This window comes from Mauremys reevesii, unplaced genomic scaffold (genome assembly GCF_016161935.1).
Source record: "Mauremys reevesii isolate NIE-2019 unplaced genomic scaffold, ASM1616193v1 Contig83, whole genome shotgun sequence".
NCBI lineage: Eukaryota > Metazoa > Chordata > Testudines > Geoemydidae > Mauremys > Mauremys reevesii.
This window is the reverse complement of record NW_024100899.1, coordinates 13641-85315: the sequence shown is the minus strand read 5'-3', so window position 1 is coordinate 85315 and position 71675 is coordinate 13641. Positions and strand designations below refer to the sequence as shown.

At 49.3% G+C, this 71675-nt stretch overlaps 5 non-coding genes and 1 pseudogene across 5 annotated transcripts; 4 read left to right on the top strand and 2 right to left on the bottom strand.

Annotated features, from left to right (window-relative positions):
* The first annotated feature begins 31665 nt into the window (after positions 1–31665).
* On the top strand, positions 31666–35775 carry LOC120394909 (annotated as a pseudogene).
* Positions 35776–51188: 15413 nt separating this feature from the next.
* TRNAF-GAA lies at positions 51189–51261 on the bottom strand. The gene has a single exon. It is a non-coding gene; the product is annotated as a tRNA-Phe (tRNA).
* A 1491-nt stretch (positions 51262–52752) lies between these two features.
* TRNAS-UGA lies at positions 52753–52834 on the bottom strand. Its single transcript has one exon. It is a non-coding gene; the product is annotated as a tRNA-Ser (tRNA).
* Positions 52835–56299: 3465 nt separating this feature from the next.
* On the top strand, positions 56300–56381 carry TRNAS-GCU. Its single transcript has one exon. It is a non-coding gene; the product is annotated as a tRNA-Ser (tRNA).
* Positions 56382–58178: 1797 nt separating this feature from the next.
* TRNAT-UGU lies at positions 58179–58252 on the top strand. Its single transcript has one exon. It is a non-coding gene; the product is annotated as a tRNA-Thr (tRNA).
* Positions 58253–62707: 4455 nt separating this feature from the next.
* TRNAG-UCC lies at positions 62708–62779 on the top strand. The gene has a single exon. It is a non-coding gene; the product is annotated as a tRNA-Gly (tRNA).
* Positions 62780–71675: the final 8896 nt, after the last annotated feature.

Below are 71675 nucleotides of genomic sequence, written 5' to 3'. Positions count from 1 at the left end.
AACTGCTTCCTAGCCATTCGGTCTCTAGTCTGTAACAGTGAATGGGATTCGTACGTCCTAAGTGCAGGACTCTGCACTTCTCCTTGTTGAACCTCATCAGGTTTCTTTATCTAGGTCCCTCTGTATCCTATCCCTACCCTCCACTGTATCTACCACTCCTCCAAGTTTAGTGTCATCAGCAAACTTGCTGAGAGTGCAGTCCATGCCATCCTCCAGATCGTTAATGAAGATATTGAACAAAACCGGCCCCAGCACCGACTCTTGGGGCACTCCACTTGAAACGGGCTGCCAACTAGACATGGAGCCGTTGATCACTACCTGTTGAGCCTGACGATCTAGCCAGATTTCTATCCACCTTATAGTCCAATCATCCAGCCCACAGTTCTTTAACTTGCTGGCAAGAATACTGTGGGAGACCATATCAAAAGTTTTGCTAGAGTCAAGGAATAACACATCCACTGCTTTCCCCTCACCCACAGACCCAGTTATCTCCTCATAGAAGGCAATTAGGTTAGTCAGGCATGACTTGCCCTTGGTGAATCCATGCTGGCTGTTCCTGATCACTTTCCTCGCCTCTAAGTGCTTCAGAATTGATTCCTTGAGGACCTGCTCCATGATTTTCCAGGGACTGAGGTGAGGCTGACTGGCCTGTAGTTCCCTGGATCCTCCTCCTTCCCTTTTTAAAGATGGGCACTATAGTAGCCTTTTTCCAGTCATCCAGGACCTCCCCCATTCACCATGAGTTTTCAAAGATAATGGCCAATGGCTCTGCAATCACATCCAGCAACTCCTTTAGCACCCTTGGATGCAGCGCATCCAGCCCCATGGACTTGTGCTCTTCCAATTTTTCTAAAAAGTCCCGAACCACTTCTTTCTCCACAGAGGGCTGGTCACCTTCTCTCCATACTGTGCTGCCCAGTGCAGCAGTCTGGGAGTTGACCTTGTTTGTGGAGACAGAGGCAAAAATCATTCAGTACATTAGCTTTTTCCACATCCTCTGTCACTAGGTTGCCTCCTCATTCAGGAAGGAGCCCACACTTTCCTTGACTTTCTTCTTGTTGCTAACATACCTGAAGAAATCCTTCTTGTTACTCTTAACATCCCTTGCTAGTTGCAACTCCAAGTGTGATTTGGACTTCCTGATTTCACTCCTACATGCCTGAGCAATATTTTTATAGTCCTCCCTGGTCAATTGTCCAATCTTCCACTTTTTTTAAGCTTCTTTTTTGCGTTTAAGATCAGCAAGGATTTCACTGTTAAGCCAAGCTGGTTGCCTGCCATATTTACTATTCTTTCTACAGATCAGGATGGTTTTTTTCCTGCAATCTCAATAAGGATTCTTTAAAATACAGCCAGCTCTCCTGGACTCCTCTCCCCCTCATGTTATTCTCCCAGGGGATCCTGCCCATCAGCTTCCTGAGGGAGTCAAAGTCTGCTTTTCTGAAGTCCAGGGTCTGTATTCTGCTGCTCTCCTTTTTTCCTTGTGTCAGGATCCTGAACTCGACCATGTCATGGTCACTGCATCCCAGGTTCCCATCCACTTTTGCTTCCCTACTAACTCTTCTCTGTTTATGAGCAGCAGGTCAAGAACAGCTTTGCCCCTAGTTGGTTCCTCCAGCACTTGCACCAGGAACTTGTCCCCTACACTTTCCAGAAACTTCCTGGATTGTCTGTGCACTGCTGTATTGCTCTCCCAGCAGATATCAGGGTGATTAAAGTCTACCATGAGAACAAGGGCCTGCGATCTAGTAACTTCTGCTAGTTGCGGAAGAAAGCCTTGTCCACCTCATCCCCCTGGTCTGGTGGTCTATAGCAGACTACCACCACGACATCACCCTTGTTGCTCACACTTCTAAACTTAATCCAGAGACTCTCAGGTTTTTCTGCAGTTTCATACTGGAGCTCTGAGCAGTCATACTGCTCTCTTACATACAATGCAACTCCCCCATCTTTTCTGCCCTGCCTGTCCTTCCTGAACAGTTTATATCCATCCATGACAGTACGCCAGACATGTGAGTTATCCCACCAAGTCTCTGTTAGTCCAAGTCACCTGGTCTCATCTTAGACTCCATCTTCATATTGCTCTTCTCCTTCCCAGAACTCCGGCTCTGCTCCTCAGACCTGTCTGTTGTGTATTTGGTTGTCATGGGTTTTGTTACTATGGCAACTGAGTTAGCCTATTAAGGGATAGCTCAGCCTGTTTCAACCGGCTGAGTGAGCTCTCTGTATATCTGTAAATAAAATGGAGGTTTTGGTTAGCGGCCTGCTCTCTGGCCTCAGGTGATTGCTTCCTACACCGGCTGCCCCAAGGATATAACACTGGCGACGAGGATGGGATTCCGGTGCTGCTCCAGTAACAGAAGGAAGTAGAAGTTAAGGTAAAGAACAAACAAACAAAAAAGCTGCTTGTTTGCACTGACTGTGAAAGTGAAACTAAAAATCATGGCTACTCTGACCAGGCCCCTGGAGCCTTTTGATGAGAATACAGAGCAGTGGCATGTGTATACTGAGCGTTTTGAGCTTTTTGGTATTGCAAATGACATTACAGAAGCGAAGAAGGTGCCAATATTCTTAACTGTTGTAGGGGCTAAAACCTACTCTCTGCTACACAGCTTACTACACCCTGTTAAGCCTGAGACTAAATCTTACAGTGACATTGTGGAAATCCTGGGGTCTCATTTCTCCCCAAAACCACTGGTAATTGCTGAAAGATATAGGTTCCACAAAAGAGACCAAAAGGAAGATGAAACAGTTGTACAATTTGTAGCCATTTTAAAAAGCTAGCAGAACACTGTGAATTTAAAGAGATGTTAAATGATGCCCTGCGTGACATTTTAGTGTGTGGCCTCTGCAGTGAAGCTATACGGCTTCGCAGACTGACAGAGGCTCAGCTTACATTACAGAAGGCTGTTGATATTGCTGTCTCCATGGAACTGGCTTAAAGTGATGCACAATACATCTTTGTATCCCTAGGGTGCAAAAGTGTCACAAGAACTGACCCACAAAACGGTGCAGAGTCAAGAATGTTACCGCTGTGGTAAGCTGGGTCACCAGGCATCAGAACGCTGGTATAAGGACCTGGTGTGTCGACACTGTGGCAAAAGGGACACATTGAGTATGCCTGTAAACAAAAGAAAAAGAGGCCTGTGGTCTGGCCGACAAAAGAGGAACCTTGCATACCCTAGAGCAGACCCAGGATGATCAAGGTGACACCTCCTCACAAGAGGAAGTGCCACTGCATGTTTTGTCTTTGGCAGCGGGCTCACATTAATACTGGGTAACCCTTATTGGAGGGCAAACCTATATGCATGGAACTAGACACCGGTGCAGCTGTCTCGCTGGTTCCTGAGACTGTGTATAAGGAAAAGCTACAGCATCTTCCGCTTAAGGCAACAAAAACTGTTCTGAAGACGTATACAGGTGAAGCTGTGCCCATGTTGGGCACTATTGATGTTAAGGTGGAGCTCAATGGACAGGCGGCTAAATTGCCACTGTTTGTGGTGAGAGGTGACTACCCAGCCTTAATGGGTAGGTCTTGGCTTGGAAGATTCAGCTGAACTGGGCAGAAGTGCACCGGATGACTAAAGAAGAAACCAGTCTAACCCTATACTAAGGAAACATGCTGCTGTTTTTGGAGATGATTTGGGAAGTATGAAGGGAATCACTGTGACATTGAACATTAAACCTGGCAGTCCACCAAAATATCTGAAAGCCCGAACTGTGCCATATGCCATCAGGCCAAAAGTTGAAGCAGACCTGGAGCGCCTGGTCACCAATGGAGTCCTAATACCAGTTACCCATAGCTCATGGGCCACTCCTATCGTTCCAATAGTGAAGAAAGATGGCTCTCTCCGGATTTGCGGTGATTTTAAAGTCACTGTCAACCCAGTGTTGTGTGCAGAGCAATACCGCTTCCCCGCATCGATGACCTCTTCGCAGGCCTGGCTGGGGGACAAAAGTTCAGTAAGATTGATCTGAGTCAAGCATATTTACAGATGCACGTCGATGAAAAGTCCCAAGAGCTGTTGACTATTGTGACTCATAAGGGGCTTTATCGATACTGTCGCCTACCCTTCGGAATTATACTTCCAGAGCTAAATGGGTCCCGGCCACAGTCATCACTCAAACAGGACCTGTTTCCTATACAGTCTGGACTGCAGAGAATCTTACCTGGTGGCAACATGTAGATCAGCTGTTGCCAGGTCATGCCAGTCTTCAGGACCCATCTGCAGTTGAGGGGTCTGACTTCACCCCTCCTGGTGAGACACCGAATCATGAGTCACCTGTTCCTGACTGTTCTCCTCCATTACTGCCTGCAGCTGAGATACCCCTTTGCCCAGCACGAGCTGATACCACCTCCTCACCTATTCGTGCTGCGGACCCTGAGCCCCTAGTACTTTCGGGTGCAACAACACCAGAAGTTCGCCGTAATCCACCTAGAGACAGAAGGCCTCCTCATCGGCTGGATCTTTAGTTAGGGCGAACCCACGGTTATGGGGCAAAATAATCCCCAGGGTTTAGCCGGGAATGGAGGCAGTCTACCTTCCTTCTCTAGTTTAGTGTGTGTTTTATTTAGGGGATGTTCTTATTAGGGGGGGAGGAATATGTTGTGTATTTGGTTGTCATGGGTTTTGTTACTATTGTCGTGGAAAAATTGACCACGCCTTTGATTTTGGGTCAGACACACTGAGGCACTTTTATTATAGTACAAGCATGCATGCAGGGAGAGGGTTAAAACTCCCCTCTGCCTGTTACAAATTTTACCGAGCTTATAAAGTTTAAAACCGCAAATTAGCATTTACTTAAAATACCCTTATTTGGGAGTATCAGTTGTGACATTTGCAAGCTACTTCAGTTTTTTTCATACATGGTGTTTCCTTTTATTGTTTCTGGGCAGTTTTCGTTGGTAGTCTGCCTGCCTGTAAGACCCCTCCTTTGCGGTTGCATTGGATAAGGCTCAGCATTCTAGCTGAGCTTCCCTCAGTTCCCCTTTCTCTGGTTTCTTCATCACCCCCCCCCCCTCATGCCCCTGATATAGACAGACAAGAATTGCAGAAGTTAACCTTTGTTCTATATAGCAATTGGGTTTTGCTAACAGACCTGGGCCTGAAAGGCAGGGGTTAGGATGCAGTTTGCTTCTGACCCTATGGGTGGGGGTCTGGATCTTAATTGTTAATAACGCCTTATTGTTTACCAAATTGCCCAATACAACTACTTCCAATAGAGTTGCACAGCAAGCCCCCTCCCAACTACATGTGCGCCCACCTACGTGCGGCTACATTGTACAAGACTCTTTATTAATTTTCCATTGCTAATATGCTGTTATACTAGGCCATGTTTCACAATTATCAGTAGGCGTTGGTTCCCCTTTCTCCTGTTGGCCTTTCGATTATGCCATACCAGCTATCCTATGTCTTAATATCAAGCTGACCTATAATGGCCTAATGTTAATTATGCTCAGCTAATTCAACATGGGGCAAGCGGGACACAGTCTGGGGCAAGTGGGACCCCTTAAAATCCCTAACAATTCCCTCCTTTTGATGCCAAATCAATGGCATCAACTTCCTCAATGTGAATATTAATTAAGGCCTGGACCTCAAAACTTGTAGGCTCATTTTATAGGGTGCTTCCAGGGTTTCAGGCAGACAGGGATTTATTTTCCTCAAGGGAACAAGGGCCACTTAATAAAGTGGCATAAACAAAGCAAATATAGGGCAGGGACAACAAGCTTTACAACAACAATAACAAAAAACAAATATGCATGGACAACCCTCCTTTTGATAGTCCCCACTATATGTACCTAGAGGTATGGAGGGCTAGAGGGTTTTGATAATGTAATGGGCTAGGCATATCAGGTGGCTTGATTTCCCAAATGTCTTGGCGAATTACCCAATTTTATATGCATGCTTCCCACGGGCCTGGCAGGATTCGGTATGTGGAAGCTCACACTTTTTTTAACTGGTCCATATGCTTGGAAGGAGTACTGTGAATGCACACGAATTACCCAGAGAATTTCCAATTATGCCTTTATGACCACAGGTCAGATGGTACTCCTGAGATGTCTGTAAGGGCCGTGGGCCAAGCCTGTGCTTAAGATCACTCTGAATGGCCATTAGCTGGTCACTCAGGAAATCCCAAACATGCCAGATCCCACTGCAATTCCTTTCCAGCATCAGTGATATTTAATACCACCTCTTAATACCTTTTGGGTCATAGAACTAAGGGCTGAAATAACGTGCAATCCACCCATTCCTGCCTACACCTGAGTTAACTGCGCCCCAGAAATAATACTGGGTATACTTTTCCAGTTGGCCCAATTTACCTTCAGGCTGTTGGGTTTCACAAATACTTGGACAAATAGCGGCAATTTGAAAGGGAGTTAACGGTAAAGTAAACCTGATAGTTCCTAACGTGGCATTAAGTATAATTTAATTGAATCCCTCCGGGTCTCTTTTCTATAGGGGTATACCACAGCTATTGGTTATATACGTGGACAACTTCCTGCGATGCCTCTGGGTTTGTAGTACGAGAGGGAGAATACTGTAATAAGGTACAGGTGATGTTATCTGCTACAGGGATGGCCTCTAGGCAGGAAAACAGACTTTTCCATGAGTATCGTGGCAGATTCCAGAAACTAGCATTTTATCTACCTTGTCATAGAATGCATCTATGTCAAAGATTGTTTCCTTACACAGTTTGGCTAGTTTGTTTGCAAGTTCCCCTTTTCCCGTTCCACTGTCCCTACATACTGAGGGTGGTGAGCACAATGTAAATGCTGCTCAATGTGGAGAGTCTTGCAGACTTGCTGCATGTCCTGACCCATAAAGTGGATACCTCGGTTACTGTTTATAGAAACAGGGAGACCGAATCATGAATAAAAATCCCTAAACAATTTCTTTGCTACTGTGATGGAGGCAGCCTCTGCACAAGGCAAGGCTCCAATCCATCCAGAGACTATACAGACACATATTCATATGAGCAACCGTTTGGCATGTTGATAAAGTCAATCCAGATATTCACAGACAGGCCCCACAGAGTGGGGTGAGCTGCCGGTTAGTCCGGACTGGCTTACCACTATTGTGTACTACTAGTGTCGTGACACCAGTGTAATCATCCCTCCTTTGCTCACGTGGGCCAAACCATGGGTCACATGAGCAAAGCAAGGCAACAAAGTCTTGGGCGCTACCGAGCGACCATCCAGCTGCTCCATCAGCCCCATCCCACCCTAAGTTCATTAAGGAGGAGAGTTTGAGGAACACTACAAGTTTCATTTTCAGGTAGTTTTGGCTAGCTTCCGCAAGCTATTCTTCGAGATTTCGTAGTCTTAATTCACTTAGCTGTCCGGCAGTGAGGCAGCAAGGGAGAGGTTGCTAGCACTATCACCTTGCTTGCCTGGAGGCTTTATTATGTCCTCAGGTGGAAAGGTTGTGTTCTTAGTAAGATTCAAAGGCTCAGTGGGTTTGTCAGCAGACAAAGGAAAAGTTGCCACATCTTTACCCTGTCCTTTACTCCTGTTTGTCTAGAAGGAGCAACAACGCCAGAAGGAAAGATAGACCGCTTATCAGTTGGAGAGTCATTACAGTGAGAAACATGGGCAGGTAGTCAGTTCTCGGCACTTCACAGCAGTGTTGGTAATTAACAGGATTTGATAAGGGTCTTTTAGAATGAGGCCAGAGTAGTTTCTCACTGGTGGACTTCCATGTAGATTCAGCCTTCTGGTTCCAGCAAGCAGCAGAGCTATTATATATAAAAAGACCTAACACATTTCATTAGTCTCTTGCAATAATTAAGCATTGTGTTATTTATTAAATGAATGTCCATCTGAGCCAAAGCCAGCAGGGCACTGTTGATAGTTGCATTGGGTGCCCTGGTATAAATTTTATAAAAGCTTAATCTGGCCTTTCAATTGGGAGTGGCCTTCAAAAGGCATTTAACCATACTAGATCTATGAAGTTGCACAACTTGTTATAATTTTTTTTCAGTACATTAAGTTCATAATCACTGTTGCTACTCACAGTTTTACAGCAGTTTTGGCATTTGTTTTTTCACAAGAGAATACTTTACTAAAACTAACACATACTTACAATTACAACATTCAAACAAAATTAATCTAAATAATTTTCCTTACTGATTGCAGGCAAAACTGAGGAATTACTTAAATTACTCCCCATATTTCCTGTATTTGTTCTATAGACAGGTCAGGTTTTAATGGTTTCTACCTTTTAACTTCTGTTCTTAAATACATGTTGATTTTTAAATGGAAAACATAATCCACTTTGGCTTTTCTTTGACAATGTAACCGTTGATTGCATAGAGCCACCTTAAGGCTTAGTGTGGGGTTTTTACTACAGCTTTTATTTGTTATTTGTTACCAAAACAGATTTAAAATCTCTTACCAAAATTTTATAACACATTACATTACCTTAAGAATCAAATATTAAATACCAAAATTAATACTAGTTTCTTTTTGTTTGTTTTTACAACCCCAAAACAACACCAATTTATTATAAAACAAAGATTGTACCCACCATATGTGTTTTTAACAAAATTGACTATCCTTTATAGTCAAATTATTTTTACTTATATAACCTCTTGCCTGGATTATTCACAGACAGTCTTATTGCTTAATTTCCTCCAATAACTACAGAGTTAATTTTTAACTTTCCTTTTTTTAACTTCCTCAAACTGCGGTTGCCTGCTTGTATGGGCCCGATCCTTTTTTCTTGCTACATTTTTTCTTTTCATGGGCACAGGCATTGTTTCACTACCAATTTAGCAAGGAGGGCGGGCTTTTGACTTAACCCCCCATCTATCTATTTACATACACACATCACATTTTGATGCATATTATTTATTAATAACATTTTTATATGTCTAGACTTAATACAATCCTTCTCTGAGCCGGTGACAACCCCTCAGCACTGAAAACAACAGCATGAACAGCACAGTAAAATTCCTCTCTCGGTCTAGTTTGAGAGAGGGTTTACTACACTTTGGGAAGTGGTCCTGCTGGGTTTAGACAAATTTCAGCCAGTTGGGCAGCCCCAATGTGCCCAACCCGGTTGGCATGATCGGCTCACAATGCCCACAGGGAGGGAGAGACTTTAACCAGCTGTTCCTGTTGCAACGAGGAAGGGCTGGGGTCAGTCTGCTCCTTCAGAGTGTCCTTCTGAAAACCTGCCAGGACCTCATTGTGAGCGGGATCAGACACATCCAGATACACACCATTTGGGGTACAACAGATTGCACAATTTAATTCACAAAGCAAATCTTTTGATATTTCTTCCCCTCGGGGCCAGTGGAGGCCGGGCAACAGCTCCCTGCCTACTTTCTAGGACCATAATATGAGTATATATACGTGGCAGGAGTGCCCTTCTCTGGCATGGGAATCTACCTAGATTCCCCTTTTGCCCCCATTACGGATACCGGGCAGACAATTACAACCTAGCTGGCAGGCATCCCCAAAGGGCTAACTATAAAACACTTAACAGACATGCTAGCACAGTGGACAAAACATACAACAAAACACATCACACCCCTTTGCCTCTCTCACCAGCAGTCAGGGTGTAACGCTCAATTATTTCAGCATTCACTGGCACATCTACGGGCTGTTAGCTTCAATTACTGACAGCTAGTTTTACGGCCCTCCACTGTCTGCCTATTGCTGACGGGAGCATAGGCCAACCTTATTCTCTAGGACCTCTCCGGGTTACTCACTTCCCCAGGGTTCATAGCGGCTTCTACCTCGGGGGTTCTAACCCCAAACCTATAACCGAAACAAAACAACCTTTACAATACAGGCATGGCATTGACAAGGAGTGCACCCCTGAGGTGTACAATCCCGTCAAGGTCAAAACTTCCTTTCAGGGGAAACTGCAGTTTTGGATCATTTCTGGTATACCAATTCCATTTTTCTAAATATTTACACGTCGACGACCTATAATGTACGTACATATAAGCAGCAGGCGTGCCTTGGGGTGGGACCGGCAGGACTTTCGATCCTTTGGCCCCCATGCTCACCACAGCACACTTCACTCAAGCCAATCACACCAGGATGCTAACTCGGGGGTTACCACAGTTCTACACTAATGGCCCAACTCGGCCTGCCCTTTTTTCATGGCAGGAACACAAGGGAGCAGGTTCCCAGGCATTTTCCCTCTAGCAAACCTGCAGGAAGGCGGACAAGGGGGGGCGGGCTGACTGAACAACCCGTGGTCCCCGTACGTCTCTCTCCAGCCCTGGGCACCAGCCTGCAAGCCAACGGTGCTGCAGTAGCTTTTGAGCTGACGGTACGGTTTCCTGGGGCTTCCCTCCTCTCCGAGGAAGGGAAGGGAGCTTATGGCTCCGGGGGGAACAAAAAGGGACTCTGCGGCCTCTTACAAGGCAGTGCTCAAAGAGCGGTCACAGGGCCATGGGGATATGGAGGGGTAAGGGACAACAGGATAGGGAACACACAAGCACCCTGACTGGTTAGCCACTTACCAAAGCCTGCCAGTCAGGGAAGCTTTTCAATCTCTCTTCAAGCGGGTTGTGGAGCGTTTTTTCACAACCGACACACTCCGGCCGCTTGGCCTTATACACACACACACAGGCCGCACGGCCTCACACACACAGGCACGTTTCCTGGCACAGCTCGCCAGGGCTGAAACTACCCCTGGTCCCTCCCAACCTAGTGGCTCCGGGACGCCGAACGCCCAGCTCTAATAGGCGATCAGTTTTCTCCGGACCCAAAGAGCGTGGTCCGAGGGGCTGCCGGCACAACTCCGCCTCCCGGCGAGACTGAGACTATAACTCAGCCTGACTTCCGCCTCCCGGCAATCCGCCTCCCGGCAAGACTGAGACTATAACTCAGCCTGACTTTACCCGCCTCCCGGCGAGACTGAGACTATAACTCAGCCTGACTTTACATTTACACGTCTCCCGACGACTTAATTCCCATTCCCTCCCAAACCCCAGCTCGAGTCTATCAAGGCCTAAGCAAGGGCCTCAGGTGTGTCTGACCATGTCCCAAGGTTGGATCCAGCTTGTGACTTACCCTAGCCAGAGCCTACGGACCAGTCCTCTTCCAAGCCCCAGCTGCAGAGATTTCAAAAGGTCTCTTACCTCTCAGATGGGCCCTGGGGTTGGAAGGGAACTGCCCGCGGTCCTCTGATCCAGGGATGTCATCTGTGGATCCCGGACGAGCCCCCAAATTGTCGTGGAAAAATTGACCACGCCTTTGATTTTGGGTCAGACACACTGAGGCACTTTTATTATAGTACAAGCATGCATGCAGGGAGAGGGTTAAAACTCCCCTCTGCCTGTTACAAATTTTACCGAGCTTATAAAGTTTAAAACCGCAAATTAGCATTTACTTAAAATACCCTTATTTGGGAGTATCAGTTGTGACATTTGCAAGCTACTTCAGTTTTTTTCATACATGGTGTTTCCTTTTATTGTTTCTGGGCAGTTTTCTTTGGTTGTATGCATGCCTGTAAGAACCATCCTTTGCGGTTGCTTTGGATTAGGCTCAGCATTCTAGCTGAGCTTCCCTCAGTTCCCCTTTCTCTGGTTTCTTCATCACCCCCCCCCCCTCATGCCCCTGATATAGACAGACAAGAATTGCAGAAGTTAACCTTTGTTCTATATAGCAATTGGGTTTTGCTAACAGACCTGGGCCTGAAAGGCAGGGGTTAGGATGCAGTTTGCTTCTGACCCTATGGGTGGGGGTCTGGATCTTAATTGTTAATAACGCCTTATTGTTTACCAAATTGCCCAATACAACTACTTCCAATAGAGTTGCACAGCAAGCCCCCTCCCAACTACATGTGCGCCCACCTACGTGCGGCTACATTGTACAAGACTCTTTATTAATTTTCCATTGCTAATATGCTGTTATACTAGGCCATGTTTCACAATTATCAGTAGGCGTTGGTTCCCCTTTCTCCTGTTGGCCTTTCGATTATGCCATACCAGCTATCCTATGTCTTAATATCAAGCTGACCTATAATGGCCTAATGTTAATTATGCTCAGCTAATTCAACATGGGGCAAGCGGGACACAGTCTGGGGCAAGTGGGACCCCTTAAAATCCCTAACACTATGGCAACTGAGTTAGACTATTAAGGGATAGCTCAGCCGGTTTCAACCGGCTGAGTGAGCTCTCTGTATATCTGTAAATAAAATGGAGGTTTTGGTTAGCTGCCTGCTCTCTGGCCTCAAGTGATTGCTTCCTACACCGGCTGCCCCAAGGATATAACACTGTCTGTCCTCAGCTCTGCAGGCAGAGGGGAAGGGGCATCGTGGGAACACACACGCCCCATTCCAGACACCACATGGCATCCACAGGGCTACCAAACCATGTCACCTTTGGCCAAAGACCACACCCCACTCCAAGGGAGCAAAATGCCTTTGTGAGCCCAGCACACACACCCACACCAAGCCCAGCCAAACTGGGAGCTTGCCCCCGCTTCCCTGGGCTCACGGATGGAGAAGTTTGGTGGGTAGTGGGGCCCCGAGGGCCTGGCTCAGTGTGTGAATGAGTGACTGGTATATATGAGGGAGGCCGGAGTGTGGGGTTGGGAGTCCAGGAGGACCCAAGGGAAGGGACTAGGGGGATTAGGGGTAGAGGAGGGTAGGGTTACCAAGGTGCACTGTGGGAATGGGGGATTTAGAGACCCCAGAGAGGATGGGTGGGGTGGGTTGAAGGGCCCCACGGGGCTGAAAAGGGACCCTGGCAGGTTGGGGGGAGCAGAGAGTGGAGCTGAGGGACCCACACAGTGGGGAGGGCGGGGGCCGTGGGGGGACAGGGCCAGGGGACCCAACCCTGGAGATCTGGGTGGGAGTTGCTGGGGGCGGGGTGGGAGGATGACACTCGGGGAGGCAGCACATTGACAGGGCAAAGGAAAAGGCCACAGAGAGAAGACAGGGTGGGGAGGGTGCGCTGGGGATGAGGGAGGCTGGGGGTGAACTACGGGGAGTTTGGGTAGCAGGACTGAGGGGTTCCCAGGGGGGCAGGGCAGGGCAGGGCTGGGGGAGGGGGTGGCTGGGGGGCTTGAAGGGCCCCAGGGACAGGGCATGTTGGGGGGTTGAGGGGGATGTCAGGGCCCTTTTCTGGAGGGCCAAAATCTCAGTATTCTAGTAGCTTGTTTGCTGACCAGAGGTATTTATTATTTGCAGGTTCTTTGTGCTGCTACTTATGGGCAGTTTCCTCCTTCACTCCCCATCAGCTAGGTAATTTGCATTCACACAGAGGCTTTCTTGGCTTGCCTCTGGATCCAATGCTATCAGCAGCTCAGAGACTGTTTTAAAAGGGACAGGTTCCACTTCCTCCAGAGTTCCGATTACTTTTCACTTTCATCTCCTGCTCAAACACACAGAGATCTGAAAAAGAAAGCACAATCTATTCTGGCTCCTGTTGGAGCCCTAACAGGATTTTAATGAAGTACCATGTTTTGTTTGCATTTCTTTTACCCCTTCTCCAATATACACTGCACATGTCCTGGGAAATCATTTAACCTCCATTATATCAGCCATATTAATTTTACACAAGCTGTGACTGCCTCCCCATGCCCACAGAGTTTTCATGCACCCCCAAAGTGACAGTCAGATCCCCCAGAGCCACCCCAAGGCTCAGTGTGCCAATCATTGCTCCCCTTTTCCTTTTCCTGTGCGCACACAATTCTATTTGGTCTAACATCCCTTGCACTGTGATTACTCTTTTTACACAACTGTACCCCGATTACCAGGGGCGGCTCCAGACCCCAGGACGCCAAGCATGTGCTTGGGGCGGCATGCCGCGGGGGGCGCTCTGCCGGTCGCCAGGACGGCGACAGGCGGCTCCGGTGGACCTCCCGCAGGCGTGCCTGCGGAGGGTCCGCTGGTCCAGCAGCGCTCGTGGAGCTGCTGGACCAGCGGACCCGCCGCAGGCACGCCTGCGGGAGGTCCACCAGAGCCACGGAACCGGCAGAGCTCCCCCCGCGTCATGTCGCCGTGCTTGGGGCAGCTAAATGTCTAGAGCCGCCCCTGCTCCTCAAGCAGCTCAGTGGATGGGAATCTTAGAGTCACCCTGGTGCTTTAGGAGCAGAAACCCCCACAGAGCTTCCATGCAATTGGCACTTTGCCATCACTGCTCAGGACTGTAACCTGTGCAGGGAGACTGGCTGGGCCATATGCCAGCTGGGCATGAGCAAAGCAGCAGGGGTGAAAGGCAAACGTGGGGAGTGAACCCAGGGCCTTATACATGTGAATCAGGCACTGTACCACTGAGCCACATCCCCAAACAGGCCTTCTTTGCTGACTGTTACACTCAGAGCCTGCCTCTTTCCAACGCATCCAGTGGCTTATAAGCTTCACGGGAAACCCTTTCCCCCCAGTCATGCTCTCGTGCAGGTTGCTGGTTCTTAGGGGTCACTTTGCAGCAGGGCCAGATTCGATGTGTGGGGCGGAGAGAGTGTGCGCGCCCTGGACTCAAGGTTAGCTCAAAAAAAAAAAAGGCAAGGGAAAAACTGCTGGCTGGGAGCTGAATATGCAGGACAAAGGGTTGGGATTCTTCTCCGCTCAGATTTGTTATGGAGCTGGCAGTCTCCCAAATGATGGTCTGTTCCTTCCCTCAAAATGCCGGCTAACCCTCTCCTTTTCAATTTAAAGCTCCATGAAAGGAAAAAAATAATGAGGAAGAAAGCATAGATGCTATGGATGTACTTAAGAAAGGAGCTGGAGAGATAAAGGACCAAAGGAAGGAAAGTATCAATGTTTCTGCCTGGTTTTAAACCAGGGATCTTTTGCAAGTTAGGCAAATGTGATAACCACTAGACTACAGAAACCAGCTGCTGTCAATTTTGGGGCCCTTTTCTAAGGCTTTCTCAGTAGCTGCTACACCAGTTGATTTGCCTTTGAAGAACAGGGAAACAAAGGGCACCAAGAACTTATGTTTTTTGGATGAGCCAAGAAAAGGGAGTAGCATTGTCCTCCTCGGGTAGGCCCTGTTCAATTCCAGGTCAGAAAGCAAAACTCTTCTGCAAGAATATCCAAAAAATATTGTGTTTCACTTCACTTCATAAGTACAGTTGTGTGGCAATTAAATGATGACTCTAAAGTTTCATAAAAGCAAAGAACATTAAACAAAATAGTGTGGGAAATACAGATGTATCTGAGAAAATGGCTTGGAATGAAGGAAGACAAAAATTGATGGGTCGAGAGAACAGGCCCTGTTTCCCCCTGGTTTGGAGCTTCTCTCACAACTACTGGAATAGCAAAGCTAAGCAAATGGGGTTCTATTGTTGCACAGGAGATTGAAGTGAGGCCATTTTCTCCAGATGGTCATGTCAGCAGTGGGATTTGAAACCACGTCTCTATGCAGAGACCAGAACACCCAAGAGATAGGAAAAAAGTGTCTTGAAACTAGCACTTTCGACCAGTCCACCATCCTGCTGCTACAAAGACTGTGACTTATGAACCCTAGTTTTTGTTAATAATTGATGAACTCTTTAGGGCGGTCGAGTTGGCACATCTCTTTCAAAAATGGCCATCTACGTGACCAGGGAGAGGCGGTTGGCCAATGGAGACTCCTGCGACTGTGGGGCTTGTTTCCGATCCTTAGTCCATTCACGTCTCTGGGCGGAGTTCCTCTGGGCGGCGTCCGCTGGCTCCCTTGACGCCTTTGAGGAGCGGTGGGCGCTGTCCGGGTTCTCTGCTCGGTGTCCCCGTCAGGCTCCTTCTTATGACCCTTTGACCGCACTCCTGTCCCTGTTCTTTTATTAGTTGTCCCCGCAATTAGTGGGTTTCTGAGGCCCTGTGGAACCTCCCTTAGGATGGGGATCCGTTAGCATGGGCGGGCTTTGCCCGCCTGCTTCCTGGAAACCCAATAGATACATGGTCTTTCTCTCTCACACACACTCCCCCCCCCACCCCCTTTGTTCTCCTTGGCTATGATGCAATCAGAATGCTTCAATGGAATTATTTCTCTAACATCCCATCATACCAAATAGGAACTCCTGGAGACCTTCTACAGCACAGCTGAATTTTAGACCCACTCACCCAGACCTAAAGTTACACGTTTCCTGGAGTTCCATGAGTTCTGCGGTGTTGTAATCTCCCCGCTCATGTTTTAAGTGAACAAAAGATGGGTGCTGGCATTCTGAGACAGTAATGGTGAACCTCAAAATCCTGCCCTGGGGGCCAGACAGTTAAGCAACCAGCACCCACAACCTCTACCATGATAGCATCCTGTCTGGGAACAACTCACTGATCAATAGCTGGGGTGTGAAATCCTCATTTCTGTGTTGTTCTATCACTGTAGTCCCCATTTTCCTATTGCTTGTCTGTATAATCTCTGTCTGGTGCTGTGATTCTTTCTGTCTGCTGTATAATTAATTTGTTGAGTGTAAACCAATTAAGGTGGTGGGGTATAATTGGTTAGATAATCATGTTACACTATGTTAGGATTGGTTAGTTACATTTCAGTAAAATGCTTGGTTAAAGTATAGCTAAGCAGAACTCCAGTTTTACTATATAGTCTGCAGTCAGTCAGGAAGTAAGGGGGGGAATGGGAATGGGGGGTAGGGGAATTGGAATTATGTTTTGCTAAGGGGGGGAATAGGAACAGGGAAGGGGAACAGGGACACAGGCAAGGCTCTGTGGTGTCAGAGCTGGGAAGGGGGACACTGAGGAAGGAAATTGGAATCATTACTCATTGGAAGTTTACCCCAATAAACATTGAATTGTTTGCACCTTTGAACTTCGTGTATTGCTGCTCTCTGGTCACGCAAGAAGGACCAGGGAATGGGAGGGTGTTGGGATAAACCCTCTAACAAGTACGTCTTTCAGGGTGTGAAAAACCCCAGAACCAGTATAATTAAGCTGACCTAAGCCGTGGTTAGATAGTGCTAAATGAAAGGAAAGATTGTTCTGTCAATGTAGCTATTACAGGGATGCAAAACCACTCCCCTCACTGTAGCAACTGTCTTCTCCAAAGTGCTACAGCAGTATTTTAAGTGTAGCCAGCCTCAGAGTGAGACTAGGGCCTGGTCTACACTAGGCGTTTAAATCGGTTTTAGGAGCGTAAAACCGATTTAACGCCAAAACCGTCCACACTAGGAGGCACCTTATATCGATTTTAATGGCCCTTTAAACCGGTTTCTGTACTCCTCCCTAATGAGAGGAGTAACGCTAGTATCGGTATTAACATATCGGATTAGGGTTAGTGTGGACGCTGATCGACGGTATTGGCCTCCGGGAGCTATCCCACAGTGCACCAGTGACCGCTCTGGACCGCAATCTGAACTCGGATGCAGTGGTCAGGTAAACAGGAAAAGCCCCGCGAACTTTTGAATATTTCCTGTTTGCCCAGCGTGGAGCTCCGATCAGCACGGGTGGTGATGCAGTCCGAAATCAAAATAAAAAAAGAGCTCCCGCATGGACCATGCGGATGTGATCGCTGTAAGGGCAGGCAAATCCGTTCTATCAGCGCTCCGTTACAGAAGATGAAATTCAGAATCCTTTTTTAAAAATCTCCAGACAGACGCCATAGCAGGGACTCAGCGCACTGCAGCGTGACAAGCGTAACGGAAAGCCAAAGAATCAAATGGATGCTCATGGACTGGAGGACTGAAGCTATCCCACAGTTCCTGCAGCCTCCGAAAAGTATTTGCATTCTTGGCTGAGCTCCAAATGCTTCTAGGGTCAAACACAGTGTCCGCGGGTCAGGGCATAGCTTGGCAATCTACTCCCCCCCCACACCCACCCCAGAAGCGAAAGGTAAAACAATCCTCTGACTCTTTTACATGTCACCCTATCTTTACTGAATGCTGCAGATAGACGCGATAGTGCAGCACTCAACACCAGCATCCTTGCTCCCCCCCCCCCCCCCGCCATGGGCGGCTGATGGTACAAAAAGCTGGAAATCCATCCTCATCATCAGCCTATTGGCCCTAATTTTTTTTCTGGTGGATGGATGGTGCAATATGGCTGGTAACCATCCTCATCATAGCAACAGGGGGCTGAGCTCCATCAGCCCCCACCCTTCATGTGTAAAGAAAAGATTCAGTTGCCCCTGGACTAGCAGTGGGATGCTGGGCTTCTCTCCTATACACTGCTTAATGTCCTGTCTGGACTATCATAGCAGCTGGAGGCTGCCTTCCACTCATTTCTCACTAACAAGTCAGTGTGTCTTATTCCTGCATTCTTTATTAATTCATCACACAAGTGGGGGGACAATGCTACGGTAGCCAAGAAAGGCTGGGGGAAGAACGGAATCAACAGGTGGGGTTGTTACAGGAGCACCCCCTGTGAATAGCATACAGATCATAATTTCTGCAGGCTCTGACACAGAGCAGCTGTGCTTTCTGGTTCTATGATACGGTGGTTCTCCAGTACACTTGCCTCTATTAGGCAGCACTGATTCTATTTTTAGATACCAAAAAGGAGGGATTGACTCAGGGAGTCATTCCCAATTTTTGCTTTTGCGCCCCTGGCTGATCGGCCAGGGGCACTTATGACAGCAGCTAATGGTACAAAACGATGGAAGGTGCAATATGGCTAGTAACCAATCTTGGCTTTTGCGCCCCTGGCTGATCGGCCAGGGGCACTAGCAGCAAATGGTACAAAAGGACTGGTAGCCATGATCATCCTCAGTTTCAATTTATGGAAGGGTTTGGATGGTGCAATATGGCTAGTAACCATCTCTGCTGTCATGCAAAAGCAAAAGCATGCTTCTGTGTAGCGCTGCTGAATCGCCTCTGTGAGCGGCATCTAGTACACATACGGTGAGAGTCACAAACGGCAAAACAAGCTCCATGATTGCCATGCTATGGCATCTGCCAGGGCAATCCAGGGGAAAAAGGCACAAAATGCTTGTCTGCCGTTGCTTTCCCAGACGAAGGAGTGACTGACGACATTTACCCAGAACCACCCGCGACAATGATTTTTGCCCCATCAGGCACTGGGATCTCAACCCGGAAGTTCCAAGGGGCGGGGGAGGCTGCGGGAACTATGGGATAGCTAGGGAATAGCTACCCACAGTGCAACGCTCGAGAAATCGACGCTAGCCACGGACCATGGACGCACACCACCGATTTAATGTGCTTAGTATGGCCGCGCTCCACCCGATTTTATAAATTCTGTTTTACAAAACCGGTTTATGCAAATTCGGAATAATCCCGTAGTGTAGACGTACCCTAGATCTGGCCCCAGTTTGGCTCTGTGGATGCTCAGGCACTAAGACAACAGTAATGACAATATACTGCAGCTGTAGCTGGCAGGATTTGAACCTGCGTGGAGAGACCACAAAGGATTTCTCGTCCATTCCATTAACCAGGGATAGTTGATTATTTTATCAAGAGCCAAATTTCTTGGTCAAGGTCTAGTCAATGTCTAGATACCAGAGAAAATAATAAGAAGTATATAGAAAAATTTTGCAGTCACTATGGGCATAACTATGACGATTGTTTCGTGTTTCACTCTATATATTTGGCACCACTGCCTTTCCCTTTAGTCTTGTAGTTTACCAAGGGTAAAACTAAACATCTCTTCAGATACCAGGGAGTGTTTATGTCCATTCCTGTGAGCTACACAGGGGTTTGATGTAGCGGCTTTCAATCCTCCAGCTCTGCCGGGACAAGTAACATTTCAAGGTGTCACTGAACTGAAGAAGGGAGATCATTTTTTGACAGGTTACGCCTCCTCTTAAAAGTTTTTGTCTGGCTGGCAGCCCTGGTTCCCAAGTCTCTCCTGAGGGAAGAAGGTTTCTGTGCAAAATACTAAAACTTTTAACAGAGAGGAGGGAAAGGCGATGGCCACATGATGGGGCCAGTATGTACCACAACATGGTTCTTTTATGTGGGATGACTCTGAACACTGACTGAGCTCCACTCCCTTGTCTTTGAAGAGATGTTTAGTTTTGCACTTGGGAACCTGTAAGGCTGAAGCAATGTTACGGATGGTGACACTATGATTGAAGGGTTATTTAATGTTGTAAAAATTGTTAAAAACACTTAGCTTAAACTGGAACTGCCTGTTGTTAAAGGCTGGTTTCCCCACGTCAGTTCCATAAGCTCTGCTAGAAACACCCTGGGTTCTCTCCTGCCTCAGTGGGAACTGGAGGGAATCGTCCCCTGCTGCCCTTGGCTCCAGGCTGGTTTTTCTGGGGAGGGGACATGGAATTGATTTGTTTGCTGTTGAGAAGGGAGCCAGGCCAGTTCTCAGGGAACGAGAACTCCCAGCATCTTCCCAGCCCAGCCCAGCCCAGGCTGCTGCCCTGTCCCAGCCTCTGTTCCCCTGGGGGCCCTGCGTGTGTGACTCTAGAGCAGGCCGGGAGCAGCAGCTGAGGCAGAGGACAGCCTGGGCCAGGCAGATGCTAGGAGCAGAGCACCAGAGGCCTCTACTGGCTCCCTCCCCAGCAGCAAACAATCAGTCCCCACCCGCACCCCGGGACAGCAGCCTGGAGCCAAGGGCAGTGCCCAGTGGGGGTTTCTCTTTTTCCTCTTCCTGGGGTGAGCAGGGACCTGGGGGTGTTTCTAGCAGAGCAGTTGGAACTGAATTGGGGAACCAGCTTTTAATAACAGGCAGCTCAAGTTCAGACTAATTTTGTTACAATTTTCTTTATAATGTAAAATAATTCAAAAGTAAACGGGCAGGAATGATTGGAACTCTTTTCTCCCGGGCATAGAAAGAAACGGCTTTTGGCTTTTCATGATCCCGGAGTCAGGTTCATTCACTGTTCAGAAGCAACGTGCTCAGAAGCCTGTTGTGTTTCATTTCTTAGGTTCTGCTGCCATCGTGTGACCATTTCCTTCCCCTCCTTTCTGTCCAAAGCGCAGAGCCCAGTCCCTCCAGGGAGAGGACATCTTTCATCTTTCCTTCCTCAACAGCCCCCTTCCTTGGAGAGCCCTTTGCTGGGGTCTGGGTGGGGAACAGCCATTTCTGAGGATTAATTTCACACCATATTTGGTGTTGATATATAGATTTTACAGGCAGACTAGATCACTAGGGACCTCTGCTCTGACCTGATTCAGAACAGAGTCCAGAGAATTTTATCCAGTGACTCCTACAACCACCCCAAGATCTTCTGGCTGAACGAGGAAGGTTCATTCAGAAAGTCATTGTGTTTGGATGTAAAGGTGGGAAATGATGGGGAAATTGGCCCCTCTTTCAAGTTTAAATGTTGTAACTTCTACATCTAGACCGGGGTGGCCAACCTGAGCCTGAGAAGGAGCCAGAATTTCCCAATGTAACTGCCAAACATGCACCTTTGTATGCAACTGCTGAGTCAGTTGTGAACCTTGCTACCATTATCATTATCCCTTCGAAATGATGATGGTGATGGACACTCGGCTCGATATCCCAGTGTGCCCTGGACGTCTACAGGTTGCATTAGCCAATCCAACCATTCGGCACTTGCAGATGGGCACCTCTGTATTGTGCCTGAGTCTTGTACAGCTATGAGAGGCTGGTAGATGCCGATATTTTCCCCTCTTTTTAACCAGCACTAATACCAGGCCAGGCCAGGGCTGGGAAGAGAGAGAGAGCAGCAGGTTTCCCCAATAGTTTCCTGCTTGATTTTTCTTGACTAGCTTCACCTCTGCACCAACTTGCACTTTTCCTATGTGAGCCTGGCTAGCTCAGTTGGCAGAGCATCAGACTTTTAATCTGAGGGTCCAGGTTTCAAGTCCCTGGTCAGGTGATAAACTTCTCAGTATGATTGTAAAAATCTGACTTTCTGGATTCTTCTTTGGTGTTACTCTTTCTCTTCAGGATTTTCCTTTCCTAAGAAGGGCCTTTGTGTGGGGGGGATTGAAGGAACAACTCCTTGACATCCCCTCTGTCCTTGCAGCCTGGAGGAATAAAGGCCTCTGGGCATAGAGCATGTTCCTCCCCTACACACACAGACAAACACACAGAATATCCCTAAGGAATTAGAATCACCTGCTGCCTTCCCCTGTCCTGCTGGATCCCCAAATGAAGATGCCCTTCAGCCCAAACCCATGTCCCCTCTTTTCCCAGTGCCCCTCAGACCCAACCCTCAGTCCCTCCTATGCTCACTGCTCCTCACTCCCAACTGGAGCCTGCTCCTCTTCACCCTTCTCCTCTGTCCCAACCCACAGCCCCCTCCTATTCCCAGTGCCCTCAATCCCAACCCACAGCCCCTCCTCTCCCCAGGGCCCCTCAACCCCAACCCCCAGTCCCCCCTCCGCCTGCGGCTCCTCAATCCCCCCCCCCGGCTCCCTCCGGCCCTCCAGCAGCATGTGCTTCAGACCCCCTCAGGAAGATTTTCTTGCAAGGTTTCGTGTATGAGTCTGCATGTGGATTTCACAGTATGTTGGAAATAGGTTGGGTTGCTTGCCGAAATGATCACTGGTGGCTGGTGTTGGATTCCCAGTCTCCATGTTATTGGGGCAGGAGAAACAAAGTGTTGTTATCCTTGATGTGTGAATCAAGGACTCAACCCTGTGTGTAAACTAAATGAGCTGCCCACAGATTCTGGAAGCCATAATGAGCATTTGGTGCGATAGCTCAGACCTGCCCCTGTCCCAGAGGGAGGGGACCACCTGCAAGGGGCTTGGACCACTGACCTATCAGCTCTTAACTCCCAAACTTTCAGTAACTCTATTATCAGTGCCAGTGAGTGTAATTTAAACCATAAGAAAAACCACACTGGGCTAGACCAAAGGTCCACCTAGCTCTGTATTTTATCTTCTGACAGTAGCTAATACCAGGTGCTCTAAAAGCATCTCAACAAGGCACCACTGGGAGTTGAACCCAGCATCTCCTGTTTACAAAACAGGTACTTTAACCAGCTAAACCAGGGTGCTTGCCTGTGGCTAAAGTAGAGTGTCTGCTCACACCTGACTCCCTGCATCCCCACCTGGGCCCCACAAAGCAGAGCAGCAGGTGAGGTTTTTCTTGCAAGCTCTGTGTGTGTGTGAATCTTTGGCCAGGTCTGCACTACAAAGTTATTTCAGCAGAATTATATTGCTCAGGTGTGTGAAAAACACACAACACTCCCTCGGTTGGCACTGCAATGCCACATCTGGTGACAAAACTGCCCTGTTTTGGTGACCAAATAAAACCACTTCGATGAGCTTTTTGCAGCAAACTTAAAGTGACAGAGTGTCAGTGTAGACGCTGCTGTTCATTATATCACCATAACTGGCCTCCTCCAGTATCCCACTATGCCCTCTGTGAACTCGCCTGCCCTGCATTCCTGCTACAGAGCCATGGGCCCCTCCCCTTTCATCACTCCGGGAAGTTCTGACAGCTGAGCCTGCTGCTCTGCTCCAGCAGCCAGGAGCAAATCACTGCCGTGGATGCTGCTCTCTCCCACACTGCGAACACAGAGCAGGGTAGCGGGAACTTCCTTACATGGGGGGGGGCACCGGCATCCGAACTGTGACACCCCCAGGACACCCCTTCCCTAGAGTAGGCTCTTACCTTCTAAACAGGGACGGCTGTTTTCTAGTAAAATCAGGAAAAGGGAAGGAGAAAACTCGAAAGAGGTTCCTCCTGGCACTCATGTCCGTGAACCCGAATACTCTCTCAGTCCTCAAAGAGAGACCTGGAGAAGGAGACTTGCTGAAGCAAAGCCACAGGGTCTCTGAGGTTTCCCTGGCCCCTCGCCCCTGTCCTGCCTGGCTGATGTCAGCATCTGTCTGTGAGGTCACCACCTCCCCACCACCTTTGACCAATAGTCTGAGGTCCTGCAAAAGGCCTTTGTGATGTCACTGCCTGTCACGGACTCACAGATCGTGCCCACTCTTGGCCCCGTGCGGTCCGTGGGGGGTGCCCCTTTCAGTGCGACAGCCCTTCTCGGGGGTCCACTCTCTCTCGGGGTCAGGCCCCTCCACCTCCTGGAGCCGCACCTCTCTGAGCCTTAGCACGTCTGTCTCTCGCCGTGGGCCCCCTCAGGGAGTCCACGCTCTGGACCCCCTGGGCCTCCTCACCCCCGAAGGGGTTGATGCCCCCTGTTCTCTAGCCCGGAGTGACCCTCAGCCAGCATAAAACAGGAGGGTTTATTGAGAGTTGAACACAGCACAGGAAACTCTCAGGGCCTCAGGCCTGGCCTCTCACAGTAACAGCACATCCCAGTCCCCTTGCAGCCAGGTGGGCTCTGCCTGCTTCCCCTCGCCAGCCCAGAGCCCCCCTGCTTCCCAGCTGGGCCTCCGATATCCCGGGCCCCAGGCCCCACCTCTGTCCATTGTCTTTTCTCCAGGTAAACAGGGTTGCCTGGGCCTCCTCCCCTCTCTGCCCCCCTCTGGCTGGAACAGGTTGGTCACGGGGTCCTCTCCCCGCAGCCCATTGTCCTCTCACTGGCCAGAACTGGCTGTGACTCCTGAGCTGGGTGTCCGGGTCACCAGGTCACCAGTCGCTGGGGTCTCCATCCTCCAGGCCATCAGCTAGGGTCCCAAGTCCCTCTCCGATCCTCTGTAACAACAAACTCCCTCTCCCCTCACCTCGTTAAACCAGTAACACCCGGGGACACTGAGTCCCGCTCCCTGTGCATGCGAACCACTGGAAAACACAGAAAACCCTAAGAAAATCCCCCACTTCGTCACAGAGCCCAGCAGACCTCTCCTCCTCTGGGCACCTAGAGCAGAGGCGGCTGGTACTGACGGCTCCAAGGGAAGGCTTAAAAGCCACAGAGCAGCCGAGGGCAGGGCAAGAGGAGGGCAGGACCATGCCTATGTGTGGCCAGCAGACAGGCACAAAAACACCCAGCCAGGCTGCTCCCTGCCATGCCAAACCCCACTGAAGGCCACCCACAGACCAGCATCTGGAGAGGCTGCTGATGCTCTGTGGCCATTATCGAAGATGGTAGGAAAGCAGGGCCAGCCCCCCGGTGGCGCCTCTTACCGTTCCCACTCTCTGTGCTCACTTTGGCAGTGGGGCAGGAGATTTTACCCCAGCTGGCGAGAAGCAGAGAAACACCCAGGCTCCCAAGGTGCTATGTAGCAAGTACCCTCCAGCACAGGGACAGGCGCACACTTGGAAGAGGGAAACTGCTCCACACACTAGCCCGGGCAGCCGCCCATTTTCTCTGGCAAGTGAGGAAGGGCAAAGGCGAGACTGGAAGCACCTGGGGCTCATGCCCCAGCCTTTGTGACGCCCAACCCCCAACTCCTTCCCGGGGCTCTAGCTGAAGCCAGAGCATTGGCCTGAGCGGCCAAGAAGAGGTTCCAGCCCTGAAGGGAGCAGGACGTTCAGCCCAAAGATAAAACTGCACAAGCACAACCACGAAGGGACTCGACCGCCTGATTCAAAGTCAGACGCCTTATCCATTAGGCCACGTGGTCACACAGAAAAAGGCCCTCCAGGCACTTCTTTGGAAAAGGCGACACTGACACATCCAACAAAGTGGGGATTCACCCACGAAAGCTCATGCTCCAATACGTCTGTTAGTCTATAAGGTGCCACACGACTCTTTGCTGCTTTTGCAGACACTGTGTTTCTCAGGTCAGCTACTGAGGGGGGCCAAGACTCCCTGGGCACAAGAAGTCGCGTTCCCAGTGAGATATGAGACTTAATTCTCTGGAGCCAGGTGCAGGGTTTGGCAGGGAGGCTCAGGCATGGGGGATTGGGGTGCAGCGGACGGACCGGCTGTCTAGGTGCAGAGATTTAGTTGCACTGAGGCACAGGAGGGAGGAGGAGGAGGAATCCTGCTGACAGGCAGTGGCCAGGGCCGGTGCAACCACTAGGCAAACTAGTCGGCTGCCCAGCGTGCCAAGTGGTTGGCGGCACCAAAAAGCGCACTCAGGGTGGGCAGTGGAGTGGAGGTGAGCTGGGGCAGGGGGCTGGGAGGTGCGGGGGGAGGGCTGCCCGCAGCAAGTAACGGGGGTGGGGGCGTGCAGGTGAACCGCTCCCTGTCCCAGTTCACCTCTGCTCCGTCTTCTCCCCTGAGCACGCTGCCCCCTGTCTAATTCTCCTCCCCTCCCAGGCTTGCAGCACTAAACAGCTGATTGGCACCGCAAGCCTGGGAGGCAGGAGAAGTGGAGCTGTGCTGGCGAGCTCAGGGGAGAAGGCGGAGCGGAGGTGAGCTGGGGTGGGGAGCTCCTGCAGGGGGGGCTTCCCAGTTCCACCCCCCCACCCCTGCATGGTAAGTGGAGTGACCCAGCCCCAGCCTGCTCTGCTCCCCTGGCTCATGTTGGTGTTGGCTGGATTTGTGCAGGTGTTCATGTATGTTTGCAATTGTGTGTGTGCTCTGCTGCCCTCTGCCGGCGCGACAACTGTTTCTCTGTATGTCACAGCCCCCGTACCGTCGATCCCAGTGGTGATTTCCCCATGTTACAAGGGCTGGCTGGCCTGACCCTTCTCCCCTCTGCAGAGTGTGGTGCAGCTCACCCCCTGTGGGGCAGAAGTGCCAAGGTGCTGGGCTCTAATGCACCTGGAGAGCAGCTCAGGTGAGGCTGGGCAAGGTAATAATAATTGGAGATATACCAATCTCCTAGAGCTGGAAAGGACCTCAAATGGGCATCAAGTCCAGCCCCCTACCTTCACTAGCAGGACCAATTTTTGCCCCAGATCTCTAAGTGGCCTCCTCAAGGATTGAACTCATAACCCTGGGTTTAGTAGGCCAATGTGCAAAGCACTGAGCTATTCCTCCCCCCTATAAGTCCATAGTCCAGAGGGTTGAGCAGGAAAGAGGCACAGTGGAGATGTTTCCAGGGCCTCACATAACTTCTGCCATGTGGAGGGAAAGCCGTTGTTTCAAAGTCCTCAGCACAGCTAGTGGAAAATCACAGGTGAAAGATGGGAGCTTGGAGTCACATGGGCAAGTCCACATCCATGCTTGATTTTGCTCAGTTATTGCAGGATGGACACTTTGCAGGATACGTCAGATGGAACGTTCACAGAAAAGTCTGTTCAGTGTAGATGGGTGTCTGCCATGGTCCACTGTGAGTTGTGTCCTTTTGATGGGCCACTCACTGGCTAACTACCTTGTGGGCGTTACCCCAGGAGCAAACGTATTTGAAATACAAGTATGGAGCCAGTGCTCACAACTTCAAGTACAAAAATTATACATGCATACAAATAGCATCATCATATTCAGCAAATCATAATCTTTTCATACACATCTTACATGCCACATTTTGTACCAGATTTGTAGCAAATATATAACAGTGGTTGCAATAATGATCTATATGCTCATATTTTAATCAGATAATGTCACCTGATTTTTGCATCTCCCTGTCAAAATACAACTGACACGTGTGGCTTTCTACAGAGTGTCATGATGTTAAAGTTGGGGAATTCAGTCTCTGTACTTGTGTGTAGGGGGTATTGCTTTGTGCCAGGCACACCGGGCTGTTAGCTGCACCCACTGTCCTTGCCAGGGGGCCCTGCTGAACCCTGGGCGGCTGCACTGCAGTGCTGGGGTGACTCTGCAGGGGGAGAAGCTGCTGTGGAGCAATGTTGAGCAGGTGCAGGAAGGAGCCGGGTCACTATTCACATTCTGAACTGCACAATTTTCCAAATTTGGGAATGTCCGAGAACAATTCTAAGGAAGGTGAATGCAGATCAGTGACACTGAGGTGCCCAGACCACCAACGGGGGCGGCGTGGAAATTAATAATGGGAAGATCATTTGTGAAATGAATCGTCACTGACAAGTATTGTCTCTGTCTTCACGTTGTGGTGTTAGTTAGAAGAATCAGGACATATTTTTACTATATTAATTAAACACTTAATTTTATTTAATCAAGCCAAAAACTTAGTGTCACTTATTTTTTCTCTGTCCTAGCAAGAATGAATTGAATTTCGTGACTTTCTGGAAAGTGCAGAGAGATTGAATGTGGGGAATTCAGTCTCTGTGTTTGTGAGCTGATGTTTTCCTCTCACAGGTCAGTGCCTGCATTGAAATACCCAGAGGGATCTAAGGGCTGGTGTACGCTGGGCACTGAACTGGCAGAGCGACGTCTCTCAGGGTGTGAAAAATCCCCACCCCAGACCCATAGAGTTAAGGTGACCTAAGCCCTGGTTAGAATTGTTCTGTCAATGCAGCTATTACAGGGATGGGAAAACCCCTCTAGTCACTGTCTACTCCAAAGTGCTATAGCAGTGCCACAGCAGCGTTTTAAGTGTAGACAGAGTGAAACTAGATCTGGCTCCAGTTTGCACTGTGGATGCTCAGGTACTAAGACTACAGTAATAATAATAACAATTCAGTGTTTCTGTAGTTAGCAGGATTTGAACCCACACAGGGCAACCCCAATGGATTTCTAGTCCATTGCCTTAAACACTCAGCTACAATTACTTCATATATGGGTGTTTGAATGTGGGTGAAGGACTCAGGCTGAGAAATGATTTTAAAAGGGGTTGTTTCATTTATTGGCCTGATTAAAAACTATGCCTAAAAGGCAGCCACTGTTGTTAGTACTTGTACCTGTGTAGGGACACCCCAATGGGTGTCAAGTCCATTGTCTTCACCAGGGGCAGTCGATTATTTTATCAAGGTACAAATTTCTTGGTCAAGTTCTAATCACCAGAGAAAACAATACACTGCTGATAAGAAGAAGTACATAAAAAGATTTTGCAGCCACCATGGGCATAACTATGATGTGTGCAGCCCAAGGTTTTCCTCCCCCCAGCCACACATCCTCACCCCCTCATGCTGGCTCGTCTGCTTGGCCCCCTGCCCCCTCTCGGGGGGCGCTGTGCAGCGTGGCTGGGGATTGTGCAATGGCCCAGCACCAGGCAACACAGAACGGACACCACACGCCCTGCCCTGCCTCACCTGAGCTACTCTCCAGGTGCATTGGAGCCCAGTGCCCTGCACCTGGGCCCTCCTGCCCCCAGGGGGTGAGCTGCAGCCCCCGCCACACTGCGCAGAGGGGAGAAGGGTCAGGCCAGCCAGCCCTTGTAAGATGGGGAAATCACCACCGGGGGTCGACGGTATGGGGGCTGTGACATATGGAGAAACGGTTGTTGCGCCGGCAGAGGGCAGCAGAGCATTCGCACACACATACACACACACACACAATTGCAAACATACACAAACACATGCATGAATCCAGCCACACACACACACACACTTGCTAATATACACAAACACCCGCATAAGTCCAGCCAACACCAACACAACTACTAACAGATGCAAACACACACACAAATCCAGCCACATGAACACACACCTGCACAGCCACAATAACCCCCACAGCTGCAATAACTCCCCCACACAACCACTGCAGAAAACCAGACATACACAAAAACACACAGAAATAGACACACACACACACACCATCCCCATTCTGTACACACACCTTGGGTCACTCACTGTGACACTGACCACTTCAATTGGATGGGGGGCCCAGCACCGTGGCTATTCCCTGCCCTCCAGGGCTTGTGTAGGTGGCAGAGTGAGGCCACAGGAGGCACGATCCAGTGCCAGCCAAGGGGGGCTTAGAGGTGGGGAGGGGGGCTGTGGTTTCTGCACCACCTGGTTCCTGGCACAGGCTCCTTCCAGGATTTGCAGTTCTTACCCCATCAGAACTTCCTGCTCAGCCCCTCCCGCTGTGCAAGCTGGGTGGGGGGGGGGGAGATGGGAACTTGTGAAGGTTTTTATTCTTCCTCTGAATCATGTAGCACTGGCCACTGTTGGTGATAGGATACCTTATAGGCCCACTGACCTATTTTGCTATGGAAAATCCTATGGTATATTAGATAGTGAAGTACATTATGCAGGGGAACAGGATTACACCTTTCACCAAAGCATCCAGAATTGGCCACTGTCTGAGGCAGAATATCAGCTAAAATAGACCTCAGAAAGTTCTGGTGTGGCATACTGTAATGTTCTATAATAGAAGATTGAAGAAGTAGACACATTTGTTTTGCCTCCTCTGAAGCATTCAGCATTAGACACTATTGGAGATAGGACAGCAGACAAAATGGACTATTCATCTATTCCACCGCATGGTAGTGGTAATAATGATTGGTAGATTATCTACAGTGCTTTTCATTAGATTGCTGAGTGCTTTACAGAAGAGGTCAGTATCATTTTCCCCATTTTATAGATAGGGGAACTGAGGCATGAGATGCCGTGACTTGCCCGCGGTCACCATGGTAGGCCCGTGAGACAAACCAGGTCTTCTGAGTCCCAGTCTAGTGCTCTAACCACTAACCACACTGCCTCCCGTATGGTTTGGTATTACACAGTGAGATGCAAACAGTGCATGATCGCCATTAAAATATCATGTATTAGCCATTGTTGGAAATGAACCCACACTACTTAAACAACTGATTTATCCCTTTATGGAGAAGCCTATGGTATGATATTGCACAGTAGGATACATAGGAATTAAACAGCTGTGTCCTGGCCACTGGTGAAGACAGGATACTAGGTTAGATGCGTCAGTGGCTGATCCACTGTCAGTACTTCTAGTCTGGCATGGTGGGTGAAGTATGTGATGATGGAGAGGTGGGGTGCATTACACTTTTCTGGGAAGCAGTGTTACTCAATCTCTTCACATTAGCAACTCCTTATTCAACGCGAAATTGTTTTGTGACTATTCCCCAGACATTTACTATTGAAAAGTAAAATAAACAAACAAAAACAAACCAATGGTAATATATTTAATCTGTGCCTGTACTTGTTTTCAAAGGTTGACCGAGAACACTTGACCTTGAAGAGTACGGACGAGCAGGCAGTGGGAGAGGGGCTTTTTTTTTTGCCTTTAATAATTAATAATACATAGCTCTTATATACAATAAACTCAGGCCGACCTAGCTACATCACTCAGGGAAGTGAGACGTTTGGTCCCTCTTCCCCCCATGCCGTGGCTATGCCAACCTATGCCCTGGTGTAGACAGGGCTCTGTGATTGAAGAATTCTTCCCAGCTGCCTGCCTGGGGTGGGGTTATGGGGTGCGGAACAATGTTTATGGTGGGGGTGCTGAGAGCCACTGAACCGAACTGTAAATCCTGTCTATAATGGAACCACTGCAAGTCAGGGGTGCTGCAGCCCCCTGCAGTTCCAGCACCTATGGGTGAGGATGGCTGACTACAGCGACTGAAGGACCCTCTGGCCGCCGCAGCGTCTACACCACCGGCGCCCAGCGACACGCTGCAGGGACTGGGGGTGAGGGGAGCAGGGCCTGGCATCAGCCCCAGGCAGCGGGGAGGGGGCAGGGAGAGGGGCACCACGGGACGGGCGGAGGGCTCCGGGGCGTGGCTGTAGCGCCACTGGGGGGGGGTCCCCTGAAGCCCCCGGCCTGGGCCGCGCGTCTCTCATTGGGCCCCTTGGACTCCCGGCCCCGCCCACAGCTAAGCCGCCGTTTTGTTTCCCTGCCCCGCGCTCCCCCCGCGGCCGCGGCTCCCGCCTAGGCAACGAGCGCGGCCAGCTCCGCGATCGGGTCGGACTCTCGCCTCCCGCCCACCCACCCCGGGTCGGAATATGCAAATACAGCCACGCTGTGATACGATTGGTTAAATTACCGGCCCACCCGCCGGCGTCAAGTTCTGTTTATGCAAATACAGCGGCATCCTGGAGCTCTGATTGGAGCCCGCCCTCCCTCCGCTCCACCCCGTCCGGCCGCCGGGCCCCGGCATGAAGGTTGGGGAACGCGGCCGGCCGGCCCGCCTCCTTCCTGTGTGCGTCACTGAGGGGGCGTGCTCCGCTCGCCGCGATTGGCTCCTGCCGGGGGAGGCGCGGCAGGATTGGCCGGCGGGCGGGAAGGGGCGTGGTATATAAAGTGAGGCGGGGCCGGGGGCCGCTCTCTAGGCTGCAGCTTCGCTTTCGCTTTCTCCGCCTGCCGGAGCCGCTGGCGCTGGCCGGGTAGGAGCGGGGCCTTGTCTGGCGGGTACCCGCGAGCGGCCGCGGCCTCGGGGGCGGTCGCGGGTCAGTGCTGCCCGGGGGGGGGGCACCACCTGGGGCGGGAGCGGGGCCCGACGCAGGGGGTGGCGAGAGCGCAAGCGCTAGAGCGCCGGGCTTCCCTGCCATGTGATGCGGTGGGGGATGCTGGGACATGTAGTCCAAGGGCCTGGCCCACCTGTGGTCTGTGTGAAGTGATGCGTGCTGGGGTCTTCACACCCCCGCTTTGCTTCCTGGCTGCTGCTTTGGGGCAGTATGGAGACTTCGCTTCCCAGCATGCACTGTGCCCCCTTATCCCATGGGGCTGGAATGACCTGCTGCTGCATGCCGGGAGGTTCGCTCTGCAGAGCAGGATTCAATTCCAGCTACGTTTTTTCCATCCCGTCATCTTTTGTTGGCCAAATGGCTCAAATTACAACATGTAATACAGGATTCTGTACCCTAGGCATGGACTGTGGCTTGTCTACCGGACTAAAAGGCCATGTGACCTTAAGGTTGAGCTGTAAATGTAGACTTCATGAGTCATTTAGCTACTAACTTGTAAGGGATTTTGTCCTATCAGATAAGCTTTTTTGGTTCACTCTGAGGCCACATGGTATCCTGTGCATGTTGTGTGCCTTTGTTCTAGTAGCTACTCTGCAACTCAACTCCACGTTAATTATTGATACTTTGCACGTAAGCAAATAGAAACATGAGCTACTAAACTCATGAAGTTTAAATCTTGCTACTGTTGCTAATGTTTTTAGTTTTTTTTAAAAAGGAAAACATTAGTTCCACTAACTTCTATCTTGTACCTGATGTAGGTCATTTTTAAACATGGGCTAACAAACTGAAGTGTTTGCATGTGTAGTAAACAAGCTTCTTATTACAGGCAAAATGTCTAAGGGGCCAGCAGTTGGAATTGATCTTGGCACCACGTATTCCTGTGTTGGTGTCTTCCAACATGGCAAGGTGGAAATCCTTACCAATGATCAGGTAACAGGACCACGCCAAGTTATGTTGCCTTCACAGATACAGAGAGGCTGATTGGCGATGCTGCAAAAACCAAGCTTCAAGGAATCCTACTAACACAGTCTTTGGTAAGAAAATGAAATGAGACTTTAAAACTGGGATCAGAGTACTTCAATCGTGTAACCATTAAACTGAATAAAGTTGCTGTATCATTGCTTAGCTAGCATAAAGTGTATAGCTCTTCAGCTTGTTAGGGGGTATAGCATCATGCAGAATTGGGCTCTCTAATTTGGATGTAGATGGAAGTTAGAGGCCTCGCTTCTCCATTGTTTCCATTTTGGCATCAGTTTAGGTAGCAGTGTATTTGCTTTCGATGAACACATTCTGGGAATGGAGGAACAAATGCCATCTTTTTTACAGCACATCCTGTTGTGCAGGTTGGTGCTCAAATTGGCATGAGGCATAAGTTATTTAGACTCCAAGTTTGATTCATAGTCCTTAAGCTAAAATGATCCTAGTTAATTATTATTTTCAGCTTTCATTGAGTTCAGCTGTTCCATTTTAATTAGTATACAGTTGGACTTTAAATCAGTGGTTTTCAACCTGTAATCTGCAGACTGCCTAAGATATCCAGAGCAGTCTGCACATCCAAGGTTGAAAACTACTGCTCTAAATCATGCAACCTCCATTTACCCTATAAAGTGGAGATTTTTGCTGTTGTCCTGATACTAGTAGATAGGATGGCTTAAATGTGCTCATACCATGGCAGGAGTTAAGTCTCCATAATTCCAGTGACCAAAATAGCTAGATATTTGGGGAGCGGAGTTATTGTGGAGTTGCCTCATGTTAACTTAGACACAGGACATAACTGAAATGCTAATGACAGCATGTGTTTGTAGAATGATGAATTGGAGTTGTTACTGATAATAGTTAACCCTTTTCAGGTGCAAAGCGGCTGATTGGTCGTAGATTTGATGATGCTGTTGTCCAGTCTGACATGAAACATTGGCCTTTCACTGTTGTGAATGATGCTGGCAGGCCAAAAGTCCAGGTCAACTACAAAGGGAAGACCAAAAGCTTCTACCCAGAGGAAATATCTTCCATGGTATTGACTAAGATGAAGGAGATTGCAGAAGCATACCTTGGGAAGGTGAGATTAAGAGCTGAGTTTACTCAGCTAACTCTCCTAGAATTTAAGGGGTTAATAGTTTCAAACCTAGCTTGAGCTTGATTTCATCTACCATGTAGATGAAAGTCTCAGATGATTCTGACTTCTTTCTCCTGCCCATAGACTGTTACCAATGCTGTGGTCACAGTACCAGCCAGCTTTAATGACTCCCAGCGCCAGGCCACAAAAGATGCTGGAACCATTGCAGGTCTCATTGTGCTCCGGATCATCAATGAACCGACAGCTGCTGCTATTGCTTATGCTTTGGACAAGAAGGTGAACAAGCTGTACTATAACACAGCTAAACAGCATAGTAGATTGTTGTTAATCAGTTCAATATTGGTGAGATGTAACATCAGTAACAAAACTCTCTATTCCTTACAGGTTGGAGCTGAAAGGAATGTCCTGATCTTTGATCTTGGTGGTGGCACTTTTAATGTTTCAATCCTCACTATTGAGGATGGCCTCTTTGAAGTAAAGTCAACTGCAGGTAATAACCACTTGGGTGGGGAGGACTTTGATAACCGCATGGTCAATCATTTCATTGCTGAATTCAAGCACAAGCACAAGAAGGATATTACCGAGAACAAGAGAGCAGTTCGCCGCCTCCGCACAGCTTGTGAACATGCAAAGCGTACCCTCTCCTCTAGCACTCGGGCTAGTATTGAGATTGACACTCTCTATGAGGACATTGATTTTTACACCTCGATTACCAGAGCTCGTTTTGAAGAGTTAAATGCTGATCTGTTCCGTGGCACTCTGGATCCTGTGGAGAAGGCCCTGCAGGATGCCAGACTAGACAAATCACAGATCCATGATATTGTACTGGTTGGTGGGTCCACCCAAGTCCCCAAGATTCAGCAACTGCTCCAGGATTTCTTCAGTGGCAAAGAGTTGAACAAGAGCATCAATCCTGATGAAGCTGTGGCTTACGGTGCAGGTAACTCATTCCCCCAATAACTTTTTTGGCTTGTAATGCCAGGTTTGATCATGGGTATAGATGTATGTAAAGTCTGCAAAAGACTAACACAGCACTCAAGCCATGGCTAGTGTTTGATCGTCTCCCAGGTTTACACTTAAATGTTGGTGACCTGTGGATCACAATGGCATCAATGAGAAATCACTTACACTTAGTTGAATACTGTGCATATTTCTTAAATCCTATTGATAGCATCTTTCCAGTTCATTTATGCTGATGAATTTGGTTCCAAATTCATCCATACTTTCCACCAGAAGTGGACTGATAGTTAAAATCTTCCGTGAATGTCCGAGCGAGTTAAAAGAAACCTGTCTTTCCAGTGACAGTATTTTACTTTGTAGTGTCTTCACACAGCTTCTTTTTTTTTTTTCCAGCTGTTCAGGCTGCCATCTTGTGTGGCGACAAGTCTGAGAATGTAGCAGACCTGCTGCTGGTGGATGTCACTCCTCTGTCTCTTGGTATCGAAACAGCTGGACGTGTCATGACGGTCCTGATCAAGCGAAACACTAGAATCCCCATCGAGCAGACTCAGACATTCTCCACTTACTCTGACAACCAGCCTAGTTTTCTGATTCAAGTATGTATCTGGGCTGGAGTAATATTCTTCAAATGGTTAAGGGGCTGCTACTCAATTCCCTTCAGTCTCTGTACTGCAACAAAACTAGCATAATCTGGTCTCAGGTACTGAGAACCTCCAGTTTAAACTTCAAACTCCTCTTGTAAGGAAGTACTGTACTTGTAATGGAAGTTATCTGCTGATGAGTGCGCAGGTCAATCTCGGTGAGTAGACTCTCTCTTAAGGCATGGTAGGTTTTGAAGAATCCCTTCCCTGTTTGAGAGTTGATTTGTGAAGGAGTAACTTACGGCTGCTATGATAACATTCCAAAAATCATTTGTAGCTTCTACTAGAGGTTGAAAACCCATGTTGGCTCAAAGTACCTTCCTTGGATGTCTGAGCGACCATAACACATACTTCACTTGACTTCCTGATCCTCAGGAAAATACTAGTTTGCAAGTAACACAGATTAAACTTCATATAGCAAAATACTTACACTCATCTTGTTGGCCCTTGTTTCTTCTCCGCCCTGCCCCCACCCCCGGCCAGGTCTATGAAGGAGAGAACCATGACAAAAGACAACAACTTGCTGGGCAAGCTTGAGCTGACTGGCATCCGTCCAGCTCCAAGGGGTGTACCTCAACTTGAAGTAAATTTGATATTGATGCCAATGGCCTCCTTAATGTGTCTGCTGTGGACAAGAGTACTGGCAAGGAGAACAAGATCACAATTACCAATGACAAAGGTAGGCAGTGCATAGTCCAGGTGGGGTGGGGGAGGAGATGCAAGAGGGCTGCAGTAGTTTGTAGGACTGCATAATGTCACCTGAAGTGGGTGGGTGAGTGCATATACCAGTGATTCGTAGAATGGAAGGCCAATCTTATTGCTCTAGGGGTACTGGAACCACCAACTCCAGCTCCTTTCCCAGAACAACCACCACCTTGCTGGGGTGTACCCCAAGCTAAAGCAGCTGCCTGGTCACCCATTCATGCTGATGAGGAATGTTAAAACCATGTTGCAAATTACACAGGCATTACAGTCTGATAAAACCTTAACATTGGCTTGTTTTTTGTTTTGTATTTGTTCCTCTCATCTTCAGGGATACAGTGGTTCTCCATACTGTACACTCCAAAAAGGAAGTATGGGTTGATGTAGATAGTTTGAAGCCTAAAAATCTCATTCCATGAGTACAATATTTCTTATAGTAATGTGGCCTACAAACTTAATCCAACTGACTTACCGTATCTTACAGGTCGCTTAAGCAAGAAAGACATTGAACGCATGGTCCAGGAAGCAGAGAAATACAAAGCAGAAGATAAGAAACAGCTTGATAAGGTGTCTTCCAAGAATTCTCTAGAATCCTATGCTTTCAATATGAAGGCCACTGTTGAAGATGAGAAGCTCCAGGGCAAGATCAGTGATGAGGACAAACAGAAAATCCTGACAAATGCAATGAAATTATCAACTGGGTGGATAATAATCAGGTATGTGAAAATTATAGCTCCATGAGAAGAATTTTCATCATCCAAAAACTGGAATTAAAAGCTCCAACAAAGCTTCCTGACTCATTTTAACCTGACAAGGAACACACTTATCGAAGTGTGCAGCAACAGATGGGCAAGTCTCCTGCCATTGTAATCTTAACTAGTGTCTTTTGTATTGTAATGGCTTACAGAAGGCAGCAGTACCAAAATCCAAGGTGGGATCCTAGTTTCTATGGGCAGGCTGTAGCTATTGGCCTAGATTGAGTGGCAGGAGATAGCTAATGGTCGCTATGACGAGAGTGACACCAAAGCCATTCGTAGTTTCCACCAGCAGTCGAAAGACTTGTGTTGGCTTAAAGTACCTTTCTTGGATGTCTGAGTGACCATAAAATCTTTCTAAAAGACTTGCCTTAATAAATGGATTTCTCCTGGTGGTACAAGATACAATGTCAGATCAGATTCTAGTTACCAACTCAGCTAAAAGAAAGGGATTCCTGAATATTTCCTTTCCTGAGTGGACATCTTGCACTCATGAATTGAATTAAAAAGCAATTCCTTGCCAAAACTGCTCTGACTGTCTCTTTGACTGGCCTATAAGATGTTAACGCTGTAGATTACATAGGTTCCAAGCTCTTTAGCAGTGGTTACTGTTAATCTGTAGCTTTCCTTCTGCTTAATTTTTTGTCCATATTTACACTTTGTTCTAGATTCTGAATTCCTCTATGTAGCTTGTCAAATGCCTAGCTTGGCATACTACTCTCCCCCACCTATCCTTGTCACCCAGGCAAGCGGAAATTGACTAATAGTGCAAGCCTCCCCCACCCCACATGGGGTTTGCATAAAGTACACTGTGGCTTAAGCTGCCATCTTAACCCTGACCCAAGGTAAATGGGAAAATATAAGCAGTAGGTTGGTTCTTGAGCTGGCTTTCCAGGGGCGCACTTGCAGTGAGTGTACAAATTGTTCTCTATATGTTCCAGGCTGCTGAGAGAGAAGAGTTTGAACATCAACAGAAGGAGCTGGCGAAGGTCTGCAACCCCATCATCACCAAGCTGTAGCAGAGTGCAGGAGGGATGCCTGGTGGCATGCCTGTTGCATTCCCTGGTGGTTGGAGCTGCCCGATCTGGAGGGGCCTCATCTGGACCTTGAGGAGGTGGATTAAATGCACAGGAAGCAACCTTCCACAGCTGGCTATTGTAATAAGAGGAGGCCCTGAAACAAAGCCTTGTATTAGAGGCCCAGTATGAAGCCCAAAGCCTGGACTAAAGTAATGGTCAAGACTTTACTAATGTAAAGCAGTTAAGCTGTGAGCCAGAGGCAGGCCCTGCTCACAGAAGCTGGCAAGGAAAGAGCAAGATACAGACCTAAAAGGTCCTGGACACCAGGTATCAGACAGTTCCAATACTTGCCCATTCCACACAGATAACAAGGAAGAGGCTGACCCATCCTGAAGATGGGCAAAGGGGTAATATGATGGATAGAGTTGTTTTGTTCATACCAACATGTGTACAAGGTGAGAGGCGGCACCTTGCTACGCAGAGGGGTTGTACCTCAATACGTCAGGACTGATGTATAACTTGTTTGTACCTGGGGATAAGAATGCATCCCTGGGGCAGTGGAGTGTCCTGCCACTGACTGAGCCGGTCCATTGTTGGGGGCACATATTTGTAGTATGTCCTGTAGAGTCTGCTGGAAACTATTACTGTGCTTCGTTTGACAATAAACCTGGCCGGGTGCCTTATTAGAATCTGCGGTCCTTGGAAGTTCTCTCAGGGTCTGCTGTCAGCTCTCTGCAGAGCCAGGGTAGCACACAGAGGGAACATGCATGCAGCCAACTGATCTGAACATTGAACAGAGCAGAGTACCACACTGGTGGCATCTGACACCCAGGGCCGGCTCCAGGCCCCAGCACACCAAGCGGGTGTGGGGGGCACTCTGCCGCTGGTCCCGCGGCTCCCATGGACCTCCTACAGGCGTGCCGGCAGAGGGTCCGTGGGTCCCGCGGCTTCAGTGGACCTCCCGCAGGCGTGCCGCTGTGCTTGGGGTGGCAAAATGTCTAAAGCCGCCCCTGCTGACAACAGCTATTTCTTAGCATCGAAGCAGTTGAAGAAAACTCCATTTGAGCTGCTATATAAATTGTTTCTGGGCATTTTAGGCATTCTAAATCCTTGAACATGTGCACAGGGATGGGAAGGTGAACACGATTGCACTTTATTAGGGGGTGTGTGTGTGTGTGTGTCCCACACCTATGTCTACGAACTTTTATGTAGCCTGATGCACAATAACGAATGGCATAGGGGTCTTCCCACAGACTAAGTACACCACAAGAGAGTGATATGCGTACATACCTGTCATCAGTGTGTACACACACGTGCACCTATGGATTAACTGTACTCTAATATTTCTGTGGGTGAGGAATGGAATCTTAAACTTTAAGTTTCAAGGGAATTAGGCTAAACTTGGTTTCCTTAAGTTTTATTCTTATTTTGTGTATTAGGTTTTGATTTAAGTTAGCCAAGTAAAACCCTAGTCAGCTTTAACAGCTCTTAGCATTTTCTAAGCACTGCATCCTCACTTAAGAATTGAGAAACCTGAACTGCAAGGCTGGTCCTGTGTCTCTAACCACCAGGTTATCAAGGAAGGGTGTGAGTACATTAACCAAAACTTTGTTGCATATAATACTATATTCTCATATGTAACTTTTTAAATAGCAGTAATGCAATTGTAACTTTGTAACTTTTGAGTATTTTACCATTTACTTACTAATATTGATTTTAATAATAATTCTTTTTAGCTATTTATGTCTCAGTTTGTGTTGCCTGTCATACCCCTGAGGGTCCTTTATAAATTCTGTGCAGACTAATTCAGGACAAAACTTTGATCTTCTGATCAAACAGATTGGTGAGCCTACACCCATACTTAATTATTAAGATCAAATAAAATTACATTAATAAACTAAATTCCCATATTATCCAACTATATATTAGTATACCTTAAATCTGGCTACAGGCTGGTGAGCCAGCCAGGAGTCTCAAGGAGTGTGTGACAGGGATTCCAGGCATCCTTAGACCCCCTGAAAATCTCACCTGAGACATAAGTAAAGAGTTAAAGTTACAAGGAGTTAGAGAGCAAGAGTTGTGTGTCTTGCTAACTCACTGTTAAGAACACAGGAACCTGATTTCCTGTGGCTGCAGCTTGGCAGCAAGACCAGTATTTCCATTGTTTTGTGGTTTAACTTAGTTTTGATGTATCAGTTTTGAACTTTATCTTGCAAGATAAAGTAGTAGTGATGTTGTTAAATGTGTTTAAGGGGCTTTGCTGGAGGTTGAAGTTGTAACGAATGGTACCGATTAAAAATATAAGCAGTAGCACTGGCCCGCTGACCCACACTGAGTGGTGGTGGGGCAGTTAATACATGGATTTATTAATTGCCACCAAGAGGCTGCAATAACTCAGAACTTGTATAGTTCTTCAGTCCCCACAACTCTCCCAGGGTGCACCTCTGATCCATCTGCCTCAGTATCCCCAGTTGTTTGGCAGGTCCCGACAGAGGGGAAAAGACCTTTCAATCAGCTATGAGCCATCAAGGGAAGAGAGGGGAACATGCCCCCCCCCCATCTTTTACTTGGGACTTATTGAACTAGGTAGAAAACCAGTTTGGGGTATTGTTTCCTCCTTCTGTGAAAGGATGCCTTCAGTTACAGAATAAAGCAACAGAACGTTCATTCTAGTTTATTACATAAGCTAGTGAAGTGTTAGAATTCAAATGAGTTCTATGTTGGGTTAAGGTGAGTGGAGTAAGGGCAAGAGTAGAGTCCGTTGGAATTGCCCATAGCATGGCTTTAGAAAACCTTGCCAGAAAATACATTCAGGAACATGGAGGAGGTTTAGAACAGCTAAAGAACAGCAAGATATCTAAGCATTGTAAGCATGGGGTTTTGTGAGTAATGTATTTGATGTAGAAACAAAGCAGAAAAAAAGGCTAAACTGGTGAAGAAAATAGCTGTTAAATGTCTGCTAATAGTTTGCTGGTGGAACCCTTCTGCCCTCCGAGTTGGCAGCAACAAGGGCCGGGTTCACTATCCAGGGTTCTGTTTCAATAACAATGCAAACCGGCTCGAGCCCCCACCCAGTGACCTGGGACAATTATCTACCCCCGGGCGCCTCTAGGAGGCAATACTTCCCACTGCAAGCACAGAGTCTGAGTGTAGCAAAAGCCTTGTAATAAAGGAGGGAAACAATGTGGCATCATGTGGGGGAAACACCACAAACAGGATTATAACACAAATCATGAGCAAAAGACCCATCTCCAAGTACATTTGGCAATGTCCTTTTCCCCTCAGGGTCTTAAGTCCAAATCACCCCAAAGTCCAACAACCCCAAAAGTCTCTGTCCCTGGTCAGTGCCACCCTAGAGTTCAAAAGTTCATTTGTAGTTTTACCCCCCCCAGCCTGGGTGGAAATGGGGGGGGGGCACACAGGGTGTAAAGGGGCATTTTATGTGGGCTGAGGCTAACTGCCCTGCCTCTCCATGGAGATCTGCTGCAGCCGTCACCATGAACAGCTCTGCTCTGCTCCACCAGCCCTCCCATGAACTACTCCAGCTGTCCACTCCTCCCTCGGCCAGGGTTTAGAGCAATACAACCTTTATTAAAGTAAAATAGTAAACAGGGTTTACTTTAAATAATCTAAATCTGTCCTAATTTTAGTATTAAATCCAAAGTTCTTAAAGATCCCATCAATAACCAAAACCTAAATGAAAATTGAAATAAACAATGTTTAATTTAAAACCCAAACATTAAGAAAACTTTGTTTTTAAAAACAAAACTAACAAATGCCATAAATTAATAATTTCAACATTTTATCAAAAAGGTGTGCTACTGCAGGATGAGAAAATAACATAAAATAAATAAGCCTGACCACTAAAGCCTCCTATAAAGGAATTGAATCCTTGAATACTGGCCAAATCTGTATAAAATATGTAGAATTATGTCAAAACTGGTGTTGCAGGTCAGCCATTCGAAGCCAGCAAATGTCAATTAAAAGCTCCATTCCAACTAAAAAAGACAAAACAACCCAATAAACCAAAACGGTCACAGCCTGAAACAAACCTACACAGAAGCAAAATTAAACCTTTGCCAACACTGGAACAAACAATGTAAATGTCTAATTCTAACTTCTTGTTTCTCCCAGGAGGAAAGTGTTTTGCATCCCAGTAACCAGGCTGTCACTGCAGCTTTCCTTTCACTAAATAAGATTTTTACCAAATATAATTTGCCCTCAGTTTTCTCTATGAGAAATTGAAATTGTATCTTTGCACTAGTATCCCAAGTGTGCACGTCCATCCTCAGAGTAGCCCCATCCCCTGAGCTCAGGGAGACTCCCAACTGGTTTGTGCATTTGTAACCTTGGGGCCTGAAGCTGATGAGAGAAAGGGAAGTGAGCGATCTTGAGTTTCTCACACACTGCTGGGAGCAGAGGGAATTGACTGAGTGATGTCCTGGCTAATTTTCACCTTGTTCTCTGCCAGCAGGCTCCACTGGAGAGCTGGGGAGTGACTTGACCATGGCAGCACCCTATGTACATTTTGGGGCCATTGGGGTGAAATGTGAGTACTTTTGGGGTTGGGACCCACATGAGAAGGGATGTGCACAAACTGGAGAAAGTCCAGCAGAGGGCAATAAAAATGATTAGGGGGCTGGGGCACATGACTTACAATGACCTACAGGCCATATCCTGTATGTTAAGCTAAGGCAAAGTGAGCATATCTATATTGTGACCTTTTACTCAGAAAGGAAACTTGACCTTTATCTTGTTACTTAAATAGAGAAGTACCCACGCCTGTCTAGACCAATCGACAATGGAGAATGGCATAAGGGGTTTTTCAGTGTTGTACCCACAGAATTAACAGGTACACCAAGAGGGAACTTATGTGCATATGTACATGTCATCAACACGCACAAACATACTAGCCTATGAAGTAAGCGTACCCTAACGTTTTGTGGATGGGGAATGAAATTTGGGCATAGGAGGAAGGATTTCGGCGCTTGTGCCCTATGAAAGAGGTAACTCCACCTCGCTAGAGCACGTCGCTCTATCATTCTAACTTACTTCCTCCACTCTCTGTCTATCTACTATCAGTAGGTGCCTGTACTTGTTCTTAAACTTTAAGTTTCAAAGTAACTCGGCTAAGCTCAGTTTCCTAAGTTTTTATTTGTTTATTAGGTTTTGATTATAAGTTTAACATAGTCAAGTGAACCCTAAGTAACATTAGCTTTTTCTAAGCACTGCATCTTTCACTCAAGAATTGAAAACCTGAACTGCAAGGCTGGTCCTGTGTCTCTTACCACCAGGTTATCAAGGAAGGGTGTGAGTATATTAACCAAAACTTTGTTGCATATAATGCCATATGTATCTTTTGAATAGCAGTAATGCAACTGTAACTTTGTAACTCAATTATATTAAATAAAATGTAAGCTAATAAATTAAATTTTCATCATATTTTCCAAATTAATATTATTAGTACACCCTAAATCAGGCTACATGGGACAGAGAATTGGAGTGCAGGGGGATGAGGGCACTGGCTCTGGGGGTGCAGGCTTTAGGTTGGGTTGGAATGATAGGTTCAGAGGGCATTAGAGAGCTCAAGCTTAGGGCAGAGAATTGGGCTGTTAAAGCTCTGTAACATAGCCAGTAAAATGAGAATTTAAACATGAGAAAGAAAAAGATCAGACTAGAACAAAAATGGTGGGGGTTGAAAAGTTTGAGATACAAGTAAGAAAAACACCCCCTACCCCAGAGCATTTAAGAACTAAATGAGAAATACCTCTCCCCGCTGCACCAACAACTCTAACAGGAGCTGACTGAGGAAGAATCACCACTTGCCAGCAGTTTGGTTTGGTCTGAATGGACCATGAACATCTCATTCCCACAAATCTGGTGTGTCTGGCCTGGGACAGGGGGGCTCCTCTCCTCTCCATTGGGGACATGGCGGGATGAGAGATGTGACAGGGCTTGATGGGAAATCATTATTTCCTGATCATGTGCCAGTCCTAGTCCTTGCTGACCCAAACAAACCGTTTATCCTGCATGCTGATGCCAGTTTGGAGGGCCTATGAGCACTCTCGTACCAGGAAGTGGAAGGCAAATGTAAATCTGTGGCCTTTGCCAGCTGAGAACTGTCAGACAGCGAAACTCGCTATCCCATCCACCAGCTGCAGTTCTTGGCCTTGAAATGGGCCATCACTGAGAAATTTTGAGACTACTTGTCTGCTGCTCAGTTTCAGGTATGAACAGAGAACAATCCACTGACTTATGTGTTAACAAGGGCTAAGCTGGATGCTACAGGGCAGAGATGGGTGGCTACTTTTGCTAGCCATAACTTCAGCATTCAATACCAATGAGTTGGTATAACAGGGAGTGTGATTTATCAGGACCACCAATTCTTGGCTGGGGAGGTGTAAGCAGGGTCAGAATGAACTCTACCCTGCCATCTGTTGGTGTTGTGTTGTAAAGGCATTTAGTTGCTGATGTGCATGGTCACACCCACCCCGCATTGCATGATGGGGGTGCTTGTCCAAATGGTGATTTTGGCTGCTGTGGGATCCCCAATCTCTTTCTTATTAGGGCAAGAGTAACAAAGTGTAGTGAACCTGGTGATATGAATCAAGGACAGTAGAACGGAATTTAGCAGTTCTTGATTTCTGGACTCACCAGAACCCACATGAAACTCAGTATACAAGGGACATGGGTTCCAAAGCAGAGTGAATTAAAAGAGATTGAAAATCAATATTTGCACTTAATACTAGGTTTCTTTTAAAATTTCTAAATGCAGATTTTATGATTTTTTTTCTTGCTTTAGTTAAAAAAATATAATTATTTATGATAGAGAACATTTAAAAACTTTGATGCTTAAGTGTACATTTTAGATACAATTTAGTGGGTTGTCTCTTATTTCACATAAAAGCCAAACCTGGCAGAATAGTTTAGCTGGAAGAAAAAGCAGAGCAGAATTGTTAGTCAATAGTCAGTGGGTGGGTTTATGCAAATACTAGACTCATGGACCGGAGGAGGGGCGGGGGGGGGCACACGCACCATCTCTGAAACTAATGCTTGCTACTTCACTCCATAACACCACACACAGAGCAGCCCTTTACCTCTCAGGACCAAAAGACACCGTGAAAGAGATCTAACAGCACAAGCTTACAACAAGCAACTGGAGCACAAACAACAATTTTAAGGATTCAAAACCACCTCTGTCTTTCCACACCAGGGACAACAGAAAGGACCAGCACCTGCAAGAGACCACCAAACATCCATTCCTACCTCCCACCCCATTTTGTCCTTTGGAACCAATGACCCGTAATGGTGAGTACTTTCCAGGACAGGGTGACGCTCTCAGGCCTCAAATGCCAGGTACAGTTACTCTGTCCTTGATCCGAAATCAACAGGAAAATACACTGGATTACTCCTGCCCCAATAAGAAAGAGACTGGGGATCCCACAACACCTGAAATGACTGTTTGGACAAGCACTCCCATCATGCAACCTGAGGTGGGTGTAACCATGCAAATGACATCAGCCCCAAAAGGCCTTGACAACACATCACCAACAGATGGCAGGGTAGAATTCATACTGACCCTGCCTCAACTAGATTGTGGCAAAGATTCCAAAACACCAAACATTAAACCTCACCAAACATGGGTCAATCCATCCTCATCGTCAAATCTGCTTGTTATACTCCACACCTGAACAGTAGCCCTCCTATGGACAACATACCCTCCTAATTCAGAGTCTGTACGTTAACCTTTACCCCAGTTGGGGCTATTGCAGATTATGTATTCCTTACGCCACCCGATCTTAAACAGAACTTCGCACCCTTGGATAAGCTGTACGTTGTTCCCTGAGCACCAGAAACTTCTACGCCTAAACTCTGTACTGCACATTTTTTCTTTGAACGTCATCTTAATAAAATGTTGACTTTTGTTTGAGATCCCGGCTCCTGTTCCTTTGCAAGGCGTGTGCGTCGCTCCGGGTTATAGTCTGCTAATACAGCGAGAGGGGGAGGATATAGCCAGATGCGCCGCCTGCTGCAGACACGGATCCAAGGCTGAACCTCGTCCCCACAAGCTGAAGGCTTAACTGAAAACAGTTTAAGAAGTGCTCCTGCCTCCGGCACTCAGCTACCCAGCTCCCAATGGGGTCCAAACCCCAAATAGATCCCTTTGCCCTGTAGAAGCTGTAAAATCCTGTGACCAGGGCAGCAGCCTAGCAGCCTGCACATCTGTCTGCCAGCGAGAGCACGTAGGGCACTAATCTGGATAGTGGCAGCTGGGTGGCAGGGGGAGGGTGTAAAAACCAGCAGAGTGGTGCAGCGGGAGCGTGCTGGGCCCATAACCCAGAGGTCGCTGGATCGAAACCATCCTCTGCTAGGTGAGCGCTTGTTTCTTTTCCCTCTGGGCCTTCAAGCCAGGCGGTGACCAGCAGAGCACCAAGAGCCTAGGCCATGAGGCAAGAGGTGGCTGAGGCGAAGCGGCGGCCTGCCAGGGAGCTCCCTGGCACCTCTGGCTGCCTGGGCTGAAGGCAAGAGGCAGGTCTGGGCGTGGCGAGGGCCTCCTGTCCTGGAAGGAGGCTGCAGTGCTTCCTGGTCCCCTTTTCCCACCACCCCGGCAGGCGGCTGCTGCGGGAGAACACGAGGGAGGCTCTGGGGGCGCTAGGCAGCGCTGTGTGTGTGGCTGTCAGGGGAAAGAGCCGAGGCTCCGGACTCGACCTGCCATTGACTCGCGTGGCTCTGCGCGGCCGTCAGCCGGGGCGGGCCAGGCTGCGGACTTGACTCAGGCTTGGGCCGCATGGCCGTGCTTTCCTGACGAGGCATGAGGCAGGCCAAGAGCTTTGCACAGCGTACAGGGAAGTGGGAGGGAGGCGTCTTTGAGCCGGCCTGTCTCCTCCGCTTCACCCTTTCCGCTGAGGCGGAGGCGGAAGGGAGCGAAATGGTCCCGGCTGAAGGTTTTGCACTCGGCCTTGAGGATTAAACCTGAGCCTCCGGCACGGCTGCTGGGAGATGCGCTTTTGCAGCGCGGCCCCGACACTCTTGTAGGCAGCAGGTGAATCCACTGTGTCCAGGAGGGAGCCTTCGAGGCGGCAAAAGGGGGACATCACAGCTCCCAGCAGACCTTGAGGAGCCCATGAGGAGCCTTCAGTGGCATCCCTGGGGGAGCATAACCCCCCCTCCTTTCCATTAACAGCTGAACTCACTGACCCATGATACCACAGAGACACCTACCAGCAGCTGGTTTGCCAGGGCCGCTGCCCAGCACCCTGCAGCGCTTCCTGCCAGTGCCAGAGCTCACCAGGCGCTAGCCTGGAGCCAGGGCCGCTAGGCGCTGCTGAAGAAAAGCCAGCAGAGTGACACAGTGGAAGCGTCCTGTGCCCAGCACACAGAGGTGGATCAATCAAAACCCTCTTCTGCCAGCACCAGGCCTCCTGCTTCTCACACTGGGCCTGCAAGCGAGGGGGCGGCTGGCACAGCACCAAGAGTCTAACCTGTGAGGCAGGAGGCGGCTGATGCCCGTAGCCTGCTGGGGAGCTCCCAGAAGTTATTAAGGGACAGAGACTCCTCAGTGCCCTTAGTAACAAGGGTTTGGGGTTCCCCAAGGCCAGTAAGGGGGTCACTATGTCTGTCTTATAACCCTGGGTGTCAGGTCGCAAGTCTAGGGGCTTGGCTACACTTGCAAGTTTGAGCGCATTAAAGCAGCCCCGGGTGCCCTAACTCCTGAGGTGTCCACACTCGCAAGGCACATGGAGCACCTGGGCTCTGCAGCTGGAGCGCTCCTGGTAATCCACCTCCATGAGAAGCATAAAGTTCACTTTGCCTCGGCTGAAATGCCCAGGTGTGAGTGTGACGACGTGTTGTATTACTGCACTGTGACTGGCCTCTGAAAACGTCCCATAATCCCCTGAAGTCAAGTGCCCACTGTGGTCATTGTTTTGAAATCGGCATGCGGATATTCCCTTTCAAAGCTCTGTTTCCGACAGCCGGCTGCTTATCTGCTCCGGGACAAAGCAACCATTACTGGGGAATGCTGCTGCCGATGATGCAGGGTGTGTGTGTGAGAGAGAGAGGTGGGGGAGGGGTGGTCTGCTGCTGTCCGAACACACAAGACAGCATGCTGACACACTCTCAGACCCCCAAAACACACTGTCTCTCCCCCCACATACACACTCCACCCTGCCCCCATTTGAAAAGCACATTGCAGCCACTTGCACACTGGGATAGCTACCACAGTGCACTGCTCTCTGTGGCATTTGCAAGAGCTGCTAGTGTGGCCATTCCAGTGCACTTGCAGCTGTCAGAGTAAACACACAGCAGCATTTTCCTGCTGTGGTCTCCGAGGGCTGGTTTAACTCCCAGCGCCTACATCTGCAAGTGTAGCCAAGCGCTAAATTTGCCAGGCCAACCTACATAACACCTAACATATTTGAACCTCTTCTTTTCACACGGTTGCTCAGTCTCATGGGCTGCTTTGTCTCCAGACAGATCCATTCTCTTTCAGAACAGCCTTGCTCTTTCTGTCTGTGTCGGAGTAAACACTCCCCTTCACTCTATTCTCAGACAAACACTAGTATTAACTGTTTGCTACTGATGGGTTTAGAAAGCATTTGTCAAATGGAAGATTCTGTTCCTGGAGGACTGTTCTGAAGATCCAGTACTTTATACAAGAAGAGAGGAGTTTTTCACCCCGGATGGGCCTTGAACCCACAATATCTGGTTTAGGAAGCTAATGTTTTCGCCATTAGGCCACTGAAGAGCAGTAGAAAGGTTGATGGAAATTCCCTCATAATTGCACATTTCTCACATTCACTCAGAAGCCAAATACCCCATTTAATCGCCTTACAGAAATGTCTGTATCCCCTGGCAGCGAGGCAACTGGGCAGGTCGCTGACAGAGCTGAGCACCACCTTTCTGCCAGCCATCGTTAGAGAAGAACCCCACCCTGGAGTCACCCCTCCCTCCTTCAGCACCTCCACGGCTGTGGCTCTGAGTGGTAGTAGGATGATTAGGGGGTGAATCCGGGACTGGAAGGGGGGTGAGGTCGGCCTGTAAGGAGTAACCAGGTGGGGCTGACCCAGGGGGAGGCTGTGGGCTGCTGGTCAGTTTAGATCAAAGCTGCACAGCGACCTGACACCCAGGGTTATACCTCATCAGGAAAGCGCGCCATGCGGCCCAAGCCTGAGTCACGCCCGCGCCTGGCCCGCCCGCTGACGGCCGCGCAGAGCCACGCGAGTCAATGGCAGGTCGAGTCCGAGCCTCGGCTCTTTCCCTGACAGCCACACACACAGCGCTGCCTAGCGCCCCAGAGCCTCCTCGTGTTCTCCCGCAGCAGCCACCTGCCGGGGTGGTGGGAAAAGGGGACCAGGAAGCACTGCAGCCTCAGGCCAGGACAGGAGGCCCTCGCCACGCCCAGGCCTGCCTCTTGCCTTCAGCCCAGGCAGCCAGAGGTGCCGGGAGCTCCTGGCAGGCCGCCGCCTCACCCAGGAAATAAGGAAAAGGGATGAATAAAGAAGTCAGGAAATAACAAGGAATGAAGCAACAAAGAATCTGTGGCACCTTATAGACTAACAGACGTTTTAGCATGAGTTGTGGTGAATACCCACTTCTTCGGATGCAAGAATAACTCTGAGCGGTATCCGAAGAAGTGAGTATTCACCCACGAAAGCTCATGCTGCAAAACGTCTGTTAGTCTATAAGGTGCCACAGGAGTCTTTGTTGCTTTTACAGATCCAGACTAACACGGCTCCCCTCTGATACAAGGAAATGAAGAGGTTTGTCGAACGGGTTTCTGCCCCATTTACCATCTTCTCAGCTACCGCTCAGAGTTAAAGACCTAGAGTCGACCTATCGGCATAAGTACAGATGGTTGGATGGGAATTAAAAGGAGCTGCTGTCACAAGTGTTAGGTGCCTGCAAGCAGCATGCAGAGCGTTTAAAAACACCGCAATTAGAGGCTCAGATGAAACGTTTGCCCTAAATCAGAAGCGACAATAGGACGACCAGCAGAACGCCACTCTAGGTACATGGCAGAGTAATGGAGGCCGTTAGAGGCAAAAAGTCATTCCTCAAAATTTGGAAATCAGATCCTAGTGAGGATAATAGGAAGGTGCACAAACTCTGGCCTGTTAAGTGTCAAAGTGTAACAAGTCAGGCCAAGAAAGAATCTGAGAAGCAACATGCTAAAGACACAAAAGCTAAGCATAAATCCGGTCAATGCGAGTCCTGGCCTGTCCCCGCAGAAAGGTGAACCCCCTCTGTGGCTGGAGTGAGCTCCTCTAAGCTGACCTCACTACAGACCTGTGCCAGGTAGTGCTCATTGTAAAAACGTTTCCTCTGAAGGTTGGGAAAACGGGACCAGCGGTGCTCAGGCCGGCTGACATAATTAAAATCCGCCCCCCCCAACAACAAACATCATGCAGCCCAGAGGAAGGGAGCCTTTGATCTTCCCTCTCATGCCTTAACTGGGGACCATACACACTAATATAGCAGTAACCAGTGCCACAGAGCACAAAGCCACCAGTAATGCCCTCCCTGGTCAGAGCTCCCCCACCTTCTGTACTCGCACCGCGAATGTGAAAAACAAGACTCCAGCCCCATCGTTCTTCCCTGGCCAGGAGGCCCTTCCTCCAATCACCCTCTGCCTATTGAGCTACCCTAGAGTTGTTAATGTGCATTTCCTGAACACCCACCATGGCCAAGTCCAGCTGCTCCAAGGCACTGAACATCAAGCGCCTCCTCCTGGGCCCCCAAATCCCTGCCACCTTCCACACGGCCACTTTTACAGATGCCCCTTCCCTGGTACTGCCCTTGCTCAGCTGCACAGAGGAGCTTCCATCCCCAATCCCTGCCTGTCACTGCCCAGCAGCCCTCTGGCACCATTCCTGAGGGTCACCCTGCCTTGCTGTCTTCCTGCCATGTTGGGAAAGACAGATCCCATCTCTCCTTGTTAAAAGTCAGGTGGGCCAAGTAGGGGCAGAAGCCCATTCTATGTTTTCCTACTGCAGAGCCCAAGATCAGAGACTCACCATCAGTGCCACCCACAGGGGAGGCAAGTGGGGAAGTTTGTTCCAGACCACAGGGGCCCCATGAGAATACAATGTTGCAACTTTTTTAATGGAAGGGGCCCCAAAATTGCTTTGCCCCACAGCAGCTCTGCTCACCTTGGGTGCAAGTACCACTGGGCTGCCAGAGAACAAGCTGCCCCCCTGTACAAAGAGAATAAAAGAACCTGTCAAAGCCTGGGATTGAACCAGGAACCTTTAGATCTTCAGTCTAACGCTCTCCCAACTAAGCTACTTTGGCAGCCATGGAGCAGTATTTTGGCCTGTTGCTTCTCTGCCCGGGATGTTTTTGCAGCAGTTGCACACAAACAGGACGTCATTGGGAGCGGCCCATGAAGACAAGACATGCTTTTGCCTGCCTTGCTCAGCTTGACTTGCTGCCTCACCCCGTTCCTGCCCTAGTGGCCGGGTTGACCTGGTGGGGGAAGGGGACTGGGGGCCAGTGGCACGGGGAGGAGGTTGAGCTGGACCCTGAGCTAGACTAGACCCTGGCAGTGAGAGTCTGGCCACCACCTGCCGCCCCACCCTGTTGTCCTGGCTTCCCCCACTGGGCGTCATTTCTGGAGGGAAGTGGGGCTTCTGCCTCCCCTCCCCGATTTTCACACCGCAGAGGAGTGCGGACAGGAAAACGAACGGCTGCTCCACACCCCCACCGGAGGAACCCGGCGCCCTTAGCTGTGGGGAGTAAGAAGTGGCTGTTGGCTGACAGGGCCTGTCCCGAGGAGCTGGAACAGCAGCTGCCGCCTCCCCCTCGGCTCCAGGCTATGGGACTTGCTCATTGCCTGGCTGCATGGGCGGCTGCTGCCCGTGCTCTGGAGAGCGTCTGTATTGCTCTGTCAACCCCGTCTTCACTGAGCCAGTCTGGTAAGGTCCCAAGTGCCCTCCGGCCTGGCAGCTGAGAGTCTGTGCAGACATCAGCCCCTGCCAGCCCCACAGGCAGCAGCAGCGCCAGCCCCCCAGCACCACAGGGGCACTCGATGCACTTCCTGAGGGGAAATGGCTCCTTGGCGTCCAGCTGCTAGAGTGAGAGCCAGGAGAGAGCAGTGTCTGGCTCACCTTGGGGGAGACAAGAGACCTGGTGAGTGCGGATCTCCCTCAGCCCCCCCCACAAGGCTGGTCAGTTTTATTGTCACTGTGATAGTCGGTGCTTCCCTTCAGGGCCGGCCCTAGAGGGATCCGGGGTATGGGACAAATCCCCCCTTTCCTCCCCAGGCCCTGCCCCCCACTCCACCCCTTCCCCAAGCCCCCACCCTGTCCCATCTCTTCCCGCCCTGCACCTTCCTGCCCCATTCCTCTCCCTCTCCCACTCTCCCTGCTCCTCCCCAGCGCCTCCGGCACCCCCCTGAACCGCGGGTCACGGGCCCGTGTGCGGAGCTTGTCCGCACGGCCTGTAGTGGGTGGGGGGGGAGCTGGCTGCCAGTGGGTGCTGAGCACCTTTTGTTCGCTCTGGTGGGTCTGCAGCCCGTAGCTCCCATGGAGTCGCTGACTCACATGCTAGAGAGAGGAGCAGAACCAGGGCTATGGCTGATCTATGGGGCACTAGGTGAGTGGCAGAGGCTTCAGGTGCTGAGAGTTTGCCTGACCCTCAGGTACACAGTGTGCGGGAGTGTCCCAGGCATCTCGATGAAAGGAGCAGAACAGAATTTACTTGGGGTGGGGAGAGAATTGAGAGTGTCTCAGGGGGTTGTACAGAGGTATTGCCCGGGTGAGAGACTGGCTAAAACACAGGCCTCGCTGTGAGCAGGATTTGAACCTGCGCAGGGGAACCCTATTGGATTTCAAGTCCAACGCCTTAACCACTCGGCCATCACAGCTGTGAGCACAAAACTGCCCCAATGCCAGAGAAACTGGTAAAGAATCACAATGCCCAGGCGTGAAGTCATCTGAACTACAGGATTCCCACAGCAAACCTGGCTCCCAAAGCACAGGGGGGATTTGGGGTTTGTTCTGTTTGCTTAGCCAGGTGCCACAGGAGTCTTTGCTGCTTTTACAAATCCAGACTAACACGGCCCTCTGATACTCCTAGTGACACTCTCCAATGGATCCCCATCCTCCACCCACCTTGAGCTAGGTAGGAGCGGATCATCATTATCCCTACTTGAGAGAGGGAGAAGCTAAGGCTGAGAAAGGAGAATTGACTTGTCTTAGGTCACACAGCCAGCCAGTGGCAGAGTTGGGAATAGGACCCAAGAGCCCTGATTTTCAAACTAACCATCAGATCTTGAATTTCAAACACTGAATGACCTGAATAAAGTGCTCTCAGATGAGCTCCAGACCAACAACAGTGCACAGTAATTATTCAGCAAGTATTTGAGGAGAACTGCAATGTTAGAGAGAATCATGAACTGCTCAGAGACCATTAATGCAGCAAAGCAGCAAAATTTGTCAACATATAACAGGTTCTGACTTATTTCCTTGGTCTTAAAAGAGAACAACAAGGACCTGAGTCTCCTCCCTGTCAATAACCCCCTGCTCAGCCAATCAGGGTAGAGACTGAGGACGGGAGGCTGAGGGTTCTCACCAGAGAGCCCAAAGGATGGCCCAGGTCACTGGTGGGGATCACTGCCCGAGCACTATTTCAGCCCCACATTTTTGGGTGGACCTCCCACAGTGGGAGCTGCAGAGCACTCCCCCGCAACACACACACACACACACACACACACACACACACCGCTCCTGGTGTTGGGAGGGGAACAGGTGAAAGGACAAAAGAAGCAAGAGACAAAGAGAAAGGAGGAAGGGATGGATGGAGGAAAAGGTGAAACAGAAAGGACAAACCCTAATGTCCCCACTGATTCTATGGGACAAAATCCCAGGTGCGGAATAAAATTCTGCCTCCTTAAGTTTGTGTTTTCCATGCCTAGAATTCAACTGTCACCAGATGGATCAGACCGAACAGGTTTCAAACCTCAAGGAGGCTCTTACCTTCTAAACAGGGATGGCTGTTTTCTAGTAAAATCATGAAAAGGGAAGGAGAAAACTCAAAAGAGGTTCCTCCTGGCGCTCACGTGCCTGAACCCGAATACTCTCTCAGTCCTCAAAGAGAGACCTGGAGAAGGAGACTTGCTGAAGCAAAGCCACAGGGGTCTCTGAGGTTTCCCTGGTCCCTCACCCCTGTCCTGCCTGGCTGATGTCAGCATCTCTCTGTGAGGTCACCACCTCCCCACCACCTTTGACCAATAGTCTGAGGTCCTGCAAAAGGCCTTTGTGATGTCACTGCCACACCCCTCCCTTGCTGTGCTAATGTCCTGCCCCTGCCCAGGCACTTTGGAGGTTTAAGCTACTCCCTGTGGATCACCCACTCGAGGAGCATTCGTTCTAGGCAGCAAGCCGGCTAGACAGGAAAACATCAGATGCTGCTCCCAATGCTACACTCAGCTTTTCAGAAATTAGTCGCCTTTATGGCCAGAAGAGACGATTAGAGCATCTAATCTGACCACTTGAGGATCACTTGAGCTGCAGTCAAGCACTCTACCGCTGAGCTATACCCCCACAATGACCTGAGTAGGGAATCGTGATTTTCAGGACTTTGAAGGACAAACCCTGATTCATCGAGCTCCTTTGCCATTCCCAGACCACAGGTGGTTTTAAAAATGGGGTTTGATTAAACTTCTTAAATGTGGCAAACACCACAGCTTGCACACCCACCGATATAGCTTCTCCCACTGACATAGCTGCCACCTCTTGGGAAGTGGATTAACTACACCCCCAGGAAAACTCTCTCCCTCAGCATAGAGCAGTGGTTCTCAAGCTGTGGGGCAAGACCCCAAAGTGGGTCATAACCGTGTTTTAATGGGGTTGCCAGGGCTGGCGTTAGACTTGTTGGGGCCTGGGGCTGAAGCCAAATTTCTGAGCCCCACCACCCAGGGCTGAATCCTTCAAGCTCTGGTTTTGACCTCCCCTAACTGGGGCAGGGCTCAGGCTTTGTCTTCCCTGCCTCTGCTCAGTGGGGAGGGGCCTGGTCCCTCTTTCCAGGGCCATGGAGTAAGTTTTTTTTGGGCAGAAGGGGGTTGCAGTGAAAGGAAATTTGAGAAACGCTGGCATAGAGCCTCTGAATATGTCTAGACTTGGCTCCCTGTGGCAGATCAGACACGGAAAGTACAGCCATGGAGACACCACACACCAGCCTTGCCTAACAGGCAAGAATCAAACCTCCACAGAAAGACGCCTGTTGCTTTCTAACCCATCTCCCTAAGCCCTCAGCCACCAACACTTAACAAAGGGGCTTTTCTACACGATGGTTCTGGTCTCACTGAAGGGTCATTTCCAATTGTTTGCTCAGACCAGCATTAGGGAAAATGGTGCCCTGGGCAAAGCTTGTACTTTGGCACTTCCCCATTGCCCCTGGACGGTCCCCACTCCCCCTTTACCGCTAGCTCCTGCACTCCCACCCCTTGCACCTCCTTCACCCCTAACTCCTGCCCCCTCCTGTGCCCCCTTTGCCCTTAACTCCCTGGGCCACCAGCCATTGCCCCTCTCCTGCAGCCCCTTCACATGGCTCCAGTGCTGGGGGCCCGCACTTGTTCTCCCTTTCCCTGGGCTTTGGCATCACTAGCCCCTGCTTAGCGAGTAGGGTTCAGTGGTTCCCAAAATGTGGGGCATGACTCCTAGGGGGACACAGAGGAACATGCATGGGGCACCTCAGGGCCTGAGCCAGCCCCCATGGAGGAGCAGCACTCAGCCCCACTCTGCCCCAGCTCTTCCCCAACCCCAACGTCAGCCTGGGGCTCTGGCTCCCAGCTCAGCCTCGACCCCTTACCCTGTCTGCACCCCTCTCCCCAGCAAGCAACAGCCCCACTCCCAGCCTCAGTTCTTGACTGCGGCTTCCAAGGCCACAGCCATGGCTAAGAGGGCACAGAGTGAAATGTTTGGGGACCACTGGTTTAGGTGATGTTCTCAATCACTTCTATGAAGTCCAATAAAAGCTATTCCTCACCCACCCACCCACCCTCCATCAGGACAGTCTAGGTATGTTCTGCTGCCCTTCAATCATGCAGGAAGGATAATAACATTTCATTCCATTGAATCCTAAAGTGATTTGTAACCCACCACCAGCCGAAACTGGTCATTTTGGGAAAGCGGCCCCATCATGCTGCATACCTAGGCAGAGTAGGTGTGTCTGTGCAAACACGCTCTGTTCCTGAAGTCTTTCCCCAGCTCCTCACTAGATGTGAGGGGGAGCTCATTCAGCCCCTGCTTCTGCGTAGTATTTAAAAACTCCTTATTGGCCCTAGCTCTGCTGGCCTTAGATTTCTCCTCCTGTCCCTTTTAACAGCTCAGATGAGGTGGCTGAGTGGTTAAGGTGATGGACTGCTAATCCATTGTGCTCTGCATGCATGGGTTCAAATCCCATCCTCATCGGATGCATTTAGTTTTCACCCTCCTTTGTAGACAACCATCTCCCCTTTGGTACAATGACAGCTCAAACGATCTTGCTTCTTGCAAACAAAAACCTTCTCAGAAACTCAGAACTCCCTTGCTTTAAATAAAATGTCTAAATCCCAGATTTCTTTAAAAAAGAAATTCTCTAGTGCTGTATTTCTTAGTTTTTATCTCAAGAGGTAACATCCTCATCTTCTCCCCAAAACACCCTGGTACCTGCCAAAATTATTAAAATAACATCAACTCTAGCAAGGCCACAACAGTGAACAAGAGCTAGTATCTAGGAAAAGATCTTCTTAAGCAGGAAACTCAAACATTTTCTCCTGCTTCCCTTGGCCAAGTCTGACTGAGAAAACAAAATTCCCAAACTGAAAATTTTCTGCTGAAAAACTAATACTAGTCTGTTTGGGGACTTTGGTTTGAAAGTATTATTGTTATTATTCTCTTCTGATTTCTGAGTCAGTTCAGTTCAGTCTTTTTCCTCCAGGTGTGTTTCCAGCTGCTGAGTTGTGGGGGAGAGAGGCCAGGTCATGATGTCTCTTCCTCTTTCATAGTTTCCTCTGACTTGCTAGGAAGCTCCTTTGCTACGATGTGAGTCAATCAGTGTCCATTGTCGCTGTGCTATCTCGGAGAAGCCTGCATTGTACACGGTTCCTGGGATGGTCCTTGGGAGTGTGGATCCCTTCAATGGGCCAGCAGCGAGTCTGGCTCCTCCCTTGTCGCACCTGAAAGTCTGGTGGGGGGCATTTCCCAACCTCATAACATATCTCAGTAACGCACACAGAGCAAAACTTCATAACTTCCCAACCAATGCGAGCACACAATCCAACACGATATTAATGTTCAACAGATCAAGACTTTTGAAATGACACCTCACCAGGCAGACTTTGTACGAACCATCTCATCATTATATGAGAGTGGTGAATATGGGGCTTGCAGGGTGCTGCTCTGAGCACAGCGTGCCACACCTGGGCTTACATTGCAATGGAGACGTACCCTTAGAGTCCATCTCTCCTGGGATAAAGATGGCCCACACCTGACTCTCTGCCAATCCCCACTGGGCCCTGAGAAGTGTTGTTCGTGTTTGGATTCTATAAAGCAGAGGAGCAGATGAAGTTTTGCTCCCAAGGTGTGTGTGTGATTCTTTGGACAGGTCTACACTACAAAATTAGGTTGGTGTAATTACATGACTTAGGCTGGCAATGCAGTTCTATCAACCTAATCCCGGTGTAGATAGCGGCTCAGCTGTCAGAACTTTCTGGAGCTATGAAAGGGGAGGTACCCAGCCTCTGTAGCAGGAATGCAGGGCAGGTGAGTTCACGGCAGGCATGGAGGGATACTGGTGGAGGCCAGTTATGGTGATATAATGACCAGCAGCATTTACACTGACATTTGTCACTTTAAGTTTGCTGCAAAAAGCACTAGGCCTCTCGTCGAGGTGGTTTTATTTTGTCACCAAAACAGGGCAATTTTGTCGCCAGACGTGGTATTGCAGTGTGTGCACCAGCCACAAGCTGCTGACCGAGGGAGCGTTGTGTGTTTTTCACGCATCTGAGCAATATAATGATGCTGAAGTAACCTTGTAGTGCAGACCTGGCCAAAGATTCTCTCTCTCTCACACACACACACACACACACACACACACACACACATTGCAAGGAAAACGTCACCTGCTCCTCTGCTTTGCAGAATCCAAACACAAGCAAAGCTTGTCAGGCCCCAGTGGGGATGGCAGGGAGTCAGGTGTGGGCAGACACTGTGCTGTTGCCACAGGCAGGCACCATGGCTTAGCTGGCTAAAGCACCTGTCTTGTAAACAGGAAATCCTGGGTTCAATTCCCAGTGGTGCCTTATTGACTAACTCTTGGGCAACCTGGTATTGGCTACTGTGGGAAGACAAAACACAGAGCTCTTTGGTCCAGCCCAGTATAGTTGTTTAAATTATACTCACAGGCACTGATAACAGACTTACTGAAAATTTGGGAGTTAAGAGCTGATAGGTCAGTGTTCCAGCCTGTCACAGATGACCCCCCTCCCTCTGGGACAGGGGCAGGTCTGGGCTCTCACACTGAATGGCTCATTGTGGCTGGCAGAACCTGTGGGCAGCTTGTTTAGTTTGCACCGAGGGTTGAGTCCTGCTTTGTGCACCGTGTGTGAGGATGAAAATCCTAAACTGCCCTTTGAAATAACGAATGCAGCAGGACGTGTTATTGTCTCTGCCCCAAAGCAGACAGACCAATGGAGAAATGCCATTGAGTCCAGGCTAATACTCCACTGCCATTTTACCTTGTTTGCTTGCTAAACTCCCTCCCAACCTTGAGGGCTCCCAGAGCCCGGTATTGACCCTGAGCCGAGAGGTCTACGCTGCAAATTTACCACCCCATGGCCCTAGCCTGGGAGCCTGCACTGGCACGGGACAGCGCTGGGTGTTTCATTGCAGTGTGGACATAGCCCAGCATTATGTCTACACTGCCATTAACACACCCAAGTCACTATTCTCAAACCCTGGGTCAGTTGATTCAGCGTAGACACTTGGGCTTCAGCCCAGCCTCCAAGACCCCATGAGGGGTGAGGGTCTCCGAGCCTGGGCTCCAGTCTGAGCCCAGATGTCTACGCTGTAGTTTTTAGCTCCACAACCTGAGCCCCAGGAGCCCAAATCAGATCATCCAGGCCAGCCGGGCCAGTGGGATTTTATCACAGTCTAGATGCCCTCTCAGGGTATGTCTACACTGCAATGTAAGCCCAAGGTTAGTAGAAGTCATGTCAGCAGCCCCAACACATAAACATAAACCACAAGGGAAAGACCCACCCCAGATAAGCTGGGCAGTGTCCTTCTCCTACGGTCTGTAAGTCCAGCAACCAAAAGTCCTTTAACATGAGCCATCCCTCTCTGCACCCCACTCACAGCTGTTGTCCTTAGTCAGAGCAAGCCCAGAGGTGCCTCTGTACAGTTCACCTGCCATCCTGGGTGGAAAAGGGGGAATATAAGAAGGCACCATACTCACTATGTTGTCTAGGGACTCACTCATCCTCTACAGCCACCCTGTCCTAAAGTTGGTCTGACACCTAAATTTTAGCATTGGGACCCAGACCCCAGCCCACTCAGCTTTGGAACCCCTGTCCCCTGCCTAGCAAGTGCTATTGAATTGAGGGTGAGTCCCTCAATCGGGGTCTGCCAAGCACAGTTGTGCTGCCCTCGATTCACACAACAAGGATAACAACCCTTTATTTCTCCTGCCCCCAATAACATGGAGACTGGGAGTCCAGCACCAACCACAAGTGATCATTTCGGCAAGCAACCCAACCTATTTCCAACACACTGTAAAATCCACATGCAGACTCATACACAAAACCTTGCAATAAAATCTTCCTGAGCGGGTCTGAAGCACCTGCTGCTGGAGGGAAGGAGGGAGCCGTGGATTGGGATTGAGGAGCAGCATGAGGAGAAGGGGCCTGTGGGTTGGGACAGAGGAGAAGGGTGAAGAGGAGCAGGCTTGGGTTGGGAGTGAGGAGCAGTGAGCATAGGAGGGACTGAGGGTTGGGTCTGAGGGGCACTGGGAAAAGAGGCGACATGGGTTTAGGCTGAAGAGCATCTTCATTTGGGGATCCAGCAGGACAGAGGAAGGCAGCAGGTGATTCTAATTCCTTAGGGATATTCTGTGTGTGTGTGTGTGTGTGTGTGTGTGTGTGTGTGTGTGTGTGTGTGTGTGTGTGTGTGTGTGTGTGTGTGTGTGTGTGTGTGTGTGTGTGCAGGGGAGGAACATGCTCTATGCCCAGAGGCCTTTATTCCTCCAGGCTGCAAGGACAGAGGGGCTGTCAGGAAGTTGCCCCTTCAAACCACACACAAAAAGGCCCTTCTGAGGAAAGGGAAAATCCTGAAGAGAAAAAGTAACATCAAAGAGGACTCCAGCAAGACAGTGTAAGATCTTGGGGAGTAGTTTATCACCTGACCAGGGACTTGAACCCTGGACCCTCAGATTAAAAGTTTGATGCTCTGCCCACTGAGCTAGCCAGGCTCATAAAGAAAAACAGCAAGTTGGTGCAGAGGAGAAACTAGTCAAGAAAACAAGAGCGGGAAACAATATGGGAAACCTGCTGCTCTCTCTGGCCTGGTCAACACTACGAGTTTATATCGAATTTAGCAGCGTTAAATCGCATTAACCCTGCACCCATCCACACAACGAAGCCCTTTATATCGATATAAAGGTCTCTTAATACCGGTATCTGTACTCCTCTCCGAAGAGGGGAGTAGCGCTGAAATCGGCATTGCCATGTCGGATTAGGGTTAATGTGGCCACAATTCAACGGTATTGGCCTCCGGGTGCTATCCCACAGTGCACCATTGTGACCGCTCTGGACAGCAATCTGAACTCGGATGCACTGGCCAGGTAAACAGAAAAAGCCCCATGAACTTTTGAATTTCATTTCCTGTTTGCCCAGCGTGGAACGCTGATCAGCACAGGTGACCATGCAGTCCCAGAATCCAAAAAGAGCTCCAGCATTGACTGTAGGGGAGATACTGAAGCTGATCTTTGTATGGGGAGATGAATCTGTTCTATCAGAACTCCATTCCAAAAGACGAAATGCCAAAACATTTGAAAAAAATCTCCCAGGCTATGATGGAGAGAGGCCACATCAGGGACTCAACACAGTGCTGAAACTTAAGGAGCTGAGACAAGCGTACCAGAAAGCCAAAGAATGAAATGGACGCTCATGGAGGGAGGGGCGGCTGATGACTGTAGCTATCCCACAGTTCCCGTGACTCTCCAAAACCATTTGAATTCTTGGCTGAGTTCCCAAAGCCTGAAGGGTCAAAAACATTGTCACGGGTGGTTCAGGGTATATGTCATTGCCCCCCCTCCCCCGTGAAAGCAAAGGGAAAAAATAATTTCTCGCTTTTTTTCAATGTCACCGTATGTCTACCGGATTCTGCTGGCACATGTTGTGCTGCAGCACTACACAGCAGCATCCCCTTCCCTTCCCTTCCCTTCCAGATGGCAGACGGTACAGTAGGACTGGTATCAGTCATCGTCATCCCGTGAGTGCTCCTGGCTGACCTCGGTGAGGTCGCCCAGGGGCACCTGGCAAAAATGTGAATGACTCCCAGGTCATTCTCTCTTTAAGCTTTGTCTAATGGAGATTCAGTCCTGCCTGGAATATCATAGCAGCTGGAGGCTGCCCCCTCCTCCTTTGAGCTCTACTTGCAGAGGCACAAAGTCAGTGTTGTTTCAAATTCCTGCATTCTTTATTACTTCATCACACAAATGGGGGATAACTGCAACAGTAGCCCAGGAGGGGTGGGGAGGAGGGAAGCAATGGGTGTGGTTGTTGCAGGCACCCCTAGAATGGCATGCAGCTCATCATTTCTGGATGTCTGGGGCTCTGACCCGGAGTGGCTGTTTGCCTCTCTGGTTCTTTAGTAGGCTTGTCTGATAGTCTAGACAGGACTGACTCTCCCTTTAGACAAAACGTAAAGAAGGGAATGACCGGGAGTCATTCCCATTTTTGTCCATGCCCCGGCCGACCTCACCGAGGCCGGCCAGGAGCACCCATGACAGCAGCAGACAGTACATTATGACTGGTCACTGTCATTGTCAACTTGCAAAGCAGCAGATGGGATGGGATGGCTAGTAACTATCTTTGCTAACTTGCAAAAGGCAAGGGGATGCTGCCGTGTAGCGCTGCAGTACCGCTGGCCTGTCAGCACCATCCAGTAGACATACGGTGACAGTGAAAAAGGCTGAACGGGCTCCATGGTTGCCGTGCTATGGCGTCTGCCCGGCAATCCAGGGAAAAGGGCACGAAATGATTGTCTGCCGCTTCTTTCACGGAGGGAGGATTGAGTGACAACATTTACCCAGAATCACCCATGACACTGTTTTTGCCCCATCAGGCATTGGGATCTCAACGCGAATTCCAATGGGCGGGGAGATCATGGAACTATGGGATAGCTATGGGATAGCTACCCACAATGCAACACTCTGGAAATTGACACTAGCCTGTACATGGACGCACACCACTTAATTAATGTGCTTAGTGTGGCGCGTGCACTGACTTTATACAATCTGTTTCAAAAACAATTTCTGTAAAATTGAATAATCCCATAGTGTAGACATACCCTGTGATTAACAACTTTGCTGGCTAATTGAAAGGCTTTGCTGGCTAATTGAAAGGCTGATGGTTCAAACCCAAGTGAAGATGGAGGTTTTTTTTAGTGATGAGAATCCAGTACATTTTAACAGGCAGAAAAGTGCCTCAATGCTGCTCTAGCCTCATTGGGGAAGCATAAGTGGCACTTTGCCAGATGCATTGGTGGTATAGTGGTGAGCATAGCTGCCTTCCAAGCAGTTGACCTGGGTCTGATTCCCAGCCAATGCAGGGAAGTGACATTTTCTCTACTGGGAATTGGTTTTATTTCAGTCACGTTGTATCAGTTTATCAATGAAATGAGAGAATCAATGTCCTGCAGGTCATTCAACACACAGTGGAGGAAGAAAGGGGTGGGACTGTACAATGAGCTGTTGGAGTTATCTGGTATTACAATGTTTGGTTTATTTAAAAAAAAATATCTTTACTTCCCTCTCCCTTTTAGACTCAAAGCCTTTAAGGTCAGAAGGGAACAATGTGATCATCTAGTCCGACCTGCTGCACCTTGCAGGCCAAAAGACACCACCCACCCACTCCTGTAATAGACCCGGGAGGGGAGGCAGCTCTGTTCATTGCCCCTACCCCAGGCAGCACATGGAGGCCCTCTGCTCCCCTCCCCCCATGGGTGTGCAGAGATGTGCCAGCAGCACTGAGGTGGCTCCCTGCCCACTCTGCCTCCATCTCTCCGTGCCACTCCCAGAAATGGCCGGCATGTCCCAGCATCCCCTGGGGTGGGGGGGAGTGTCTCCATTCACTGCCTCTGCCCTGAGTACCAACTCCGCAGCGCCCATTGGCCAGGAACTGCAGCCAATGGGAGCTCTGGGGGCAGCGCCTGCAGGCAGCGGCACACAGAGACCCCCTGGCCCCACCCACCTAGGACCTGCTGCCAGAGGGTTGTGTGTACCGGTCACTTTGGGAGCTGCAGTGCCCGGGGTAAGCGCCACCCCTCCTGCACTCCAACCTCCTCCCCCAGCGCAGAGCCAGCACCCCGCACCCAAATTTCCTGCCAGAGCTTTGCTTGTCTTCCTTTCACCCAGAACCATCGTCCTTCTCCTGGGCTGCAAGTAGCCACCCCTGGGAAGCCAAGAGGCAGGCACAGGATTCTTCCTCCCAGCAGCCAACCGCACCTCCCCAGGCTTTGCAGAACGACTGGTGGTGCTCTACTAACCCCACTTAGCCGCACTGAGGTGCTTAGCTTCTGCCCTGCCTTCCTCAGCTCGACTTTCCTCTTTTGCCCCATTGCTGCCTCACTCCCTCCTTTGGCAAGTCACACAGAGGAGGCAGCAGGAAGAGCCGGATGCCATAGGCCAACCTCCCAGGGCAGAGGAGACCAAGCCACAAGGCTTCAAAAGGTGACTGGCCAAGGTCCTCTAGCTTTCCCCTGCTGATGCCAAGGCTTTTTCCCAGCTCATTTCACCACCCACGATCTTGCAGGGGTTGAGTTTATCACAGGTGTTACCCAAAATTGGGCCAGCTAGTAAGCTAATGACCCACCAGAGTTTGGCAGAAAGCAGCACGTTTATTATACTGACAGCTAAGCTCAAAAGAAGAAGCAGGGGGCAGCGGGGGTGACACACTCACACTTGCATACTCACGCTCCCAGGACAGGCACAGCACTGGAGATGTCAGGATTCTGCAAGGTAAGGCAGTCCGGGCAAAGGGCATTCACTGGAGGTACAAGCTTGTGAGTGCTCTCCTGAGCACAGGGCCCTCCCTTTAAGGGCCTGCACCTCATGGCCTGCGACTAGAGATGACTTGGCTGCATCTGGTTGGTCACACTCCACCTTGGGCAGTGTCCATGCTCTGGGTGTGTGAGTGCTGCCTAATTAGCGTCCCAGACACCTTGTCTACCTGGGAGCTCTTCTGCTCTTCAACCAGCCCATTCATCCCACGAGCATTCCAGGAGGGAGCGGGAGGGGAAAAGCCACTTCACAGGCCTTCAGAGAGGGAGAGGAGACAAAAGTGGGAGCAGGAGAAGTACAACAGACCTTCTGAGCATAGAAATCACTGCTGCTCCTACAACAGCAGGGACAGGCCAGTAGGAGCTTGGAAAATTAAGCCATTGTGTTTCTGCCTGGTTTTGAACCAGGGACCTTTTGCATGTTAGGTAAACGTGATAACCACTACACTGCAGAAACTCTGTCAAAAGCCTTTGCCCCTCCCTTCATAAGTACATAAGAATGGCCATACTGGGTCAGACCAAAGGTCCATCCAACCCTGCATCCTATCTGCCAACAGTGGCCAATGCCAGGTGCCCCAGAGGGACTGAACAGGTAATGATCAAGTGATTTCTCTCCTACCATCCATCTCCACCCTCTAACAAACAGAAGTTAGGGACACCATTCCTTACCCATCCTGGCTAATAGCCATTCATGGACTTAACCTCCATTCATTTATCTGCAAAAAGAAAGAGGAGTACTTGTGGCACCTTAGAGACTAACAAATTTATTTGAGCATAAGCTTTGTGGGCTAAAACCCACTTCATCGGATGCATGCAGTGGAAATACAGCAGGAAGATATATATATATACAGAAAACATGAAAAAAAATGGGTGTTGCCATACACACTATAACGAGAGTGAGCAGTTAAGGTGAGCTATTATCAGCAGGAGAAAAACCTTTGTAGTGATAATCAGGATGGCACATTTCCAACAGTTGACAAGAAGATGTGAGTAACAGTAGGGGGACAAATAAACAAGAGGAAATAGTTTGACTTTGTGTAATGACCCATCCACTCCCAGTCTTTATTCAAGCCTAATTTAATGGTGTCCACTTTGCAAATTAATTCCACTTCAGCAGTCTCTCATGAGAGTCTGTTGTTGAAGGTTATTTGCTGTAATATTGCAACTTTTAGGTCTGTAAATGCGTGACCAGGAGATTGAAGTGTTCTCCGACTGGTTTTTAAATGTTATAATTCTTGACATGTGATTTGTGTCCATTTATTGTTTTACGTAGAGACTGTCTGGTTTGGCCAATATACATGGTGGAGGGGCATTGCTGGCACATAATAACATATATCACTTTGGTAGATGTGCAGGTGAACGAGCCTCTGATAGTGTGGCTGATGTGATTAGGTCCTATGATGATGTCCCCTGAATAGATATGTGGACAGAGTTGGCTTTGTTGCAAGGATAGGTTCCTGGGTTAGTGTTTCTGCTGTTTGCTTGCTGGTAAGTATTTGCTTCAGGTTGGGGGGCTGTCTGTAAGCAAGGACAGGCCTGTGTCCCAAGATCTGTGAGAGTGAGGCATTGTCCTTCAGGATAGGTTGTAGATGCGCTGGAGAGGTTTTTGTTGGGGGGCTGAAGGTGACGGCTAGTGGGGTTCTGTTACTTTCTTTGTTGGGCCTGTCCTGTAGTAGGTGACTTCTGGGTACTCTTCTGGCTCTGTCAATCTGTTTCTTCATTTCAGCAGGTGGGTAATGTACTTGTAAGAATGCTCGATAGAGATCTTGTAGGTGTTTGTCTCTTTCTGAGGGGTTGGAGCATATGTAGTTGTATTTTAGAGCTTGGCTGTAGACAATGGATTGTGTGGTGTGGTCTGGATGAAAGCTGGAGGCATGTAGGTAAGCATAGCAGTCAATATGTTTCTGGTATAGGGTGGTGTTTATGTGACCATCGCTTATTAGCACAGTAGTGTCCAGGAAGTGGATCTCTTGTGTGGAGTGGTCCAGGTTTATGTTGATGGTGGGATGGAAATTGTTGAAATCATGGTGGAATTCTCAAAGGTTTTCTTTTTCATGGGTCCAGATGATGAAGATGTCATCAGTGTAGCGCAAGTAGAGTAGGGGCATTAGAGGATGAAAGCTGAGGAAGCGTTGTTCTAAGTCAGCCATAAAAATGTGGGCATACTGTGGGGCCATGCGGGTACCCATAGCAGTGCCGCTGACTTGAAGGTATACATTGTCCCCAAATCTGGAATAGTTGTGGGTGAGGACAAAGTCACAAAGTTCAGCCACCAGGTTTGCCGTGACATTATCAGGGATACTGTTCCTGACGGCTTGTAGTCCATCTTTGTGTGGAACGTTGGTGTAGAGGCCTTCCACATCCATAGTGGCCAGGATGGTGTTTTCTGGAAGATCACCAATGGATTGTAGTTTCCTCAGGAAGTCAGTGGTGTCTCGAAGATAGCTGGGAGTGCTGGTAGCGTAGGGCCTGAGAAGGAGTCTACACAGCCAGACAATCCTGCTGTCAGGGTGCCATTGCCTGAAATGATGGGGCATCCAGGATTTCTACGTTTATGGATCTTGGATAGCAGATAGAATACCCTGCTGCTTTTTTGGCCTGCTGCTTCTCTGTCTGGGATGTTTTGTCAGTCCTGGCACACAAAAAGGGTATCATTGCAAGCGCCCACGAAGGCGAGATGAATTTTTGCCTGCCTTGCTCAGCTTGACTTGCTTCCTCACCCCATTCCTGCCTTAGATCCTGGGTCGCCTGGTGGCTGAAGATGGTCCATTGTCTCGAGCGGTGCCAGAGCCTGACACAGTGCCCCGGGCCGCCTTTGCTCTGCACATGCCGGCCATGCACATTTGCAAATACTTTAAAGATCCTGTCAGTAAGTTCTGGAGACAGTTGCTCACCTTCAGAGGAAGCTCCCTAAAATTGGCCTGTCTCACCCAGTGGTACATTGACCTCTGTTCAGACTGAGCCGAAGGGGGGGGGCTCGCTGCTGTGGCTGCCGCTGCTGTGAGGGTGGCCACTGTTGCGGATGAAGCCATCCTGGAAGCACCTTCCACCTAGCCACCCACTGAAAATCCTGTAGGATGTAAGGTGGGAATAGAAGAACATGGGGGGGGCGGGGGCGGGGGCCTTCCTAATCTCCTCCCCCTTCCGCCACTATTGGCCATCCCATACCTGGTGCTGCACCCAGTGGGGTAAAAAATACGCCATATCGGAAGAGTCAGTTGGGTTCTTTATGGTTGTCCCGTCATTCTCCTCGGGCCTGACCTGCCCTCCAGCTCAGCCACCCACTGAAAATTGAAAAACAAAAAAGTAGAGCCGTACAAGGCTTCAAAGCCCACCAGGCCCAACCACCATTTCTAATACAGCAGAAAAGCCGCACTTCTCCTGACTAGGTAGGGACATCCTATGGCCCCACAAGAAGTGGAAGGTCATCGTGTTCGGTCTCAGCAGCATTCGTGGAGCAGGGGGAAACACATGGCTGAGGTTAATGACAAGGTCCCCTTACGCCACCGGCTGAGCCATTCCTCACAGGCCAGCAACCATTTCTCCCAGTTCGCTCCCACCTCGTCCCCAACCGAACGCTAGAAGGCCCAGCCATCAACCTGCAAACTCTTGCTGCCCTCCTCTTCCACCCTGACTGATAGGGGGGAGTATTGAGCCTCCCTCCCTTAGGCCCTTCAGCATCCCTGGGGAACACCAACACCGCCCAAGTGACTTTGGGCCAGTAGGTCAACCAATAGGGCTGCCTCCTAGGCCAGCCTGCAGCCCAGCTTCAGGACTCAGAGGAAATGGAGCTCGCATCCCTACCTACAGGACTCCAGGCACGGCCAGGCTTCTGGATCAAACGTCCCTCTTGTGCTCAAGTCACAACAGCTAGCGGGTAAAAGACAGGCTTTCATGGCCTTTGAGAAAGCAAGATCGAGCCTTGGAAGACCCAGCAGGGTTTGTGGCACAGGAATTGTCCTCAGATCCCACTGAGACTTCAGCTCAGATTGCAGGATTCAAAGTCCCGAGTGCTGCCCTTACACCATGGGACCAATAGGGAACCCCCAGACCTCTGCTGAGCTCTGGTGTGGATGACCCTGTGGGGGCAGCCCTGCCTTTACTCACCAAGTTGGCCTGCAGCAGTTTGCTGCACCTCCCAGAGGCCTTTCTTAAACCAGACTGAGAGGCCAGTGGGCATGTGAGGAAGTTGCCCCTTCAGTCCCAGGCAGTACATGGCCCTTCCTAGGAAAGAACAAGTCCTGGGGGAAAAGGTGATGTCAAATAACAACTTGGAGAGATGCCTTCTTTCCTTCTGTGGGGAACTGTTCCCTTTTTACCTGACCAGGAACTTGAACCCTGGACTCTCAGATTAAAAGTCTGATACTCTGCCAGCTGAGCTAGCCAGGCTTACACATAAATGAAGCAAATTTCATGAAGAAGAGAAACTAGTCATGAAAATGAAGGCAGGAAACAATACAGAAAACCTGCTACTCTCACTCTCTTAGCAGTCATCGCCCCAGCCTGCTCCTCCATCCGGCGCCCTGAGGTCTTATTCTTTTTTCAGTTAAATATCAAATCCAGGAGAAAACACAGTTATACAAAGCAAAATGAAATCACAAACAGAAATGTCATTGGAAATACAGAAATAAAAAAGGAAAATGCAATCCCCATCACTTTATCGTGTCAGGGCCATTCCTGTATCGAGAGCCCCCGCGAAGGTCCCTGTCTGCTTACAAGAAACCTGGAGGAACTCATACCACAGCCTGAACATGAAACTCAACTGCTCCCAGGTGCTGCAGTAAAACCCTTTCCCTGCTGTGACGTTGCACTCCATAGGATTTTATGAAAATATGCTAATGAGTGTGAATATAATGTAACTGGAACATTCTTCATGCAAAAGTTCTCTTGTAAGGTATCATTACACAGCTTATAATCTACTGTGTGTGTTCATCCTATTTGTATGAACCGATCATTCCTGTATCTGAAACTAGAAATATGAACTATAACTCTGAGGTCCTGTTGTAATGATGCAAAGTGTGGGCCATTAATAGTGGTTTGGACTCTTGATGGCTCCGATCAACCAGGACAATTGACTGGAGATGGCTCTGTCCTGCACCATCTGTGAGTCAGGCCAGGAAGAATGAAGGTTTGGGGGTCTCACAGGACATGTGACCATGTCACCTGGTACAGGAATCCATCTTAAACCTGGGGCTCTTCCCCAAGAGAGAGACAAGAATTCCTGCCTTGTACCAAAGCTGTATAAGGGGGTGGAACTGAACAAACATGGCTGCAGTCATGAGACATCCCCTAGCTACCACCTGAGCTGGAACACGGACTATACGAGGTGAAAAGATTGGGCCCAGACATAAAATAAGTCTAGTCTGCAAAAGAAGCTTATTGGAAGATCTCTGAGGGTGAGATTTGATCTGTATTGAGTTTCATACTGTATTAGGCTTGGGCTTGCATGTTTTTGTTTTATTTTGCTCTGTGAAAAATACAAGGTCCATAGAGAAGGAAAAGAAAATGCCCTAGAAAAGTCTGTGTGTGTGTGTGTGAGAGAGAGATGGGTGGGAGGGTGTCTAGAAACCACTTTCCTCTAGTTTCTTTTCTCTGGTTTCCTGTAGAAAATCTGAAGCAGGGAGCAAAAGCCATTGCCTTCTCTGAGGCTTGAACTCAGGACCTTTAGATTATGCAACTGACACGCTGCCAACTGCACTAAGAAGGCTTGGAAAACTTTTAGGCTCAGTGTATATAGGACCCTCCTACAGCAGTGACTGGGGCAGGGAAGGAGCCAGAGATCTGCTGGAAGAAGCAGGGAGCTCTGGTGACCAGAGACTTTTCATGGCAGCTTTCACAGCAGCAAAGAAATCAATTCAGGCTGCCAGTGAACAATCTACTGGAACTAATGGCAGCACAGGGGGGATGTTTCCAAGCTATGCACCTACTTCCACATTTTAGAACTTACTCTCCTTTTCCTAGTAGGGCACTTTCCATGGGAATTAAGCAAAGCAAGTTGGGGAAACTACACAGGTAATAAAACCAGTGCTCTAAATAAGGCTTGAATTCATAATCCCAGCAGTAGCCCCTCTGCGCTAACCAGTTGCACCACTGCAGGTGCCTCTTAGGCAAAGCTGGGAAGCAGGCAGTTATCAGTCTCTGTGATTCAGACCTTTGCCTGGTAATTGAAAGGTTGATGCATCAAACCTAACTCAAGATGCGGCTTTTCAGCCATGAGACTCCAGGACATTTTGACAGAAAGAAAATCTCCTCTGTTTTGGTTTAGCCCCATTTGACTCCTTCTGCTCGTCTTCTCCCCTCCTCCAGTCTCTTTCCTTCCCCATTGGGGCCATGCAGAGAGGAGCCCCAGTCAGTCTCTGTCACAGAGTCTGTATCCCATAAAGGGAGGGAGGGAGGGAGGTTGCTCCAAAACACTGATAATGGGGTGGGGAGGTGGGCATGGTTAGGGGAGAAAGGATGGAGAATTAACAGTGGGGCCCAGAGAGATTCCCCCAGATTGGGGAGATCCCCTGCTGCCCCCCATCAGCCAGCTGTGGGAAGAACAACTTGGGATTGCTTGGGGAAGCCACCTTTAAAAACACAAGTGTAACATTCTAGTTACATTTTAATAACACCAAAGCCTCCTCAATCCCAGGGTCACGATCACTGGAATGATTTTGCCTTGATATTTTACCAGCCGCAGACACAAAGCGAGTCAAATTACAGTTTCCGGTCGGAGTCAGTGCACACACAAGAACTGGAGGCTTTAATTCCTTAGGTTCTGCTGCCATTTCATTTCTGTCCTGTTCCAAGATTTATCATTGTGCAAAGCAACGTTAGGCCCTTGGGAGTGTCCCCCTCAGTGCTGCCTGCCACCCCTGGGCAATTTAAAAGGGCCCAGGGACCCCCGCCACCACCGCCAGCAGCACAAGGGGACTAAGGCGGTTTCTTGCCCGCCCTCACTCCATGTGGCACGTCACTCCCGGAAACGGCTGGCACCTCCCTGGTGTGGGGGAGGTCTCCGTACGCTGCCCTGCCCTGAGTGCCAACTCTGCCAGCTGTGGCAATGGGAGCTGCGGGGGTGAAGTCTGCGGGCAGCCATGCACAGAGACACCCTGGCCCTCCCGCTTAGGGGCTGCTGCCAGAGGAGGGTGCAGGTTGCTTTGGGAGATGCCTGAGGTAAATGCTGCACCCTCACCCTCTCCTGCACCCCAACCCCAACCCCAACGCAGACCCCACACCTGCACCCAAACTCCCTCCAAGAGCTTGCCCCCTGCACACCCTCCTGCAGCACAACCCCCTGACTGAGCCCAGACCCTGCACCCAAACTCTCCCAGAGCCCAGCCCCTCTCCCTCCCACACCCAAACTCCCTCCCAGAGCCTTAGGCACGTGTGTGTGGGGGGTGGGGCAGGACTTGGTCCCATTCTGGGCACCACCAAAAATTGTACAAACCTGCCGCCCCTGTC